This window comes from Ixodes scapularis, unplaced genomic scaffold (genome assembly GCF_016920785.2).
Source record: "Ixodes scapularis isolate PalLabHiFi unplaced genomic scaffold, ASM1692078v2 PGA_scaffold13__105_contigs__length_92229423, whole genome shotgun sequence".
Lineage (NCBI taxonomy): Eukaryota > Metazoa > Arthropoda > Arachnida > Ixodida > Ixodidae > Ixodes > Ixodes scapularis.
The window spans coordinates 30,349,362-30,421,450 of record NW_024609839.1 but is presented as its reverse complement, the minus strand read 5'-3'; the positions used below and the strand labels follow the sequence as shown (position 1 = coordinate 30,421,450).

The 72,089-nt window shown below is 44.3% G+C and overlaps 1 protein-coding gene, 1 non-coding gene and 1 pseudogene across 2 annotated transcripts; all 3 read right to left on the bottom strand.

Annotated features, from left to right (window-relative positions):
• LOC115326874 overlaps nt 1-9,911 on the bottom strand; it is a 17,279-nt pseudogene extending 7,368 nt beyond the window's left edge.
• Nucleotides 9,912-23,290: 13,379 nt separating this feature from the next.
• Nucleotides 23,291-61,352, bottom strand: LOC115326872. Its single transcript, XM_029987801.2, has 6 exons — nt 61,275-61,352; nt 42,337-42,442; nt 40,765-40,850; nt 37,931-38,032; nt 29,871-29,927; nt 23,291-23,476 (listed from the first exon to the last, which is right to left on the bottom strand). Exons 1-6 carry the CDS (start codon nt 61,350-61,352, stop codon nt 23,291-23,293), a joined length of 615 nt encoding a protein of 204 aa, XP_029843661.2.
• Trnak-cuu lies at nt 53,881-53,953 on the bottom strand. Its single transcript has one exon. It is a non-coding gene; the product is annotated as a tRNA-Lys (tRNA).
• Nucleotides 61,353-72,089: the final 10,737 nt, after the last annotated feature.

The following is a 72,089-nucleotide window of genomic DNA, read 5'->3' as shown; positions in this document are numbered from 1 at the left end:
AGAGGCATTATAAGGGTGTCAACAAGATGTCAATTAAACTTAAGCTCTTAGTTTTTACAAGTTTTTTTTTCTGCAATTGTTTTTGTGAGTAATAATCTTTTTTGGCATTTGCACAAACCAAATTGTCGAAATACAAAATTTTTTTACATAAAATGAACTCCAAAAAAACGCCTGCAAATATTTTGTTCATCCTTAAACACCAGGAAATCTGTAGCCTAGTTAAACTAATAGGTTCAGGATGAATACTTGCTTCTTGTGCCCGCGTAAGGGCTGGGTAGCGATCTGTCACAGCAGTCACTGTCAAATTTGCTCCGTTTAACCATGCCCGCCTGGCTTTGTAGGTTCGGTTCATAGCGTCTTGCACTTTCCTTTTGTCCCACACCGTCTTCTTCATCTCTTTCTTCATAAACTCAATCTGCCCGTTGATCGTTTCCTCATCTTCTCCAGGGCCACAGTCTGTAGCCTGAACCATCTGAAATTGTAAAAACAATTTAAAAGCAATGCTTTTCATGTTGTTTTTTTAGATAAAGATTGTATGTTTCATTTTTTGTAACAGTGTTCTTAGGAATAATATAGACCAACTCAACTCACTGATGTCACGCCACTGCGGTGGCGCTCCTGTCAGTACTGCGCATGCGCAAACACATTACGTATTCCTCCCGAATTCAGTTGCTGCACAAGCGCAGTGCCCACACTTGGTGTGGGCAAAGCGGGCTTGTTTGTAAACACTCTGTTGGTCTATAGAGGACCCCCTTCAAGACACCCAACAAACTAACAATTGCCCAACAAGAGATGTGAGGATGACTCACAATGGCAAGCATATGCAAAGCATGCTGTGTTACATCGATTCTGAAACAGTCAGACCATTGCTATGGTATTTTTAAATAATTTCAGGAATACAATGTCTATATATTTATATATTATTGTTTTGTTCAATGAATAAAAAAGACACTCACAATATAAGTGCACTTTACGAGTTCAATGTTCGACAGCATAAACCTTTTATCCTTCAATAAGCTTGTTCGATTTACGTGCACCTCCTGCACGGATGCAGAGAAGTGTAGGTGTAGTGTACTACCGGTATGTGTATTGAAATATGACCGGAAGTACACCGCCCTACACTTTTCTGCACTAATGCAGCAGGTGCAGGTAAATAGAACGAGCCTAATAATGTGACTGCTCTTCCGAGACCTTGGAGCATCTCATTCTTTTTAGAGGACCATTTTCGTGGTAGTAAAAGACAAAAAAATAAACGCCCAGCAGGGGCAAAAGACGGACATAGACGTTTCAAAAGATCTGTATGTGTCAGTCTTCTGTCCCTGGTATGTTTTCATTCTGTAAATTCTTATTACGTTTCTCCCTTGAAGGGGCCGTGCAACAATGATTGGTAGGAGTGTTTCTCACTTCACACAAGCTTCCAGGCACTAGTGGGACCCAAGAATACTCTAACACAACGCCACTTTCCAAGAAGCGTCTTCGTCGCAGTGAACTTAGAAAGATAAAAATGGGCGTTTTCTTCCAGCCCCTTTTTCGCGAAACTTGATGGCGAAGTTGCAAGGACAACGCCAACAATTTGATCTCCAGGATTTTGTCACCAAGCTTCGAGATCTTCGCTGTGATGATATTTAGTACAGCTCATACAGTGGACACAAGCACTGCGTCAGCATTCGATTAGGACTCATGACATTCAATGCATCGAGATGCATTTGGGTAGTGACTCATGTCAAATCACTGTGATGGCGGGAATAGCAGAACTTTTGAACAATGTACGGAACTCAGGCAGCACCCTGTGCTTTTGCAGCCCCAGAGCGTGGCTATGTTAAACACTGGAGGCATTTAATTTGGCTCCAGATCACGTGGCTGCTTTATCTGGTTTTCGTTTTTCTCAAATCTTTTTTTGTGACTGCCATTGTGTGGAGAAAAAAAAAAACAATGCGTGCTTCATACGTTACAAATATCCAGGAATAATTCTAAACTATACTTATCGAAAGTAAAAAAAAAAATTTGCATTGCCCTTTTAACAATTCTTTTCTATCCCTAGTTCCCATTTCCTTTCTTGTTTTTTCTGATGAGTGTTATGACTGACTGATAGAACCTGCTTCCATGATTTCTCTTTCTGAGATTTCACTGGGACATGCACAAGAATTTAACAATTCTATAGTAATTGTCACATGCACCATGAACAAATCAGTTTTGTCACATGCACCATGAACAAATAAAAACATTTTTGTTTCAGCTTCTCTTTGACAAACAAAGTAAAGAATACCCCTTGAAAGAAATGGGCCTTTCCTTTCCTTGGATGTTACAAGCACACCAGGAGTGTGGGAAGTGTTTAAGAGATGGAGGTGAGGAAGGCGGGATTTCTCTTCCCTTCCTCTGATTATTTTACAAGAAATGTCCTAGGGGTCTTCCCCCCGTCCCCCCTTCTCCCCAGTTTCAATGCCACAGAGTACTCACATAGTGGAACAAGCAAGTAAAAAATTAAACCAATTGCCTCAAGGCTGTTCGACCAGCCTTTTCCATGGAAATAGAGTGCATTTTTTACAAGGTACTTTAATGTTTACATAATTTGGCAGCTCAAATGAAATGTTTCTAACCCTCAACTACTCATGAGCTTACGTTTTTGACTGCCTTCTTCGGCACAGAGTGGTGGTCGCCAGGAAGTTCGACCCTTCGGCTTTGTTGTCGAGCCTTGGCTTTTGCCCTTGCAGAATCCACCTCCATGAGTCCAGCTGGCATCCTTTCGCGAACATTTCGGGCTCGGTTCTTGATACCTGCGTGCCAGGAGGCCTAAAATGTGACATCAGAAAATGTCTGATTAATGACTTAATTGACAATAGACCTTTCCCAAAATTGAAATGACCCTGGTGGAGAGGTGCGACACGGTGGATTCTGGGAACAGTAGATTGTGAGCATAGTTTCGTCGTCTCAGTCTCTCATCACAGATCTTTAGCAGTTTTTGTCTTTTTTTGCTCAGCTCTCTTTTAACATTTTAATGTGTATTTGGAGTGCCGATGCATTCATACATTGATCCAAACCAAAAAATATATGGCTTCACCCATAGGCATAGACTACGGGGTGGCATCGGAGCTTGTGCCCCCCCCTGGTGAAATCCAAGCTCCCCCCGGCCCGGGCCATGACCCTTACCGAGACGCTGTTTACGTGCCATGTAACGAGCTTCTAGGAGTGGCATGTAAACAAAATAACGCCTACTTTGCTTTTATTGACAAAATACATGGGAAATTAAGTACCAGCATGCCTTTCGTTAGCTTCAATCTCCAGTTCTGGCAAGCAGTTAAAGCGCACCCCCCCCCCCCCCCCCGGGGAGAACTTCTCAGCCTGCCCCCCCCCCCCCCCCCCAGGAAAATGGAAAGTCTACGCCGCTGGCTTCACCATTCTTCTCAGTGGCCAACTGTCCCTAGTTTGGAGCATGTGCCATGCTACAGGGAGGGATTTATGAAAGTAGACTATTATCTAGCAAGAGTCAATATGTGATGTTTGGGAAAATTGTATCCACTTTGCCTATCTGCTGAATTTACTGATTAATTTGATGATTTTACAAACACTGTACTGCCCAGGGGTGTCGAATGATGGCCTGCAGCCTCATGTCTACACAAATGTAATTGATTTTTTACGAAAATTGTCATAAAACAAATAAGGGACTATACTCTAAGACAACTCTTGGCAATGCTGTCAAAAGTATGGGCATGCATGCCATCTTCCCTTTTGAGCGCTGATTAGAGCTGTGCACGCACTCTCCACGTCTCTTCAGAAATGCTAAGAAAAGTTGTCACCGAGCATAGTGCCTTTGAACATTATCAGCATATGGTTGAGCGTTCCTAAATTTGTTTCCAGCATGCAACCCATGAAATAGGCAATGTACAGTTTTATCCTTGAATATGCTCTACCATTACAGCCGATCAGTGCCACAGCTGTGACAGCGGTACAACAAACTGAAGTATGGGCTCCTTGGTGGTGGAGAATATGCTTATACAGATTGTTCATATCACCTCAATTCTATGTGATTTAATTGCTCAACCATATCTGCAACTTAAATAACACCAATCAAATTAAAATAATTCAAATAAACGTTTGTATTTATACAGCGTAAGGCCAGGCTGCCTTTGATGTATGGCGACACTTCTTCGTACTCTAGATGTGGTATAGCCAGCGCAGTATGACTGCTAGCCGGGGTCTTCAACGTGCATCATGCTGTAGCAATATGCGACCCCACACAGGTACAATGCTCATCCGGATCTGCACAGGCAGGGCAGTCAAAGGCAGGAAAAGGGAGGGGGAGATTATGGAGCCTTCATGACTTGTATATTTGCAAATTCAATCCTAAAGCAAAATGAGTTGGACAGCCTCTAACAGATTGTGAGAAATCTCAGAGTTATCACCTTTGAATACAATGGCAATCAAAGGTGTCACAGTTAGTTGTTACGATCAGGTCATTGATGTATAAATGCATACTCACACAGCGAGTTCGTGATTTATTCATCCGTTGCGGGTACGTCCTGACGAGTTCTTGGGCAGCTGTAAGGTAGTGTTCACCAGGGTACCTAGGAGATATTTCAGGTGAGAAGCATTTGTGCGATTGGTTACTTACAAATGAGACTGACAGTTGGCATCATTTATTTTAGGCAGATCTTAACTGTCATTATGGGCACAGAAATAATTAAGCCATAAATTAATACATTGATTGTACAATTAAAATATTGCATCCTGTCTTCAATTTCTTAACTTAATTTCTTGCAGACATGGGAGACTAACTTGAGAAATGTGAAAACTACACTCAATGTACACAATAAAGTATTAATAGAGGAAAGTGTCAGAATACAAAGATACAAAAAGAGACAGAGATATAGTAGCTGGATTATCTGCTATGGTTTAAAACTTCTTCCTCTTTGTGCACCTTGACTACCGTAATTTCCGGTGTATAAGTTGTGGTTTTTTCCAAACATTTTTCTTGGTGCGTCTCATACAACAATGCAACTTACACGAGTTTTTAGGTTTTTTTTCACGGTCCGACGCCATTTTTTTAATGCGCCGAACGCCATTTTTTGTAGAGCACCGTAACTACGTAGTCATAGGTGGTGTTGCCCCCTCCAGGAGGCACTGCTGTCACCGCAGTCTTCTACACTTTTCATAACTGACTCAGAAAGCGAGAAATTTTAAGGTTTCCCCAGAGCGGCTCAATTTGAATATGCAATGCAGTGAGAATAAAGCTTTTACAGCATGTTATCGATGTTGCCTAATTCAGCCATGGCATTCTTTTGCTTCATTCAGTATTCTTTTGCTTCATTCAGTCCAATAACACTGTAAGGTAAGTGGGCTGGCATACACGCATTACAGACTATTTTCTCATGTCTCTCTTAGTTTCCGTTTGATGACCAGTTTCTTTTTGCCATGCTCCATCCATGTTGCTACATGTAACAGAAAGAATTGTGCCTAGCCGATCTCTTAGAGGTACCGAAAAAAAGTATGTCAAGGTTTCCCTTTCTGCCTGCGCAGAAAGCCTAGGCCGAGTCCCGTCGTCTCCGGGACTTGGCCTAGGCTAGGCTTAGTGCTCCAAAGCTTGGTTCACTAGTGTCTAGCTCGTTAAACTTTTGTTCGCTCGGCACGAGTTACCTCGAATAAAACTGACTACCATCTTTTTTTGAGCATTTTACGTCTTTTTGCTGACAAACACTTGACTGCCCCCGCCAGACAGCTCCGTGCTGTGGGCATTTCTTGCGAGTCAAAAAGTCAATGTTGCACATCAAACGGTACATGCGATCTAGCCCATTGTGCAAAACTCTGATTTTGCGATACCGATGCACGTAAACTAAAGAATTCATCGCTTGAACCGTGCGGAGAGGTGCGACTTATACAAGGGTGCGACTTATAGTCCGGCAAATACGGTATGTGCTTCTTTTTCTTCTTCTACGAGATAAATAGATAGAATTTAGTTTGAAATGGACCCACATTTCAGTGAAACGTAAAACACCGCAAATATATATATATTTTTTTCATGTTTAGCTTGATAAAAGGCACGCTGACATGCATTGCTTTGTTTTCTTCGATGGCCATAGTTCCAAGCCTTTCTCATGTAGTCTAGCTGGTAGTTCAGTTATAACACTATTTTTCTATCGGTAATTTCACATTTTTTTCTCTTATTTGTTTAAGCTGGCCCTATCCTAGTATCATGCACCCACTAGCTCAGCTCATAGCACATTAATCGAAAATTCCCTGAGCAGCAGTGCAACACCTACTAGGACATTTTGGCTCTATTTGTCTTGAAGCAGCCTCATGCTGTATAAACCAGAACATGTAATTTCTTTCTTTTTTTCTTTTGGAGCATTTTAGCATTTTTAAAGAAGAAAGGAAGATTAATATGCTAATGATAGTAAAGGGTGGAGCTTAAATCACAAACGTTTCTCCTCTTCTAATGTTTGAGTTCGCAGTCTTGACTGTGGTGATGCCACACATTCATCAAAGGAAACTCACTAGCAAAAAAATACTGAGCCTTCACCCCAAATTAAAACTGAACTACCAGAATTGATCACGGAGAAATTGTTCACGTCTATCAGGATACAGATCAGATAGAGCAGCATTTATGGGACTCAGGATATGGGTAGTGCATATAAAAGACATATGTTTGGTTACAAATTATGTAAGACCCTGCAAAAAGTGAAGACATGACTGCACATCTGTTGCAAATGCCTTGAACTAATTTTCCACATGAAAACGCCAGATTGCCCAAGGCAATCTGGCGTTTGGAAAGTGTGCCCTCCAAATGCCTCATCATGACTGCTAGCTGAAAAATAATTAAATATTAAACAATGGAGAACTAATGTTAAATACAGTTTGATACTCACATAGTCTCTATACACAAAGATGAGACAATCTGTCTGATGATGTTCCTCCTCAAATCCGGCATCACCTTGCCCACTTCCGTCTTTTCAATTTCCTGAGCAATGTTGATCGGGAAGTCAGGAAACTTGTACCATAGTGGTCCAGGTGCTGATTGTAGGGATACAGGGCTGGGAACAGCAGGACTCTCCGGGCTCAATGCGAAATCAGGATCGCTGCAGTGGAGAAGTATTCTGTCCTTAGTCTTTCCACCATAAGAAAGTTTCTTAAGAATGTACAAAAAGCAGTGTCATCAATTTCTGTCATGACAAAATGAAAGATGCTTGGGCTCTGTCCCGGTTATGAAGCAAATTATACATATGCAGTAATGTCATCGTCATCCTCTTATACGTGCTGAAAGTGAAAGTGTTTACACACTTAACACAACAAGCAAATAGATCAAGTGTGCCATAAATGTACTAACAGCTCCAAGGGTGCACTTCTGGCGAATAGGTCCAGGAATGGGTTTTCGACCAGTCTTATAATGTCACCGTTCGTGACAACAGTTATGTCATCAATATCAAAGAATTCATTGAGTGCTTTGTCCTTCACCTGAAACAAATATTAAATATAAATCAGCTTAGCTGCACGTGAAAAGGTAAGTTAATACCGAGTGTTTCTACAATGACTTAAAAAATCTAAAAAAATACCATAAAATAGCGAGCAAGTGCCAACTCAAACTTTGAAGATAATCAAGAAAAAATAGGGGATGGGCGCATGTGAGGTCATCAATTTTTACATATATATATATATGTACTGTGCACATTTTTTAAGATGTTTAAAGTTTTGAGAGTGGGCGCTTAGTACGAAATGGGCAGATGCATGGTATTCTATATTATGCTGTTTGGGATAAAAAGAAACTCTTTTTGAAAACAAATTGTCAACTAAGCACGGTAGATGCCTGGGATTGCAGAAACATACTAAATATCTACCGAATTAATTTGTAAATTAGTGCAGTTTGGTGGGCAGTATGAATTGCAAGTTTGATGATGCAGACAATGATCCCATATTCATTTCTAAAACGGAAAAATTCCTTCTCACAAGGACTGCAGCGCGACAAAATCTCTAGCTTTTTTTCTGCAGGAAACCGAAACAGTGAATGAGAAGCACAGGGAATTATGTGCAAAGAAAACTTCCGCTGTTGACGAGTTGAAACGTCACCCAATTACGGCACGTGGTTCAAATTTTCTGCATTATTTTTCTCTCCAGCTCGGCATCCGGCGGCCACTTGCATTGGCCGCATCACTCCATGCAAGAGAGATAGACCTGCGCAGATTTTCATTTCAGGTAGCAGTTCCATTTGTTTTTCTTCTTAACACAGAATGTGTTTTATGGGGCATTTCCTAGAAGAAAATTGCATGAACAGGTATCATAATAGCAGTCATAGCGAGCGTCTTGAATACATGATGGAAGCATTAGAGATGTTAAGCTTTCATATAAAGATTGAGCCTCGGCGAGGCTCGAAGCTAGGTCGGTGCGGCGGCCAGTTGGATATCATAGTCACACAGCTGGCCTTGAGGGATTAATAATTTTGATTTAAAAGCAAATGCGCCAGTGAGAGCAGCATGTTTTGGGTAAAAATAATAACTAAAACAAATAAAAATACACAACAACAAATATAAAAAAGATTAAAAAATAATATACAATAAAATTCCGATAACATAAAAATAAAATCACAAAAATAATGTAATGCAATAAAATATATCAAAATAAAAACAAAATAACACTAAAATAAAAAAAATATTTATATTTCAAAACAAATAAATATATATATAAAAAGATTGAAACACATTGCGCGAATGATGCACAGAGTGGTTCGTGCGGGACATTCCGTGCTCCATGGTCTTCAACATTAGCAAACTTTTTATTTTTTTTTTTATGAGTGATGCGGCAAAAAGCGCGTGCTGCGTGCCGAGGTCGACGGTAAAATGACGTAGACGTTTTGAACTGCGCGTCGAAGATTAGGTGACGTCACAACACGTCACAAGCTGAAGGTACCGTTGCACGTGATTTCCTGCGCTTCTCGTGTTGTTTCGGTTTCCTTCGGAAAAAGCTCGCGATTTTCTCACGCTACAGTTTTTGAAAACTTCTGTTTTAAAAACGGATATGGGGTCATTCTGTCTGCGGCATCAAACTCGCAGTGGCTACCAAACTGCGCCGATTAAAAAGAATGTTTTTATTTTTTTAATTGGTTTGTTAATTAGTATATTTTCTCGGAATACGGACGCCCACTGCGGCTGTCAATTTGTTCCCAGAAAGAGGTTCTGTCTATCCCGTACAACATATTTTAGGAACTTTTTTTAAGTCGATCTTTATTGGAACACCCGCGGCATATCACATCTAAAGTAATAAACTTTTTTTTAAAGGTTTGTAGACATGTAGATCAATGGGCTTAGTTAACTAGCTTCAATGAAAAACAATTATTAAAAAAAAGGGGGGCGGGGGGCAGGCCGTAAGCGGCAAGTAATAACCAAACTTATAGTTAAACCACACAAATTTTTAAATAAATGTTGGCCTTATTCGACGCAGCCTAATCAGAGATGTGTAGACTCAACCTGTCATCAAAACAAAACAAAACCTACTCGAAAAAGAAATTCTACACGTGGAGACGTGGCTTTTTTTTTATTGGAAGCACTGGAGAAAGTGCATCGGTGCCCGATCGGCTCGCAATTACTCGCCACCCGCTCCTGCAGCGACCACCGACATCTTTTCAGAGCGGGTGTTTCGCTCCAGAAGGTCACCGATAGCCTAAATTCTTCATGAATGACGCGGAACAGAATTTATTTTATCGAAATCGAAAACCTCTGTGACCTAATCTTGAAAGCCGCTCTCGCGCCTCTGCAAGTACCACACAAAACGTGTGCGCGCATATCACTCACCTGTATCAACATGTTGTCCACGACATCTTTAAAGTGGCTTGTGAGAAGGGCCGTTCTCACATCCGCCGCAGCCTTCTCGCCGCCTACAACCAGCTTTTTGCAGGACTCCTTGTACTTCACTATACAAGTAACGCTCATTTTTTCTCAGCTCTAGAGCAGCGATTTCCTGCTGTGCGTACAGAACAAGAGGTGGAGGCGAAACTAAAACGCTCGCAGGCAAGCCCGGGCGATGGGGAAATCCGGTGCCCCTGCTTGGCTATTGGTCCGGTGGGCACGTAGCTCCCAACGCTGTCTCAGTTGGTTACACTTTCAGGCCTGTACCTTTGGCAAGACTGCGCGCAGCTATACTTTGTTCCTCTACGATGGATCGCAAAGGACGCTACGAACCACTAGAGCCAGTCCATAGCTCGGAGAATGTCACGTGTCCTCTTGGGGGAGGGGGAGTGACGCCAGAACAGAGAAGTCACATGACATGCCACGTGCTATGAATTGGCTCGGGTAGCTCGTAGTGTTCATCGCGCTAAATCCTAGGGTTTACGCGATAGAGAGGGGAGCCCTATAACTAGGTAAACAGCCGACTCGTATACAAAGGATGCCACTTCGGAGATATGCTTCGTACAATAAGAGATGCCGCTTCGGAGATTGTCTTCGGGTTCTATCAGAACCAGCCATCTTCACGTGTGCTTCAACGCGCGTTCAGGGTGGTCGGTTATGGTGCGTCGCGTCAACACCCATTCGCGCACTTTTACCACACGCAGAGTTCACTGCTCTGTTTGCTCTAAAAAGCCGTCTGCTGCTTCCGAAAGAGTAGGACGTTGAATAGGCCAATCAGGGGCCCCGAACTCGCGAGAGATGCTAGCACGAGAGATGCTGGCGTCTTTTTAAAAAGAAAAACACAGAAAAACGTGGAGTTTCCCTTTCTCTTTTGGCGTGATGTGATCGAAGCAAGCAAGCAAAACTTTGTCAGAACACTTAACGCCGGTTGAGAGGCGGTTACAACATGGAGAAAATTCACTTCTTTCAGTGCCCCCGTTGCACATTTTTTGATCAAAAATTGACTGTGATCGTTAGTCATCTCGGGGTCGTGCACAGTGGAGAGCACAACTTCCTTGTCACATGTGCTGTGGACAGTTGTGGAAAGTCATACAGGCACGTCGAGTCGTACATAAAACATCTATACCGGAAGCACAAGGATGCCATTTCGCCACCTGAACCTCCGCAACTAGAAAGCCCCAGGGAGTGTGACAGTGCACAGGGTGACCCAGTTCTCCCAGATGAAAGTGCGCAGGACGACCCAGTTCTCCCAGAAGAAAGTGCGCAGGATGACCCAGTTCTCCAAGGTGGAAGTCGTGACAATCCACCAACCACCAGCACCACCAAGCCTCAGACATTTAAAGAGTTTCTTTCCACCATGACCAAGACTGTCTGCATGTGTTTCTTTAAGTTGACAGAAGAGCACAAGGTGCCTCACAGTGCAGCAGACTTGGTGTTTGCAGACATGCGGTTCATGCTTCAGGTTAGATTAGAACAATTTGCTGGACAGGTTAAACAGGCCTTGCCATTCAGTTACGACGCACTGCCAGAGAACTAGCAACTCTACTTGATTGCACCTTTGTTGAACAGATTTTCAGCTGTGTCAGGTCATAGCATGCACGAGAGCAGTTCGCAAGAAGCATGTTTCCCTTTGTGAGTCCAGATGAAGTGAAAGTCGGAGATGAAGGTGGCACATTTGAATATGTATCGATTGGAAAAGTGCTTACAAATATCCTCCAGTTGAAGGCAGCTCCAGAACTCTTAATTGATGAGCATGTCCCCACTTTGACAGACGATGGGTACAAGACCTATAAAGGCTTCAGGGATGGATCCGTGTATGAGAGGTTACGAGATGTTGTGACAGACGCATCTGTAATGACGCTCTTTGTGCTACTGTACATGGACGAGGTGGAAATTGCCAACCCCCTCGGGGCCAAACGTGGAGTCCACAAGCTGACAACAGTGTATTTCACACTGCTAAACATCCACCCACGGTACAGATCAAGGCTCAGGTCTGTCTACTTAGTCATTCTAGCAAAATTTAAGGATGTCGAAAAACATCGGCTTTGTGCCATCCTGAAACCACTGCTTGATGATTTGGAAGAACTCAGCAGCACTGGCCTCACTGCAGCTATAAATGGTGTTCCACAAAATGTGAAGGTCATTGTGATGGCAGTGTGTGGCGACAATCTCTCCCAACATAAGTTAGGAGGGTTTTCGGCGTGTTTTTCGCAAGGACGTGTATGCCGCTACTGCATGGTGACAAGTCGCGACCTTCGTACCGTGACAAGTGAAGAGCACTGCCAAATAAGGACAAGAGATAACCACAACAGCCACTTAGCTGCAGTTAAGATAAACCCTCAGGTCAATTGCAAGCTGTATGGTGTTCTCGGCCCATCCCCAATATCACAGTTGACCTATTTTGATGTCACGGTGCAAATGGCCCCTGACGTCATGCACGATCTTTTTGAAGGTGCGCTTGCATTCATCATTAAGCATGTCACAAAAGGTCTAATGGACGAAGGCACACTGAGCCTGGAGGATCTGAAGAGAGTGGAGACTTTTCCTTACGGGTTCAATGACAGGAAAAACCGTCCAGAACCACTGACAGCTGCATTTATTCAGGGAGGAGCAAGCCTCAAAGGTACGGCCTCTCAAAAACGGTGCCTGTTCAGACTCTATCCCCTGATATTCGGAACATCCATTCCGGAAGGAAACAGACACTGGAATGTGCTCCTCCAGCTGCATGGCATTGTTGATTTGGTGCTCTCTGAAGAGATTCCCGAGGACTGGCTTGCATACCTCGAAGTTCTAGTGGAAGACTTCATCCAAGCATTCACAGAGATGTACCCTGAGGCAAGGATCCTCCCAAAAATCCACTACATTGTGCACTACGCAAGGATGACAGCTGCCCTTGGACCTTTGCGCCAATACTGGTGCCTTCGCTTTGAAGCAAAGCATCAGTATTTTAAAGCCATGGCTTCAAAGGTAAAAAATTTCAGAAACATCTGCAAGACGCTTGCATCACGGCACCAGTTGCTGCAGAGCTTTGAAATGAATTCCCTTGAAGCAAAATCAAGTCCAAGAATGCTGCGTGCAAGAGAGGTCAACAGAGATAATTTGCCAGCTGCTGCTCAAAGCTTGAAGCACAAAGTGAGCCTCTTGGAAGCGAAAAGTGTTTCTCTAGATGCAGGAGATTACAGAGAAGACGACATTCTCGTGGTAGTGAAAGGAGAGCTCCCCACATTTGCACAGATCCGCAACATTTATGTGTCTCATAATGATGTGTTTTTGTTACTTGAAATGCTTGCAACCGACTGCTTTCAGCAACATGTGCGTGCCTACAAGGTGGCCCAAACAGGACTGCTTCAACTCTCAGAATGTGGTCCCGAACTCGAGGTATCACATCAGCACCTCGACTTTTACAGTGATGGACTTGTATGTTGTCGTCATGACATCTTGCTTTAAACAGCCGAAATCTGTTCAACTTGTGTATATGCTTACATAATTAGTTTGAGTTTCATACTAATAAAAACTGCTTTCTTAATAGTATATCTCGACAATGTCTGCATTAAAACGAGTGCCGCTAAAAAAACACTTGTCTGAACCACGGCTAAGTAAACTGAGGCAGAGCCGTATATGGGGAAAGTTTGGTCAGTCTATGATCTTGCCGCCGTAACGTCCCCCTCCCGAGTGAGCCAATCAGCTCGCGGCGCAGAGCGAGAGGCGTGAGCGCATGCGCGTGGACCCCAGCCGAGAGGGGAGGGCCGCCATTTTCATTCATTCGCCCGGCGGAAGCATGGGATCGACATCTAAATTTTGATTCTTTCCTTTTATTTGGCAGGCTCTGGCAAGAAAATGATGCAGTGTTATTCCTTCGTGGCTTAAAAAGCAAACGAACTAAGCTTCTGCATGTCTGAACGTAAACTTGGATTCAGGCAAAAAAAGAAATAAGCCCGTAGCAGATGACGCGTAGCCTCCACAGTGCTCCGAGCCAATAGCGTTGCGTCAAAATGGTGGTCGTCTCCTCTTTGTTCCCTTCTTTCTCTTTCGCTCCTTTGCGCTCTCCTCCTTTTCCTTCACTTTTCTCCTCTCCAGTGCCTTCGTCGCCACAACCACTGGCCAGACTCTCCCAATATACGGCTCTGAACTGAGGCACGCGGACCGCTTATGACAGCCAAGGGGAAATAGATGCAGCCCACCATGTCTTTAAAACTTTTAGACACCCTCGGTTTGTGATAACAAACCATTTTAACTGCTGTGTCAGTCTTAAAAAGCAAGTTTTCAGCATGAATGGAGAGTTTACAAAAAATTCAACTGCTCTCCTCCCTTCACACAAATGCCTGTTAAAAAAAAAAAAAAGTTGTATGCAGCACATAGACTATGACAGTCTATTACCGCAAAATCCCAAGAAACATACCCCCTGAAATCGAGAAAGAATTGGTTAAAAATGAAGCGTGGGTCAACTTTCAGCATGCAATCAAGAAAGCTTGGAAAAAATAATAAACTATTTTTAGATTATGTTTTTCAGCCAAACTTGTTATCGAAGCAAGGGGCAATGAAGCAAATATGACTATATTTTCCAGTCAGCAATGTTCGCTTATATCTCGCTATAGCTAACAAGATGTAATTACGCCGAGGTCATCATATATCCCACACTACGATTACTTTCGATGTTTAAAAGAATAGCCAATCAAGCGAAAAATAGGGGGGGGGGGGGGGTTACCTTTCGGGGGTTGGGGCATCTCTCGGGATTTTACAGTAGCTCCTGATATGGCATGCAGTAGGAAAGTGAGCTTATTCTACAGAATGGAACAATATTTCAAAAGATTGTAAAAATGTTACCAATATCTTTTAATGTACTTGCAGAAATGAGAATCACAGCAGAAGTGCACAGATAGGAACAGCACCATTCTCAGATGATCATAGCCATGCCTTGGAGCTGCTGACACCACAGAGGCTGCACAATAACAGAAAAGCCCAATATACTTTTATACTCTTTATTCAATCCATATTTGTTCAAAACCGCTTCGATGCACATGACACTTGGGGAATTAGCATCTATTATTACAAATGAATGGTAACAGCCTAATGACTAATACGAAATGCAGAAGGCTGTAGAAAGGCACTCAGTACATGACACAGATACAGATCAAGTTAAGCGGGAAAGCGATGCAATTTAGTTGAAAAGAATGAAAGCACAGCTTGAACATGTCACAGGCATCCAAGTATGGCTCTCCATTATGTTCAATGTATTTTAGCTGCCCTAACTGAAGTACAGTAAGTTTGAATGTTTCATTGATAGCATTGCTGCTGCCACGTTAGGACTGGTAGTGTAATTAACTTTTGGATCAGAAGCACGGGGTGCTGTCTGCTTCTGTTTGCTCTAGTGTGTGTTTCTTTTGTCTATAAACAAAATATTTTCTGTGAGTGTTTCTTCATCCAAATATACTAAAACCATTTTCGACACGAAATGGAATTGTTCCTTCATTTTTAAGGGTTACCGTCTGCTTTCGATTGTTTCCTTGTACGCCACGATAGCATTTACATTCATTTGCCGTTAGCAGATGAATTCTACATTTTTCAGCGCATAGTACCGAAAAGTGTAGCATGGTGCAGAAAAGTGTAGCATGGTGCAGACAAGCCCAGGGCAGCGAACTTCCGGTATATGTTTTAGGACAGGCTGCACTTGACTACAGTGGTGTGCACAGGCACGTAGCCAGGGGGGAGGCCCTGGCTACGTGCCTGTGCACGTAGCCAGGGCCTTTCCCCTGGCTTGTCACGGCTGCCCCTCGTCTTAACTTTGTCCCTGTCTTGTCACGGTTTTAAACCGAAGATGCTTGTCAACAAACTAGCCAAACATACCTTTTAGCAACCCAAAATCAAACTCTCAAGATAACTGTTACCAGTTAGAGCTGTCCATGCGCTTCCTTTTCTAAAAAAAAGAAAAAAAGAAACATTTATTTTAAGCGACAATGAAAACGACCTCGTTCTTTTTGCTGGCGCCTCGCTACGACAGGGCATGCGCCTCAAACTTGTCACAGGCAGTATCGCGCACATGCAGTCTGTGAGTGACGTTTGGGTCGCAGAAAAGCCTTTACCGAGCGCCCTCAATAGTGGAAAACGGTACTCCATTGGTGTGTTGTTGTTGGCGATGTAGGTTGGGAGCTCGCAAGCAAACAGAGGCAATCTTGGGTGTGTCATTCTCTGGGCAAGACAGGATACGTCATGATGATATCGTTCCACGGCATTGTTGCATAACTAGAGCGCTGAGTCGCGCAATACAGAATGAACATCGGCGCATGTGTCCCCCAGATATTCAAGCTTAGATATTGTCTGGTGTACAACCATAACAAATAAAAACCACCTTTCAAATACCGTCGACAAAAAGGAAGGTCCCAGATGAGCTGGTGAAGCTTAAACATACTGAACAAAGCCTCAGACTGAGGAAAGGCAGAACGAGAAACAGTCATATCTACTTCTGCACGTTCCTCCTGTCGGTCCTCAGTCCCCAACACAATCAAATATAACCCTACCTCACAATTAAATACAGTGAAAAGAGTATGCTTACCTCATTTCAGCAAATATTCATGTCAAACCAAGCGCAGCGTCGGTAGCGTCAAGCCACAACTCGCCCCTTTCCGCACGTAGGAATTCAGCGAGACGCTCTCGCAGGCCGCACAGGCCGAGAAGGGAGAAAGCCAACCAGTGTTGCCAGGTTGCTGCCGTGCTTCCGCCAACTTACGCGAATTACGCGACACATAGTGTTGTTAGCGGTTTCAAATTTGTGCAGTGATTACAAAAACTTAAAATAAAATACTTTACAAACTTTTTGAGGTTATTCAAGTCAATGATTTTATTGTACGACTGCCTGGACAATATTATATGATGCTAAAGTGACCACCCCACCCGTTGTCACTGGGAGGGATGTGGTCATTCCTCAGCGGCTTAGGGTCGTCAATTTGCCCAAAGGCTAGTAACAGGGCCTTTGGGGTAGTCAATGGCTCCGAAACGCCATTTTGTCTACCCCGGGTCGTCATTTTTTCTTAGAGTGCGGGACACCTTCGCGCTGCTTGTTCGAGATCGTTATCCGCCCCTGGGTACCGTAACAAAGTTCTCGCAAGGCCTTTCATTCCGGAAGCGCCCCTATGAGCGTCGTGCAGCAATTTCAACATTGACTCCGGTGCGGTCTCCGGAATGACCACCCGCTGCGCCCAAAATACCAATCTGTGGTCCGCTGCCAGCTCGTCCTTCGAGTGTAGTACGGACTTAGCTGCCGGTCGACCTTGTGCTGAAAATTTGGCAAGCCCTTCAAAATCCATCGTTTCACCTGGTGTAGAACGGAGTCTTCCCTCGTCTGGTGCTGGAGTTCTGCGGTAGGAATAAATTCGTCATCCAGCGCCTCCATGACTAGCACATACTCTTGCAAGTCTGCGGACGACACTTCTCCGGATTCCGGTTGCAGAAATCTACTCAGGACATCCGCATTTTGGTTCAATTCTCCTTTCACAAATTTGCAGACATCTATAATAATTCTAAAAAAGTCTGGGATACTGTTAACACCCTTATATAAAAAATAAATAAATAAAAAAAACACTGCGGTATTACTGAGCTTACTGTCGAAGGCATGTCCATCACTGGGGCTATGCTTGCTGGCGAATTTAGCAAACACATTTTGGAGCCTGGTGCGTCGAGTAGGAACGCTTCAAACATTACTCATAACGAACGTTATATCACATCTAACAGAGAAAGTTCGATTTTTATGTTTCCAACTACGGAATTAGAAATAAACAACTTATTACAAAAACTAAAGAATAATAGCGCTTGCGGGGACGATGGCATAAACGCTGGACCTATAAAATCAGTTGCCAACTTGATTAGCCAACCACTATCACATATATGTAATTTGGACTTGGGCACAGGTGTATTTCCAAGTAAATTAAAAATTGCTAGGGCATCAGTAATACATAAAAGAGGAGATAAAAGTGATTTAAACAATTATAGACCAGTTTCTGTTCTTCCAGTTTTTTTTTTTTTCGAAAATTATAGAAGAAGTTTTCAATGAACGATTTTTAAACTACTTTAAAGAGATTAATCTTATATCAGAACAACAGTACGGCTCGCAGAAGCAAACGTCGGTGGAAATGGCAATATATAGCATAAAAGATAAAATAATTGCTACTTTTGAACACCAACTGTATACAGTAGGCGTATTCATTGACTTAAAAATAAAAAAAAAGCGTTCGTAATCGTAATCGTAATCTTTACTGGCTCAGGAGAGCCGTGGCACCGCGGAAAGGCGACAGCCCGTACCATGGAGGCCCGCGGTGCCAGGTCTAGTGATGATGATTATGAGATGATATATATAAGGGGGGACGACGCGGTCTTCTCAACATCGCAAGCACCGTTGCTTGAAGGTTCGGGGTTTGCCAAGACACTTCTGCCAGCTGTAAGATGTGCCTGGGCAAAGGGTGCTGTCCGGAGCCTTCGCCATGCGGCTGGGAAAGCCTTGGCGGTTTGATGGTGTTCAGGACGACGTGCTCTTCTGATCCGCCGCACGAGCCTTGGAGGTTCGGTGTCGGTTCAGGCCACTAGGCAAGCGAGCCCAGGTGACCTTCGGTAGGCTGTTCAATGGACGTTCTGGATGGTAAAGCCCTAGCGGTTGATGGTGCGCTCGCTCGCTTCGTTGAAGGCAGCTGCTCCAGGTGGTGGCCCAGTCAAAGTAGACGGCTGCCACCCCCGATGCATTGACGTCCAGGGCTAGAACGTAGCGCCCCGGTAACCCGGTGTAGCTTCCTGGCATCGCCGTCGTCGTCAACCCTTCAATTCAATTCGTCGATTCAATCAAGCACGACATTCTATTGGGAAGACTTCATAGAGGTGGGATTAAGGGGAATTCGCTTAGCCTAATAAATAGTTACTTATCTAATTGGTTGCAATATACAGACGTTAATAACCCGAAGTCAAATATGGGTAAAATAAAGCACGGTGTCCCGCAGGGCTCTATCCTTCGGCCGCTGTTATTTTTAGTGCATATCAACGACTTAACTAACGTCCCGCTTTTTTGAGATATAATTATTTACGCTGATGACACCAATATATAATTTTTTTTTCTGGGAAAAACCTAAAAGAGATTGAGCACCATACCAATACGTGGCTCGGAAATGTGTCATTATGGCTCATAGCAAATAAGCCAAAATTAAGCACTAGAAAAAATAAGTATATTATTTTTAAAACATGCAACAAATGTGTCCAGCAAGAAATTCTCATACGATATCACGGCGATATTATTGAACGGGTTGTTTTCGCACAAATTCCTTGGCGTTTTTTTTTTTTCACGAAAAAGTAAGCTGGTATTTTCATGTAGACACACTAAGAACCGAGATCTCGCGCTTCATTGGACTTATCTGTAGAGTTAGATGTTTATTGCCACGTCGAATAAAGAAACAGTTATACTACGCATTGGTTCATTCTCGTTTTATCTACTGCCTAGTTGTACGGGGAACAACAGCAAAAACAAATATAGACAGCCTATATACACTGCGAGAGAAAGTCTTACCTTTAATAGCAAATGCGCCGTACAGGAGTCATAGTGCTCCGCTTTTCAGAAAGCACCAGTTATTAACACTGCAAGTAGTTATGAAAAATAAATTATCTTTAATCATCTATAATCAAATAAAGTCCGAGCCAACAGCCTTCTTTCAACGGTACCTTAGGAGAGAACATATTTCCAATCTTACATCTACAAACTACACAAGAGAAAAAGTACGCACAAAGTACGGAAACCAGAAACTATCTAACCCAATACCCATCCTTCTAAATGACCATCCTGATCTTATGGCTATAATCGAAGACAGTGCATCAATCCAGGCTTTAAAAAAAAACATGAATATGTACTTTCTGTCATATCAAGAGTGACTGCGTTCTCTTTTCTTTTTTTTTTTTTCTCTTTGGAGAGCTAAAATATATGCTGTGCCATGTTTTATACTTTTTTTATCATGGCGTGTTATTTGTTGTTTTCTTGACCTTTATGCAGTGTTATCCCGTGTGCATTGCTATGTTTCTGCTTTTCATATTGTTGTTTACGTTTCGCAAGGTTTCCTTTTACCCCTGACAGACGGAAACGTAAATGTCATGTTGATCGAATGTCATTCACAGCTCGGCGAATCAGTGTCGCTCTTGCTTTCGATCGCGCTACTCCGCCGGCCTTCGATTCCTTCGACGCAATCTTTTTGTATTTCCGTTTTCGATACAAGTTCTCCAAATTAAACGCTTAGTTTCTGTTCGTTCGCTGCCTCATCATTTGTCATTCGTTACAATATCCGTCACGTGCCTTTCCGACTTCTGTTTTAGTGGAACGAAAGCGACCTCTGGGACACTCAAAAGAGCGTCTGGGTAAGAGGAAAGTTCATCCTTCCCTTCTCCAATTGCTTAGGTTATGATCTCGCCCCTGCAACTTTGGGGACGGATACCACGTGTTTGGCCACCGTCGCTCAGACAGGCACAAGGGGGCCGTGGCGCTCGCTCCTTTCCAAGCCACATTGAAACGAAGTATATAGCAGCACCTCTTTCATGGGTCTTCCAATTCATCGCCGCTGGATGGAACCAGCCAGCCACACAAACTTCACGTTCCTGCTCTCAGTGCCAAACAAGTAAGCAACAGTGGATTTAGCGGAACAGCTTTATTTAAACGTAGAAATATAAAATGTAGAAAGTGAGAGCCCAATTGGTGTAAATGAGAAGTTATTGCGGTGAACATTGCACAAGGTACTAACAATGTAACTGCAGCGCACGTGGGCGTCGTGAAGAGTAACAAAAAAAAAAACGGAACGGAAACACTTCTTTCATACAAATATTGTGAATGCAAACACCAATGTCCACGCACTGCATAACAAGCACACTTGTGGTAGGAATTTCATTTGGTAGGTACGGAGCAATAGACAGTCGAACAACAGAAAACATGCCGAGTGGAGGAAGGCTTGTTGCCATAGTTCACAAAACTTAGATGTCAAGCTTTCTTTTTTACTTTGGCGGTTACACAACACCTGTAAAGAATCCTTCTGTAAAATGTCTTCTTCAATATGCCATATCATATATGCCCTCACGCTAGGGAACGATAACACGGTATTTGCACATTGTCATTTACTTCCTATAGTAACTGCAGGTGACCACCACTCTTGTATTAATTTTTATGAAGTATGTAATGTATCATGAGCTTTCGCGAAAATGCAAAACGGCATCAAATGGACACAACTAGACGAGTTTGGTTACTAAAAACCAAAGCACGACTATGGAAAATGCAGACAAGTGGCTATCATCGGTTAAGTCATGTGGCTGAGAAGAAATGGCGAATCTATCACCAGGTTTAATTTGACTAGAATGCTTTCAAATGTAGACAATGAATGCAGCATCACTATAAAAATACTCTCGATCCATCTTTGTGTTAGCAAACCTCCACCTGAGAAGCACCTAACAGCAAATGAATCACTTGAACAGGTGGCAACCCTGAAAAAGTGAGTATTTATAACATTGGCTAGCGTAGCTACTAGTCAGGCTAGATCCAGCGCTGCTGAGATCCCCGATACAAAGGGGTTAGCTCCAAATTCAATCCAATCAAATACAGCGACCACAGCCAGAAAGCAGCAAGCAAAACCAATTTTTCCTCAACTTAACAAGAATGTCTCCTATCTCCACCGCTTTTTGCGACTAAAATAATCAGTAGCCTAGAAACAGGACATGACGTAAACGGCATTCCTTGTATACACAGCAGCTTTAAAGGCAACGGTGCTAACATAATAGCTCACCAGAAACCTGGGTATACAAAAGACCTCTGCTCAAACCAAAAAATAACAATAGTGTTATGTATCCCAGGCAAGGACTCAAGCTCGGCGTAGACAAGCGTCCGGACGTTACTTTAATGGCGCCTAGAATGCCCGTCTCGAGGCCCAGAAACCCGTGCACCAGTCCCGTGCTCTTGAAAGCGCGGGAGTCCGCTCACGCCCTGTCCTGGCCACCGGCCGGTACATTACAAATAGTGAACACCAGAGAAGGCTTCGGCATATATCACAGAAGCCTATCTTATTTTGTGTGCACCCACAAAACCTGCTTCTAAAAAGTGCGCATCCTGAACTGTGCTTGGGTGTGCAAGTTTGGCCGTATGTGTCCGGGCCTCTTAGCCTCTTTTACTCTCCTAGTACAGTTCATGTAGCCACTACAAGCACTCTTTTTAAAAGTACAGTAAGCCAGGTTTGCAGGTAAACGGCGAATTTTAGATACAGCTTGCTAGCATCACTTGCACATTCAATCGAAAGCCAATTCTACGAGAATCACTTATAGACGACGAGCGTTGTGTGGACTAGTTTTACAACTCCATTAAGAAAAGTAAAGTTGCGTTCTACATCATATGTATTATTGCCATGATGGTATAATCTAGATGAGTCCCAATTCAGCAAATAATGTTAATCAACATTGTAAAATCCGAGACGTAGGATAAAAGGAGAAGAAAAAGGGTTTCTTCTCCTTTTGTCCCACGTCTCGGGTTTTATAATGTTGAAAGTTCACCAGCTCGCATGCATCTTCTCTGTAATTTCAATGTTAACCAAGTCTGCTCAATCTTGGAGGAGCAGAACAGTTCACCAGGATGGCAACACTTGTACCAAGCTAGGCCCAATTCAACGTCTCACGTACAATAGAGTTTGTTCATTCACCCTGTGCAAAGCCCAACACCCGGCGCCAGGCAAGAGTGCCGACATCACATCTATGGCCAAATGCTGGCCTAATAACACCATGCAGTGAACCTCAAGGCAGCAGAACAACACCAAACCAGCAGAAAAAAACTTTGAGCAACTGCCGATCCTTTACACCCGTGCGAAAAAACCAATTCCAAAAGTCAAGCCAATCTCAGAACAATGTTGTAATGACCAGAACACAAAAATATCCCTCATCCTATAGGAAAAGTGCAAAAATAAGAGTTCCACAAGACTGAATAAGGGGGGGGGGGGGGGGGGGAGAGGAGACAGCTACAATAACTTACCAGTAAAACAAAACAAACAAAAAACGTAAAGACGTTTACAAATCTCTGTAACACGAAATTAGAGCTTTTTGCTTTTTTTCTTTTTGAAGGAGGGGAGGGTATTCCGCTCCTCCTCCTCCCTGCCCTCTCCTCCTTCCCCTCGTTCCTCCTCCTCCTCTCTCCTCCACCTCTTTTCAGCTTCTTCTTCCGAACCTTCCTCCTTCTCCTCCGCACGTGACGTCAATTTTCCCGTTAAATCTAGCGGAGAATCTGAATTTGTTTATAGGGGACGTGACACCAAGTCATGTGACGTCATTTTCTCTGCTAAATTTAGCGGGGCATTGAATTGGTGTCGACGTCACGTGACGTCAAATTTCCCGCTAAATTTAGCACGGTTACGCCAACGATGTGAAACCCGGAAGCGGGCGCCTAAGAGCTGCGCTCTAAAAGTAACCAGTCAGGTTTGTGCGTTTCACACAAGGGTCATCTTGGAGTCCGAGTAGCACCGGGGTGTCGGGGCAGCGGGACTGTAGCTCTGAGGTGGCACATAGATGCTAGGAGGGCCAGACTGAGCCGGAGGCACCATGCCAATGCCCGGGTTGTTTGCAGCATTTTCCAGCTGCTTGTAAAAGGACAGCACCACCACGAAGAAGTAGCACTAAAACGAAAGGAGTTTCTGTTATAAGAATCAGCGGGCCACTCCAAGGAACCCGAAAATATGTTTATGTCGATATGAATACAAGGGGTCCACCATTCTTATGCTTCGAAATATCCAAAACTCTCCCTGGTCATCCCTGGTCAATTCAAAGAGAAAAAAAGAAGGCATCAAACCAGAAATATAATGAATGTAGTATTGCACTGACAGAAAACATGCTTAGGTAGCAGGATGCACTCTACCATTGGGCGCACAAAAAAATTGTTCACGCCGTCATCTTTTACTAAAGAACGAATGTAAAGTTTGGTTGTGCCCTGAATTGGTTTTATGGAGAATTCTGGCATTTTTATATCCCCTACTGAAAAAAAAAAACCATTTGGCGCCTATATGAAAATAAACGGGTCCATACCGGTAACATTTTAACCATACCGGTCACCAGTTTGTCAAAGGGGTCGCCCGTATGGCTCAAAGGGGTCCCCCGTATGAGCCATAACGGTCACCTATTTGGACAAACAGGTCACTCCTTTGTCAAACGGGTCGCTCGTCTGGGCAAATGGGTCGCTCGTCTGGGCAAATGGGCGACTCGTTTGGGCAAAGTTGTCGCACGTTCACTCAAACCGGTGACCATGTTGCAAACTGTACCGGTTTAATCAAACGGCTCTCCGGAGCCCGTTTAGTACTGAACGTACAGATCGGCGGCGTGGGCGTGAGCGCCGGTTCATCGATTTCAGATCGTCCGCGTAATGCAGGTAATTATATTTATATTTCAATTGCCCTGATGTTCGCTTATACTGCAACTAAAACTAACACTTTTTTTTACGAGAAAAGAGTCAAAGTACAGGCTAGCTGGTGGAATTCAACCATTTCGTCGTTTACCCTGAGACTGGGTTTTTTTTTTTTGAAGAGCAGAAGTAACAGAAAAAACAGACAGGTAGCTGAGTTTGAGACCTGTCTGTTTTTTCTGTTACTTCTGCTCTTCAAAAAAAAACCCAGCCTCAGGGTAAACGAGGAAATGGCCTTTTTTTGTTGTTGTTTTACGTAAACGCGCGACGTTGGTGAGCCGATATTTTTGACAGAACTTCAAAACTTCGTCCATCTTTGTTGCATCAATTTACTTTTTCAGCTCGAATCTCTCTCGCAGAAGACGCGACCGCGTGAAAGAATGTACGTCTAGACTTTGTTTCACTTCACTTCAAGACGCAGCGAAGGTAGCACGCGTACACGCGGCTGCAAGAACATCGAGCATTGCGAGAGCACGCCCGCCGTTGCAGCAGTCAAACTACGAGCTCGCGCTGGGCACTTTCTTCGCTCGGGCGCAAGCCGAGCTCCTGGCCGCCCCGCCGCCATTTCCAAGGTTCGAGCGTGCTAAAATGCGCGCGCGCGTGTTTTTTTTTTTTTTTTTCCGAGGTTACAACAACACATTTCACTGGAATTTCCATCGTAAACCGGAGACACCAGCTCGCCTGTGCTTTTACCTTTCTTCGTTGATTCTCACTGGAATGCCTGGGGAGGGGCAGTGGGACTGTCCCTGTGGTCCTCGCCCCCTCCCTCCTCTCTTGTCACCCGTCACGTGACTCGCAGCCGCGCGCGAGCTACACGCTGATAAGCATCGAGATCCGGAAGGGTGCGCCTAGCAGCCGCTTTTTTCTGTGTCTGCTTGTTGTCAGTTCCAGCTCGAACTTCGCGCGTCCACCTGCTTCGATCTGTCGCCTAACTCTGCGGTCTTATTAGGATGTCTCTCGACAACGTATTGGATGTGCATCAAGGCTATCAGTATTTGAAAAGTCCTACGTCTATATCGGCAACAAGCGATTCTTCAAAGAAGTCAGGAATTTTCGCGGTTTGGTTGGGTTCGGTAACTGACAGCTTGTGCGCCACATCGTGTTGAAACTTCCAAGAAGTCGTACCCTCTCATTTGTGTTTGTGTGGTTGTCCTGCTTTAACCGTGTCGACAAATATCACGGATTACATCTTTCAAGTCCGCTATTTTTATGGTAAGTGCACTGCCCTACTGAAAAAAACCATTTGGCGCCTATATGAAAACAAACGGGTCCATACCGGTAACAGTTTAACCATACCGGTCACCAGTTTGTCAAAAAGGTCGCCCGTATGGCTCAAAGGGGTCCCCCCTATGAGCCATAACGGTCACCTATTTGGACGAACAGGTCACTCCTTTGGCAAACGGGTCGCTCGTCTGGGCAAATGGGTCGCTCGTCTGGGCAAATGGGCGACTCGTTTGGGCAAAGTTGTCGCACGTTTGCACAAACCGGTGACCATGTAGCAAACTGCACCGGTTTAATCAAACGGCTCTCCGGAGCCCGTTTGATACTGAACGTACAGATCGGCGGCGTAGGCGCGCCTAGCGTTTCAGCCGTGGCAGCCAATGTTTCCGGAAGGCTGGTAGCGCCGGCTCATCGATTTCAGATCGTCCGCGTAATGCAAGTAATTATATTTATATTTCAATTGCGCTGATGTCCGCTTATACTGCAACTAAAACTAACACTTTTTTTTCTTTTTTTTACGTGAACGCGCGACGTTGGTGAGCCAATATTTTTGACAGAACTTTAAAGCTTTGTCCATCTTTCTTGCCTCAATTTACTTATGCAGCTCGAATCTCTCTCGCAGAAGACGCAACCGCGTGAAAGAATGTACGTCTAGGCTCCGTTTCACTTAAATTCAAGACGCAACGAAGGTAGCACGCGTACACGCGGCTGCATGAACATCGAGCATTGCGAGAGCACGCCCGCCGTTGCAGCAGTAAAACTACGAGCTCGCGCTGAGTACTTTCTTCGCTCGGGCGCAAGCCGAGCTTCTGGCCGCCCCGCCGCCATTTCCAAAATACAAACGCGCTAAAATACGCGCGCGCGCGCGCGTGTTTTTTTTTTTTTTTTTTTCGAGGCTACAAAAACACATCTCTCTGGAATGCCTGGGGAGAGGGGAAGGGGCTGTCCCTGTGGTGCTCGCCCCCTCCCTCCTCTCTTGTCACCCGAAAAGCCGCGCGCGAGCTACACGCTGATAAGCATCGAGATCCGGAAGGGTGCGCCTAGCAGCCGCTTTTTTCTTTTTCTGCTTGTTGTCAGTTCCAGCTCGAACTTCGCGCGTCCACCTGCTTCGATCTGTCGCCTAACCCTGCGGTCTTATTAGGATGTCTCTCGACAACGTATTGGATGTGCACCAAAACTATCAGTGTTCAAAAAGTCCTACGTCTATATCGGCAACAAGCAATTCTTCAAAGAAGTCAGGAATTCTTGCGGTTTGGTTGGGTTCGGCAACTGACAGCTTGTGTGCCACATCGTGTTGAAACTTCCAAGAAGCCGTTCCCTCTCATTTGTGTTTGTGTGGTTGTCTTGCTTTGACCGTGTCGACAAACATCACGGATTACATCTTTCAAGTCCGCTATTTTTAAGGTAAGTGCACTGCCACCTACTTCTTGGCAACGATTGACCGTTCTCCTACTCGTACTCTTCCAGATTATCTATAATTTTGCAGCCACTATTCTCGCGGCAGCCGGGCGTATAATTTCCCGAAAGTCTACCTTCATAGTCTAGAATTACCTCGGTTCTTGTTTGGTTTGCTATCTTCTCAGTTGTATAAAAGCTTAGAGTGCCTCTCACATTCCACAGATCGCTCGCACGTTTGTACTTGTCTATAGAAGACGTAATAAACTTTGAGGAGAATTGAAAACAATCTTTTGTGTCTGTTTTCCTGTCCATTTGCAAGCACCTACGTGAGTACATTTGTTCTACGTGTTTCCTCCATGTTATAAATAGTTTTATGAGTTTCGGAACGTCTTAAATAAGTTTAAGATAACCAACCTACCAGACGATCCCCGTTTAGGGCTAGCGCATAATTTCCCGATTCGAATGGCACGTTCAAACGTGTGGTCACGTGCAAGGTCGAACGGGCACCTGTATCAAACGGGCACCCGTATCAAACGGGCACCTGTATCAAATGGGTACCGTTTCGAGCGGGTACCGTTTCAAACGGCTACCCGTATCCCATAATCACGTTTGATCCAAACGGGTCGACAAGTTTGCACCCGTTTGATTTACCAGTTTGCCACCCGTTTGAATTTCAAATGGTTTTTTTCAGTAGGGTGCAACCTACTTCTTGGCAACGATTGACCGTTCTTCTACTCGTACTCTTCCAGATTATCTATATAATTATGCAGCCACTATTCTCGCGGCAGCCGGGCGAGTAATTTCCCGAAAGTCTACCTTCATAGTCTAGAATTATCTCGGTTCTTGTTTGGTTTGCTATTTTCTCAGTTGTATAAAAGCTTAGAGTGCCTCTCACATTTCACAGATCGCTTGCACGTTTGTACTTGTCTACAGAAGACGTAATAAACTTTGAGGAGAATTGAAAACAATCGTTTGTGTCTGTTTTCCTGTCCATTTGCAAGCACCTACATGAGCACATTTGTTCTACGTGTTTCCTCCATGTTATAAATAGGTTTATCATTTTCGAAACGTCTTAAATAAGTTTAAGATAACCAACCTACCAGACGATCCCCGTTTAGGGCTAGCGCATAATTTCCCGATTCGAATGGCACGTTCAAACGTGTGGTCACGTGCAAGGTCGAACGGGCACCTGTATCAGACGGGCACCTGTATCAAATGGGTACCGTTTCGAGCGGGTACCGTTTCAAACGGCTACCCGTATCCCATAATCACGTTTGATCCAAACGGGTCGACAAGTTTGCACCCGTTAGATTTACCAGTTTGCCACCCTTTTGAATTTCAAATGGTTTTTTTCAGTAGGGTCAGCTGAACAGATGTGGGTGCGTCGTATATCTCCCACTATTTTAATTCCTTAGAAAACCTCCCATGGTTCCTCGTTTTTCCCGACACTATGAAAATTCCCTAACCCTTATGCCCTCAAGAAAATATTAGAAATTATCTATAAATTTTGAGAGGATGTCAGCATTTTAGGGTAAGTAGAGTTCCGGGTTATTCAAATTGATTTTAGCGAAATGCGGAGGCTATCTTTTCAGGTTTGGCTTCTGAAAATTTGGTATTTATCGGAGTTACGCTCTGTAGTATCCACAATTCAAGCAGCATGCTAATTAAGAAAAAAATACCCACATTCAAATACACCGAAAGATTCAAAAAGTCATGTCTATTGAGAGCAATATTTACATAAAATGTGCTAACAAAAATCAACTGAGTGCACAGGCGAACTGGTGCGTTTTGATGATGTTTAAATTCGTCCGAGAAAACACAATAGCCGAGTACGAGAATTTCCTTCTCCAGTGCCCTTTTTCTTCTATAAAGTTTCCGCCCTTTTACCACAGTCTCAGTTAATTTGCAACATGATAAAAAATGTGGTATCTGGACTCCACCGTTATCAAGATGTCATAGCCCCATTTCCACAAGAGACCGAAATGCTACAAAGGTCGAAACTCGAAACCAGAACAGTTGCTAGGAGAATTCCACATACTTCAACTGCCCTCTATCGTTTTGAACTTATGCTGAATTCTCCCTTTGTTAAGGGCACATTCCATACATTCCTAATATGAACGGCTGAGTAACGCCACCGAGACTGCGCAACAGCGTCAGTGCCTGGCTCATTTTGCCCTTTTCCCTTACAGCTATGGCGCATGAAACAAGTGCTCGACTGGTGTGTTTGCTCCTCCCAAAAAATGCTCCCTCGATTTCCACCCGATGACATCATACAAGTGTCATATTGTCGCCAGCCACGATCCTGGCGGCGTCACTGTGGCGGTGGTGCATGTGGCAGACGCCTGTTCTGCTGCAGGTCACCCTCCTGCTGCTAGAAGAGTCACGGGAGGTTTGTCAGCCGGGAGGTGGGACGTCACGATGACAGCGACACATGCGCTCAGTCTTGCTTTTCATGCTATAGCATTCTTTAGCGACCCCCCCCCCCCCCCCCCCCCCCCCCGCCGATTTTTTTGGACTTCCTGGCCGTCTAATGCCAAGTGGATATGTGGCTCTTGATGTCGTCCTAGATGTCGTCCTAGATGTCGTTCTTGATGTCGCTCTTGATGTTGTTCTTGAAGTCGTTCTTGATGCTGTCCTCTATTTCGTCCTCGATGTCGTGCTTGATGTCCTCCTTGATGTCGTTCTTGATGTCGCTGTAGATGTAGTCCTTGATGTCGTCCTAGACAAATGATATTCAATTCATAGACAAACAAAAATAGTGGTTTCTGCAGCAATATTTTGTTCTAGAACATCTACGACCAGGCGCCAGGATCGCAACATCGGACATCATAACACTCCGGCTCTTCCGATGCCGTATGTTGCCATATAGGACAACTTTTGAAGCTTGAACAAAATGGCGGTATAGGATTCTAAATTACCAGTCGGAGACGTATTCCGGGCACTGTACTACAGCTTTCCGATACAGATGTCGCAGCCAGTCACGGAGAAACACTCACCCAAATGCATAACCAGAGCACAAGAAAGCACACGAGCCAAAGGATCTGGGTGGCACGCTGCAATCCAAACAGAAACGTTGCAGATCAATTCAGAGCAACAGGGTAGGCAGAAACTTCAATGAACATGATGGAATAAATATTTAAGAAGTGAAAGTGGGGAACACAAAGGAATGAAGACCTGCACATGTCAGCCTTCTTCCCCGTGTTTTCCGCACTTTCATTTCATGGAATTCATGATACAATAATAGAATCCTTGAAAGGGAGCTCAGATGTTGTTCTTTATTTTTTTTAGCTGTTTTAAACTACACACATTTTCGGAATATCCAGGCTTTACTGTTCCGGGCATGCTGTTTATTATCTAAAAATTGAAAGACATTTACAATCCCCTGTAACGCCGAATTAGAGCGCAGCTCTTGAGGAGGAGGAGGGTAGGGTACTGACTGGAGAAGATGGAAAGTCCCCTACTACTAAGATGGGTGTGAATCAACGTGTGCTTAACGCAAGTCGCAGAAAATGCACATCTTTAGGGAGAGCATCGCGTGTAAATTTGGCGGGAATTTAGCGGTTCAATTTTTTCCCCTAACTTTAGCGGGGAATATTTAAAAGCAGCTCTTAGGCGCCCGTTTCCGGCTTGAGCGGTGTCGCCGTAACCGCGTGGTGCATTATAGGTAAATTTCCCCGCTAAATCTATCAGAAAAATTTCCCTGCTTAATCTAGCGGAAAAATTTCCCGCTAAATCTAGCGAAAAAATATCCCGCTAAATCTAGCGGAAAAATTTCTCTGGGGGGCCACGTGACCTGGGGGTCATGTGACCCCCGCCGAGGTCACGTGACCACACCCCAGGCCACGTGACCCCCCGCCCCCCGAGGTCACGTGACCCCCCCTAGAACACGTGAGCCTCAATACCCTTCCCTCCTCCTCCTCAAGAGCAGCTCTTTTAGAGCGCAGCTCTTAGGGGCCCGTTTCCGGCTTGAGCGGCGTCGCCGTCGGCGTCGCCATCGCCGTCGGCGTCGGCGTTGGCGTCGGCGTTGGCGTCGGCGTCGGCGTCGGCGTCGGCGTAACCGCGCGGTGCATCATGGGAAATGTCCCATAATGCACCGCGCGAGCCCCTCACCGGGGTCACGTGACCTCGTGGGGGGCACGTGACCCCGGTGCATCATGGGAAATGTCCCATAATGCACCGCGCGAGCCCCCCACCGGGGTCACGTGACCTCGTGGGGGGCACGTGACCCCCCCGAGGTCACGTGACACCCCAAAGTCACGTGACTCACTGAGGTCACGTGACCCCCAATGACGTCATCGTCACTGATGACGTCACCGGCATCCACATCGTCATCGTCATCATCACTGATGACGTCACCGGAATCCACATCGTCATCGTCATCATCACTGATGACGTCACCGGCATCCACATCGTCATCGTCATCATCACTGATGACGTCACCGGCATCCGCATCGTCATCATCACTGATGACGTTACCGACATCCGCATCATCATCGTCATCATCACTGATGACGTCATCAGTGACGTCACTGATGTCGTCACCGGCATCCACATCGTCATCGTCATCGTCACTGATGACGTCACCGGCATCCGCATCGTCATCGTTATCATCACTGATGACGTCACCGGCATCCGCATCGTCATCGTCATCATCACTGATGACGTTACCGACATCCACATCATCATCGTCATCATCACTGATGACGTCATCAGCGACGTCACTGATGACGTCACCGACATTCGCATCGTCATCGTCATCATCACTGGTGAAGTCATCAGTGACGTCACTAATGACGTCATCGGTACCCGCATCGTCATCGTCAATGATGACGTCATCAGTGACCTCAGTGATTACATCATCGGCATCGGGGGTCACGTGACCCCCCCCTGGTTAGTTTAACCCCCCCCCCCCCCCCAGTGCTTTTCCCTCCTCCTCCTCAAGAGCTGCGCTCCAATTCGGCGTTACAGGGAGTTGTAAGCAGCTTTCACTTTTTTTACACTAGATTTAGCGGAAAAAGTTTTTCCGCTAAATTTGGCGGAGAAACTTTTTTCGCTAGATGTAGCGGGGGAATTGTTTCCGCTAAACTTAGCGGGGAAATTTTTTCCGCTAGATTTTGTGGGGAAATTTTTTGCGCTAAATTTAGCGGGGAATTTAGCGTCATCCTCATCGTCATCGTCACTGATGACGTCATCAGTGACGTTACCAGTGACGTCACGTGTGACGTCATCGGTGACGATGAGGATGACGTCATCCTCACCGTAATCGTCATCGCAATGACGTGAGGATGATGATTATGGCTGGTGTGACTGAGCCGAAGGATTTCTCGCGTCAGCTGTGCCATCGACGATGATTTCCGGTCAGTGATCAGGACCTCAGAGGAACCGTGCCGAAGGATTTCTTGCGTCAGCTCTGCCATTGACGATGATTTCCGGTCAGTGATCAGGACCTCAGAGGAACCGTGCCGAAGGACGATGCACTCGACAAGGAACTTGGCGAGTTCCACGGCAGTTCCTGCCGGAAGCGCATTCGTCTCGTCGTATCCTGTAATGTAATCGGTTGCCACGATTATACACCAGTTGCCTTGCATCGACAGGGGGAATAGTCCAAGCAAATCCCTTCCGATCTGCAGGAACGGCGTGGTGGGAGGCGCAATTGGCTGCACGAGTCCCGCCTGCTTGATGGGCGGTTTCTTGCGCCGTTGACACTCATAACATGATCGGATGTAGCAATGAACAGCCTTAGGGGGCTTTGGCCAGTAGTACTCCTCGCGAATCCTGGCGAGTTTCCTACTATATCCAAGGTGTCCAGTTTTAGGATCGTCATGGTAGGCTAGGTAAATTTCTTCGCGAAGGTCACCGGGAATCACCAATAGCTGCGCTGACTTGCTGGTGCCGAAGAGCACTTTGTAGATAAAGCTTGTACCAGCACAAAGGTTGGCAGGATTCTAAGATACTGGGGACTGCGCCTCCTCGGCCCTCCAAGTGCTCAATCAGCCCCTGGAATCGAGGGTCACACTGCTGGAGTGCTGCCATGTCACTCATTTTGATGGCACCGATAAAAACCTCCCCGTCGTCGTCGGCAATACTAGCAGGAGTTGACTCGACGGGGGCTCTCGAGAGACAGTCGGCGTCACTGTGCTTGCAGCCAGACTTATATACGGCAGTCATGTCGAATTCTTGCAATTGGAGACTCCAACGAACGAGGTTTCTGACGGGTTTTTAATGCTGGCGAGCCAACAGAGCAAATGGTGTTTTGTGACCACTCGGAACGGGCTCCCGTACAGGTATGGGCGGAACTTGGTTATCACTTGGAAAACGGCAAGGCGTTCCTTCTCGGTCGTCGATTAATTGCTCTCGGCCTTTGAAAGCGTCCGACCAGCACGGGCGATTACTCGATCTCTGCCCTCCTGCAGTTAGACCAGCCATGTTCCGAGCCCCGTATGTCTTGCGTCTGCGTGAGTTCCGGTCTCCGCAAATAGGTCGAAATGTCTGAGGATAGGAGGCGCCCGCAGTCTTCGCTTCGGCTTGTCGAAGGACCGTTGCTCCTCTTTTGTCTACTCGAACTTTACGGCACCTTTCGCGAGAAGTGTCAGCGGCACGGACAGGTTTGCTAAATCTCGAACAAACCGCCAATAGTATGCACGAAGTCCGAGAATGTTGGCAGGGCCTTCGCGAAAATTCTACCACGACACGCGCCTTCTTGGGGTCAGTGCGAACAGCGTTGTTGCTCACATCGTGACCCAGGAACTTAAGTTCGCTGCAGGCGAAACTATACTTTGACGGCTTGAGCGGCAGTCCAGCGGTTTTGATGGCGTGAAACACGGCCTGAAGGCGTTTCAGGTGTTCGTCGAAATACCGTGGAATAATGGCGACGTCATCGAGGTAGACGAGGCAACTCTGGCATTTCAGATCTGCTAGCATGGTGTCCATGACACGATAGAAGGTGGCTAGTGCTGTACAAAGTCTGAAAGGCGTAACTTTGAACTTGTGCAATCTGTCGGGCGTGACAAAGCAGTTTTCTCTCGGTCGCAGTCGTCGACCTTACTATGCCAATAGCCAATCTATAAGTCCATCGACGAAAATTATAGGAAGTGGCGCAGCCGGTCCAATGTATCGTCGTTGCGGGGAAACGGGTACACGGCTTTCTTGGTCATTGCGTTCCGTTGACGATAATTCGCTAAGAACCTTAGAGTTCAGTCCTTTACGAGTGAAACTGGAGAGGCCAAGGACTGCTTGAGGGTTGAACGATGTCTTCCACAAGCATTTCCTGAACTTGCTGTTGAATAGCCTGTCTCTTTTTCAAAGAAACTCGAATCAGCGACTGTTGAACAGGGAGTATGTCGTTCGTGATAATGCGGTGCTTCGCTAGCGTCGTTTGTGGGAGCCCTGAGGACGTGGCGAAAAACTCACTGAATCCTCCGAGAAGTTCATTCTGTAGCAAAAAAACTTTGGGTCGATGTCAAGTTTTGAGGGCGGCGTTCTCTGATGCTGAGATGAAGAAGGATCTCCCGAGAGTGCAGTTATCGCTGCTGCGTCCCGGAGTTCTTCGATTTGGTCCACGGCGGTACCTCTCGTAAGATGTTGCGGCTCTTGTCGAAAGTTTGTAACGAAGACCATGGCACGCCCATCGTGAATCTTCGTTACACCTCTTGTGTCGACTATTCCTTTTCCTAGAACCATTTGGATGCTGCCCTCAAGGAGAACTTCGAAGCAGGAACCTTCATTGATCCGAACGGGTACAAAAACAGGAGATCGTGGCGGCAGGTTTACGTGGTCGGCGAGGACTCTGACTGCAAGTGACTTCGCTCTGGGTACCTCCGGCGGTAGGGCATGATTTTGTAGCGTCAACCTCTTCGCTTCTAGGTCGATGAAGGCGCCGTATTCCCACAAGAAATATATAACGAGAGTAACGTCCCTCGCACAGCCCTGATGAATGACCAACTTCGCCGTGGATTTGAACTCGAGCAGTGCGCCTCCGAACAGGCGTCATGAGGTTAACTCCGGCTGTAATAATTTGTGGCTCATCTCACGAAGTCGTTGCTTGGGAATACCGGAGCGGAATAGTACACTCCGTTATTCCCAAATGCCGACACGTCAAGACCGTCAATGGCTCCGCTCAGGTTGTTGGGTACTGTTCCGAGAGCATCGTTCCGAGGCATTTCGTCGCTAGAAGGGGAGCGGTTCGGCCTTCTTGGAGGTTCTTGTCTGCATCGGCGAATGTCAACCCCCCTTCCCAAAGTTGTCGCGCTTAGTTTTTCCGGCTAGGCATGGGGGGACAATCTCTGTCGGCGGGACTGATGGAGACTTCACCCCGGATGCCGTGATGACAGGGAACGGAATCCTTGTGGTCCAGCCAGCAGCGGAGACGGAGATCGATGCAAGTATTCCTCGACGTCACTTGGCCGCTCTGCAAGCCGTGGTCGAGGGTCATTAGGTGCGAACACCTGCAAAGCTATCTCGCGGTAGGGGCACACCATTGATAAGTGTGGTCGGCTTCACAAGAGAGGTAGCAAACAGGGCGTCCGTCAGCTGTGCACCATACATCGGTCTTCCTCGGCCAGGGTTGCTGCGGGCGGATGTACTGGGCCCGTGCTCCATTGCGTCGGCAGTGCTGGTGTGCTGGAATTTCACGTTGAGGTGGCGGCCGGCAACGGTAGGCAGCTGGCGGGTGTCATCGGGCTATGGCGGCGTAGCTGAGAGTGGGCTCTTCCGGTGCTGCCACGGTGACGGGAGCTTCTGACTCAAAATCTCGCTGAACCTCTTCTAGGACGACGTCGGGGATGGAAATCGAGGCGGGGCGATCAGCAGTGGGTATAATTTTCCGGAGCTCTTCCCTGACGACGTCGCGGACAATTGCTCGAAGGTTGCCAGTGTCAATGCCACGTTGGTCGAATCGGGAAGATGCCAGAGTTGCAGCAACATGCGTGCTGGTGAGTCGGTTGTAGTGGCTGGCTCAAACCGACAGTGTACGCTCGATCTGTTTCTTCGGCAACGAATTCGTCGACAATAATTGGTGGGTTGCGAAGAAGGCCGCCGAAGATGTCGCTCTTCACGCCTCATCAGGACACGTAGGTCCTCCTCGGTGGCCTGAGGGTCGGCACGGCTGCTCAGGCGCAGAACGTCATCAACAAAGCTGGTGACAGTTTCTGGAGCCTGGAGTCCTTATTTACAGGAGGACTTCCGCTCGCTATCGTCGTTGCTGGTTCGTGAAAGTCCTCTTAAAAAAGGTCTTGCAGGTATCTCACGTCGGAAGGGAAGCCTCATGGTTCTCAAAAGAGTACCTCGTAGTTCCCTCTAAAGAAAGGTAGAGGTTTTGCAGACACTGTTCAGTTGTCCATCCGTTGTGGCGTGCCATACCTACGTAATGCTGAAGCCAATCTTCCACGTCTTCATGGACGTCGCCGTTTAAGGGTGTCAGCGTAAGTGGAGCGAAAGGCAGGAAAACGACAAAAGGGGTCACCGGTGCTAGCAAGGACTGGCTGTTCATGGTCGACTGGGCTTTCTTCCATGTCTCTGGCCGTGCACCCAATTGGGGGGGGGGGGGGGGGGGGGACGGTCCCTAGATGCGACAGCTTCCTGGATTCTCTGATTCTTCGAAAATAGGTCTTCTCGTCGAGCTTGGGATAGGACTTGGCTTTCGAGTTCTCAGATTGGTGTTGAACATTGGTAATCCTTATCCCGCACCTCCACCAAAATGTCACGAATGACAGCTGATGAGACGACGAATGAACAGAAACTAAACATTACATTTGACGAACTGGTGCCGAAAAAAAAGAGACGTTTACAAATCTCTGTAGCGCGAAATGAGAGCGCAGCACTTGAGGAAGAAGAGGAGAGGGTACGGATTGGAGGGTATGGCCGTCCGCATCCTCCGTACCCACTCCTCCTCTCGTCCTCGTCCCCTCCTCCTCTGATCCTCGTCCACCCCTTCTTTCCTCCTCCTCCTCTCATCTCCTCCCCTACTCCTTCTCCATTCCCCTCCCCCTCCTTCCAACCTCCTCCTCTCCCCTCCTCTTTCTCCTCCTTTCTTCTTCCACTTCCCATCCTCCTCCCCTCCCCCCTTCCTCCATAACCTCCTCCTTTTCCTCCTCCATACCTCCCCTCCTCCCAGAGTTTCCCCACTAAATTTAGCTGAAAAATTGACGCCACGTGACCACAACAGCAATTCAATTCGACGCTAAATTTAGCGGTGAATCGGATATCTGTCGAGGTCACGTGACGTCAATTTTTCCGCTAAATCTAGCGGAGAAACTGCATTTGTTCATAGGTGATGTGACACCAAATCTTGTGACGTCATTTTTCCTGCTAAATCTAGCGCGGTTGCGCCGACGCTAATGGCGACACCGCGAAACCGAGAAACGGGCGTCCTGAGAGCTCCGCTCTCCAATACGAAGAGGTATAGCGTCGCCGGCGCCGAAGGTCGGCGAGTGCACGATCGAGCGCAAGAGCGAGACTGACTTGTACGGTGCGGCGCAGCTTTTCTTAAGCCTTCCCTGAGACCTGGAATATTCTGCCTCGATCCTTCTCGAAGTATACATTCTGAACATAAATAGGCTGGAATCTTCTCCAATGTTTTCGCATCTTCTACTTTTAGAAAGGAAGAAGACGAAACGTGGTGCCGGGAATCGAACCGGAGCCACCTGCGTGTGAGCCACACTGCCGACTCCGCTACGTAAGCGCGCAGCAATATTAAATAGTACTTATCTAAAAAATAGATTCTATTTATGCTTTTTCTTATAGTTTCTACTAGGTTTTCTCTTTACTCCTGAAACACTGGTATGGACGCTACACACGCGGTCTCTTGGATCGAGTGTAGAGAGTTCGGTGATCGACATTAAAAGTTACCGCGCGCAGCTCATGAGTGACACTAGAAGCGAAGTGTACTCTCTTCAAGTGACATTAAATTATGGGGATGGCAGCTTGGGTGAGTTGGATACTAAATTATCCAGTTCGACAGAGGCATAACTTTCAAGTCAAGAAGCCAGTCTCAAAAGCGCAGCATTTCTCGCAAGGGCAACTCCAACAATGGCACACTCCTGGGCTACAGGCAACTCACGTTTACGATGACGACGATGATCAACAAGATGGCAAGGATTACCTGGACCACGAGGACCATGATTCCAAACACTAAGTAAGGCACGATGTAGTGTCGCTGATCCTACAAAGATAAAAATCGGCTAAAACAATGCGCTTTGAAGCTTTTTTCATTCATATAACTATCAGAATCAGAATCTATTTATTTTGTCACAGCGTTTTTACACACATGTGACAAGGGAGGCCAGGAAAAAAACTTCACGTTTGCAGCTTGATGGGTCCCTGCCCCCTAATACACAAGGCAGAGCGGCACTGACATAAAAAACACGGAAGAAAAACGCAATGAAGATAACTTATATAAGATGCCATATAAAATGAGTTCCATTGAAAGTAGGTTGCATTTCAATAACACACTGGAGTCGATAGATATAACAAACATGAGGCAAAGGATTTCACTCAATATAGGAAAGTCTGGATTGTATGAGGATTTCATGAAGGTGAATCAAAATCTTGAGAAAATATGTTGTTTAAGAGTGACGGTAACCTGTAACTCAACCTCTGTAAGCCAAAATTAGTTCTAGATGATGGGATGCGCCATGGATGCCCATGACGTGAGGGATATAATGATACATTATTTTCAAGCTTGGCGAGGTCTAAAATAATTTATTTATTTACTTATTATTAGTGTAATATGCTCGTTAAGGAAAAATGATACGTGACAGTTAATCTATTAAAGTGCATGTTAGATGCGTTAAGTATGTTGTGCTTTATAAATAAGGAAAGAGAAGTAGAGAACTATGATCGCGTGGGACATTTTTATTATCCTTATTTCTTTTTTTTTTCCTGAACCTCAATCTGTGAAAGTTACTTTTTGTTCTTGTCCCCAAAACAGATGACAATAACAAGGAATTGAATGAAAAAGATAATTATGCATTGAGTTATTTTATAGTTACAGAAAATGCTATGGTAACGATACCCAATAACATTATTAGGGAGTATCAGTAGATAATTATTTTAGTAACCTCCTCTCTCATGTAGGAACCACAAGGGTCGGCAACCGCTTCATATAGACCGAAAAGAGTCTACAGACACGGAGTGAAAGTAGATTTGCAGCGGTGTTTGAGATGCTGTTGCCCCGTCTCCCATTTTTCCCTTGTTTCGATTACTTAGGGTTTTGCAGTAATTAAGATCGAAGTAGTTGTCCCAGGATTGTTTTGTTGTGGTCGTTTCGTGTTTGTAATACTTAGTACTACATAACTTTTCTTGAAGAGGGGAGGAGGGGGGTGCTTTGTAGTTGGTGGTTTTTACTTTGCGGATCCGTGTAAAAGGCGACTGAGTAAATTCCCTAACTGAAGCGAGAACGGCAGGGTGTCTTTTGAATGCCTGCCTCGACTCCAATACGCACTCCATGTCGTCGCTGTGCTTTGGGTGTGCAAACACGCTCGAGGTTCATAAAATTCAGGAGCACAGTCAAAGGTAGGAAGCTCGCACTGGAGGCGGGACAACTGAAGATCCCTCCTACCTGCCGTTCTCACCGCGACTGTAGAAGAGTTTGATACGTTTGCCCCTCATTTTTCTTTCTCTGCCCATTTAGGTTACCTTGATCACAGCCCAATCTCTGTTAGATGTCATCATCGTTTCAAAACACGTTTGTATCGGAAGATGCGATTACAAAATTCGAAAGCTTGACTACCTTCGTTTCACCTCATGTCCAGACGCAGCTGACGCTACCAGCTGATGGGGCCAATCAGACATAAAAGGCGCACCATCACTGTGCTCATCATATGTCTGTCCGCGTTCTATCATCGCTCAACCAATCGTAAACAGAAAAGTACCAGTGACGCGCGTTTTAACGCTAATTAATTCGCTCTACTGGCTCGTAGGGTCTGTTGCGTCTGAACGTAAGCTGAAACGAAGTACACCAAACTTTTCCAGAATTCTTAGTTTTCAATGTACAGTCATGTCTCGTTGATATGGAACTCGTTAATATGGATACCTCGCTATATGGGCACCATTCTAAGGGGCGAAATGGGAAAACGCGTGCATTTCTGTCTGTTCATTATGGTCAACTCACATTCTGGACTATTTTTTGGGGATCGAAGGTGTTTATATTAATAAAACATCACCATATGCCAAGTGGAGAAAGAAACACTTGTTCCTATTAACTATACGAGGGAAGAGCAGTCGCAACGGGCACAGAACTGTGACTTAACAATCATTTTTTCCACTTTTTTCTTTGTCACATATTGCAGATGCTTGACAAAGTGGGATCAAGACTGGCAGACAACGTGGCGAAACGTGGAGTTCAAACACCTCATACGAATCATGGCCTCAAATCACTAAAATACGTTATTGAACTAGATGCCGATAATGTGAGCATCCCTGAGTAAACAAATCTAGTGTTAACTCTCAGTCTTACAGATAACCTAATTTTCAACCTGTCACCTCAGATTGGTGTGCAGAGTAACGTATAAGCTGTGAAATATTTTTCTTCATTGAAAGAGTCTGTTTATGTGTAAATGAGCAATCCTTTATCGGTACTCTCATTTCTCAAAGAAAAGAAAAAAAAAATCACTAAAACGTTTTAGGTTCGGAGTATTCTTCTACCGCTATCAACTCTAAGCCTCGTAAAAAAAAAAAAAAAAACTGCTACAAACGTGTTTTTTTTTTTTTCACAATGTTGTTTTTTGTTAAAGTGTGTTGGGCACCAGTACCCGTCTTTTACTCAAAACCTTCTACCCTTTTGTAAAAAAAGAAAAAAGAAATGTAAAGGGTCTTATTATAATTCTTACTATTATTATGAAATCTGGCTTTCCTGAAGCTCGAACAACAAAAAGCAGGAAAGTGGAGCCTTACCATGTAAGCGCCCCTGACACAGAGGCTGGACACGATGAGCCCGATGACGCAGATGACGGTGTAAGCGACGTATACGCCAAAAACAGCTGCAGAGAATGCAACAAACATGTCAGCACAACCTAAAGAGTAATTTTGACGCGTGTTTGTTTAGAAAACAGGAGTTAGTCGCCCCCAGTGGGTGCGTGGTGTCTTTCCTGTAGATGATAAATTTAGACAGTGCAGCACCACCCCTAGCTAGGGGTCTTTAATGTGCATCCCGCAGTAGTGATACGTGACGACACGCTGGAACGGTGCTCGTTCATATCAAAACGCGTAGGAATGGAGATTGAACACAGGATCTCTGGGTTGTGCTGTACAATCTTTGACGCCACATGCCCCGAGTTGCGGTTGTTTAACGCGCTCGGCCACCGGTGCCCCGGTACAACCAGCTTTGACGGGCTTCTGTCGAAGCATTTACGCGTGCCTAGATTTCTCTGGAAGCGCGACTCACAAGGACCCAACAATTTAGAAAAGACATCTGCGACGTAAAATCTAGCATTTTTCTTTCGCACGAAAATCGCTGGCTTAGAGTGGGCTGCGGGGGGCTCTGCTCGCTATTTTTCTTAGTCAGGTGCGAAGACTACAAATCGAAATATTTTCAATCAAATATATTATTTGTGGCATATCTTCATTTATTATTAGAATAATAATAATAATAATATTAATAATAATAATAATCACACATATTATATAACTCATAACCACTGAGACACTAGAAAGGCAATACAATCCAAGTTATCTGGGACCTTCGACTCGCGAAGTTTTTCTCAGCAATCCACCCATTTTGAAGTCATGGTTCTAGAGGTTGTGGTATGAAAGTACATGTTTGCGTTCCATGGTTGGCTTGTGCCAGCGCTCGTGGTGTGCATGGACGTGCGTTTTCTGCTTCAACACCTCGAAGTGGTAATGTTAAAAAAAAGAAAAAAGAGGATTACGCGACTCTGCTGCAGGAAGCTTCTTTGGGTAATGTTTTGAGAACACACTGTGTTTTGGCTGTCCCCCATTGGTAAGGAGCTTTCACAAAGCTTTGCCTGTGTCGGGCCGATTGGCTCGAGGTGGCGGCAGAGTTTTCTGTTTGCCAAGCTGCGGCAAAATAAGGTATAGGCCATTTTACTGTTTACAAACGCAAGCCGTCTCTTCCGCCCCAAGAGACTTCCAGTAGCGTGGTTTTGGCAGGCTTTCCGAGCCTGTCAATATTTCTGAGATGATAAAATCCTCAAGTTCTGTGGAGCTTGGGGATTTATGTTCTTCTATTAAACAGATAAGAGGAGATTCGTCATCTCACAGGAGTTTTCAAACCTACAAATATCTCGCTAATTAATCATTTAGCTGATCATCTGGTGAACTAGTCATGAAATATTTCATGAACGTTGCAATAAGCAGTGGTATAGTGCCGGTTGTTTGTCCTCATTTGATCGGAAGTTCACGGGGATGTAAGTTGCCCCATGGCTAAAAGCGCCCCCTTCTGGCGCATTTAATAAAAGGGTCTAAAGAGCAATCTCGCCGCGCAAGTGAAAACAGTGGCGTGCTTACCTTCCGCCAAGCTCTTCGTGTCGGGTAAATCGTCAAAGGCCTCTGCGACCTCCTTCTGGTAAACCGCGAACGTGGCATAGATGATGATGCCAATCAGGGAGTCGATCTGGAACGAAAGGGGAAAGGTGAATAATAGAGATCCCGGAAATCCCCAAAGCCAGCAGACCTCCTCCGTACTTCCCTTCAACGACTCATCACAGACCCCAACCGTATTTCATCGAACAAGAAAAAACACAGCAACACACACCCCGCTTGCATTCCATACGTGCCTAATACGTCTCACCGCCTGAAGAGTCTCGCTGCCCGGTTCGACACGAAGGTGGTATTCGCATGTAGGCTGAAGCTAAAACAAATATGCCAAAGGGTGAACAATGAAAGTCGTCAACCAGAATGCACGATCAGGCACTCCAACAAATACGTTAAATGCCAAGAAAAGCCAATTTATTATATTCCGCTAAGTTGTGGCAGCCAATACATCGGCCAGACGGGACGATGCCTGAACGTTCACCTCAGGGAACACTTACTAGGTGTTACCAAAGCGTCATCCGACTCTTACCACCCAATTGTTGTGCACGCCCGCACCTGCCAAGATTGCAGCCCTAGCTATGAAAACACTACCGTGCTCGGCTCACGCAAGGACAACTATGGGCGAGAAATAATTGAAGCATTTAAGACCAAGACTGCCGCAGACAATGTTTCCAAGCCCTCGTTGTCGTTATCAACACCACAGCTGGAATTCCTAGCGCCAGAGTTGTCATAAAAAGAGCATCCTCCCCCCAAAATTCATCTTCTTCTTCCCTTTCAGGAAGTTGATTTCAGCTATTTCAATTTATAGCTTTTTCGAGTATCTTTTTCTAGTATTTTCGTCTTCCCTTAATTTTCTGTGACCAAGTGTGATGGGCATCATTTAAATGTCGCTGCTCGTTGAAAAAACTGTGTGTGTCTGTCCCTCGTATATTTTGAATGTTTTTAACTGTAGTCTATCCAACACGTTCTGCTACGAGTACGTACACGTAGCGGTTTCCCCATGCAGTTTGAGTCCGTCGCAATTTTAAAATCTCATATTCATAACCATAAAGCTTTGTTCCAACATGCTAAGGTACATCATATATCATCGGCCAGGGCAGACTCATAGCTACATTTGGCTGCATACCAAAGAATATTTAAAAATAAAGAAATGCAAATTGTATATGGGCACTCTGAGACCTCACACCCCAAGGTAATTTGGTTGTATACAGTTTATTTTTTTCTTTCAAGTTTTACAGATTTGTTTAAAAAGATCCGTGAAAGCTAAATTTATGCGGTTTGTACAGGTGAGTTATAGGGCCAGGGGACATAATACAGGGACTAATCGTAACCATCAGTCGGCTAATTAAGCATAATTTGTTCATTATATTTTTAATTAGTTAAAATATACTAGATTCTAACTCCAAACTTGCCTTAGCGTCCATCAAAAACCACCCAATCAACTCTTTTTGGAAAGATACAAGGCAGGGGCAGCATTTTACGGCGTTCTGAAAGAACGCTCAGATTGGAGGCATTTCTATAGGTTTCGCTTTCTCTGCGCCCGCGGTCCTGCTGCCCGGTGGTTGCGGCACGAAGCCACCGCCTCGCCCTCCTCATATGATGGACAGAAGTATGTCGCACGTGTGTTGCGCGTCTTGGCCACTGAGGAGCAGAACAGCAGGCGCAGAGATGCGCTCCGAAAAGAAACCAAAACCTACAAACGCGTCCAAACTAAGCGTTCTTTCAGAACGCCGTAAAATGCTGCCCCCGCCTTATCTTTCTAAACGGAGTTGATCTAGTGATGACGCTCAACAAGTTTCTAATTGGAACCATATGCCCATTTTCACTAAATAAAAAGGTAATTAACAAATTTTACTTAATCGGTCGACTGATCGTTACGGGTAGCCCCATGTCCCTCTGACTATATAACTCACCTGCACAAACCACGCAAGTGTAGCTTTTATGGCTTTTTTTAAACAGATCTGAAAAGCTTAAAAAAAAACTGTATATGTTTATACAGCTTTCTCAGAAACACTCGACCCCAGGGGCAACAAACCGTTGTCGAGTGCAGTCACTGGGTTTGAGATTAGACTCTCACAGGCGTCCCTGCTAACCCTAACCGACTGGACTGTGATTTCGATAGGCGCAGCCAGCGTAGGCGCAGTTTTAAACACTGCTGGCGGCTAAATTCTCGTCTTTTCCCGCTGTATTTTCTGCTTCATGGTGTACGTATTTTCCCGATGATATTGAAAAAGCACTATACCACATTTAAGATATATATATATATATATTCAAAGAAATATTTGCCCTTAAAGGAGTTGGCCGAGGAGGTTGCCAAAAAAGGGAGCTTGAAACGATTCAGGCCTGGTAGGCTCTTCGTCAGTCAAAGTAAGAACACTTCGTTCTCCTTTTCTTTCAGTCAGAGAAAAAACGGCCGGAAAAAAGAAGAAGTTAATTCGAAAAATGCTTACCGTTTAGCGGGTATCTACTCGACTAAATTCTCGCTAAAAAGTATAATATATCCCGATACCAAATTGCAGCAAATACTATGGAAATAATTAAATATAATATTATTACTGCCATTATTATCATAAAACCAGTTTTTGGGACATGTGGTTGGACATAAGCCAACTATACCTAGTGTCATGTGAAGCCAATGAGAGGCCCAATGTTAAGCGTTTGCTCGTGTCGCATTAAACGATGAAGCGAGAAAAAAACAAAAAACAAAAAAAAACAAACAAACAGTGCGGCACCGATTAGAAGATCTCAATTAAAAGTCCATAAAAAAAGACGGCAATGATCATTTCGAACTGTTAAGGCCCTTCGGTTCTAAAGTATTAAATATATAAATAAATTCAGATTCTTTATTTTTTCGATCTCTGGTGGTCCGAAAGCCCCCCTGGAGTATAATAAAATTAAAATCAGAAAGTCCGTTATGTCCTGCGGAATTTAAGTGACGAAAAACTGGTCCGGCAACGTGTTTACGTATATGATTTTTATGTAGATTCATGCGTTTTCTTATGCTTGTTTTAGTTTCTCCTATGTATTGAATTTGGCGTTTTTTACATTGAATCAAATAAATGACATTTTCCGAATTACAGTCAAAGGTACCATTTATTTTCCAGTTAAAGTTATTTGCTGTGCTACGAATAGAGTTAGCTATAATTATGTCCCCACATAAACTGCACTGGTTATGATTGCACTTGATGCAACCAATAGGGACCAGGCTACGTCCGATGGAGTTTCGGGACTGTTTCAAGAAATCTAATAAATTATGTGGTCTCTTAAACGCTATACCAGGGGGTCGAGGGATAACTGCCTTTAAAGCTGTGTCCATGTGTAAAATATTCATGTGTCGTCTAAGAATATTGTTTATGTTTGGAAGTTTTGACTGGTAGGGTAAGATTAGTCGTAATTCATGGTTATTTCTTTTGGCCGCTCTACTAAACACGCGTTCCGAGAGATCGCTCGACTTTTTGATATGGAATTTTTTATTAGCGGTAAGGGTATCCACGGTTATTGAAGTCCACTCCTAGTGTTCTAGCTTTTATATCAAAATCCTTATTTTCTGAACATAAGCGTCTTAAGCGTAGCATTTGACTGTATGGTATACCTTTTTTGTTTTGTATTGGATGACAGCTTTTATAATGTAGAAATTGACGTCTATCTGTAGGTTTTCGATATAACCTTATATCGAAAACCTTATATTAAGCTGTCATCCAATACAAAACAAAAAAGGTATACCATACAGTCAAATGCTACGCTTAAGACGCTTATGTTCAGAAAATAAGGATTTTGATATAAAAGCTAGAGCACTAGGAGAGGATTTCGTTAACCGTGGATACCCCTTACCGCTAATATATAATTCCATATCAAAAAGTTGAGCGATCTCTCGGAACGCGTGTTTAGTAGAGCGGCCGAAAAGAAATAACCATGAATTACGACTAATCTTACCCTACCAGTCAAAACTTCCAATCATAAACAATATCCTTAGACGGCACATGAATATTTTACACATGGACAGAGCTTCAAAGGCAGTTATCCCTCGACCCCCTGGTATAGCGTTTAAGAGACCACGTAATTTATTAGATTTCTTTAAACAGTCCCGAAACTCCATCGGACGTAGCCTGGTCCCTATTGGTTGCATCAAGTGCAATCATAACCAGTGCAGTTTATGTGGGGACATAATTATAGCTAACTCTATTCGTAGCACAGCAAATAACTTTAACTGGAAAATAAATGGTACCTTTGACTGTAATTCGGAAAATGTTATTTATTTGATTCAATGTAAAAAATGCCAAATTCAATACATAGGAGAAACTAAAACAAGCATAAGAAAACGCATGAATCTACATAAAATTCATATACGTAAACACGTTGCCGGACCAGTTTCTCGTCACTTAAACTCCGCAGGACATAACTGACTTTCTGATTTTAATTTTATTATACTCCAGGGGGGCTTTCGGACCACCAGAGATCGAAAAAATAAAGAATCTGAATTTATTTATAAATTTAATACTTTAGAGCCGAAGGGCCTTAACAGTTCGAAAGGATCATTGCCGTCTTTTTTTATGGACTTTTAGTTGAGATCTTCTAATCGGTGCCGCACTGTTTGTATTTTTTTTGTTTTTTTTTCTCGCTTCATCGTTTAATGCGATACGAGCAAACGCTTAACATTAGGCCTCTCATTGGCTTCACATGACACTAGGTATAGTTGGCTTATGTCCAACCACATGTCCCAAAAACTGGTTTTATGATAATAATGGCAGTGATAATATTATATTTAATTATTTCCATAGTATTTGCTGCTTTGGTATCGGGATATATTAAACTTTTAAGCGAGAATTTAGTCGAGTAGATACCCGCTAAACGGTAAGCATTTTTCGAATTACCTTCTTTTTTCCAGCCGTTTTTTCTCTGATTGAAAGAAAAGGAGAACGAAGTGTTCTTACTTTGACTGACGAAGAGCCTACCAGGCCCGAAACGTTTCAAGCTCACTTTTTTGGCAACCTCCTCGACCAACTCCTTTAAGGGCAAATATTTCTTTGAACATATTTCTCTGGAGTGCCGTCTTTTGTTCTCAGGTGCTGTTCCGTTGATCATGGCCTCGGGACGTGCCCCTGCCCTCCTAGGCCTGGAGACCGTTGCCATCGTGGGAACCTCCATTATTAACTATTTGCACACTCTTGTTATTTTTAACGGTAGTGGCCCGACGGTTGTTTCGAAGTCTGGTAGTGTAATCTCAGATTTTTTTTCTTTCGTAGACCGTCTCCCCCGTCACGCCAATTCCATTTTTTTACAAATCGGGTCAAATGATATTTGCCGTTTACCGCCTTTTCGGTGCGCCATTTTATTTAATAATCTTATTTTACACATTCGGCAAAATCGACCGGGCGTGAATATAATTATCTCTAGCGTTCCTCCCCGGTTGGAGGATAATTTTAGGCCCCGTGGACCAAGCTACATAGGATGGATTAACGAAACAATCTTTGAATTAAACTTTTTTTCTGAGGGAGTTCTCTTTTATTTACGAAAATGTAGTATTCTTAGATCCCCGTTCTTTTTTTAAAACCCCTCATCGTTTTTTGTCTTTCGATGGGTTACACCTAAGTAGGGAGGGTATAGCTGAATTGGCCAACCATTTCAAAGATTTTTTAGTTACCCACTTGCTGTGCAAGTGTCCCTTTACACCTAGGTCCCCTGAATTTGAAGATGTTGCCCGAGGGAGGAGGGTACATCGTGGGCAAGTTTCAGGGGTTGTTCCTCGTTCTTTGGGCACGCCTTCAGATTCTGTTCTATTATCGTTGCCGGAGTCATTCCCGCAGCTTTCACTGCAAGGTGTGAGGGATGGCTCCGCACGTAATAGAAATCCCTTAGCGGGTCGTTTTCGACGCGCTCCACAAAGTAAACGCCGACGTTCGTCGGATTCAAATTGACTCCCGCAGGCTTTTCTCCAACCCTTTTTTAATCTTCGCGTTGGTTTCGATAAATTAATTCGATCTGAATCCCATAAACTTTTTTTGCAAAACTGCCGCACACAAAAAATATTCCGTTAGGTTTTTATAACACATATACAGCTCCAACCATACAGTTATGCCGTGTAAATGTACAAACATGGGATTGCGCTATTTTTAATTTTAGAATGTCTTTACTGGACATTACCATACAGCAGTCAATGGAAAATATTCGTGCTTTAGAGTCTCAGATCGATATTAATTTAAAAACTTCCCCTGGTTTACCTTTAATAATATTAAAAGAATTGCAGCATTACATTCATAAAAGGAGCGAGAAGTAATAATAATAATAATAATAAATCTTTATTTTACGTGCCCACAAACAACTTTACAGTCTATGATGTGGTGCACACAAAGAAAATGAAAACACAGCACTATATCAAACATTAAAATACTTGTTACAATGAAAATATAGACAGATAACAGAAACTGAAAGAATACACAGAACCCGCCTTACAATAGGTAATTCAAGGACATCCACTTTTGCACATAGAACATAAACTGGTTTGAACAAAGAAATATGTCAAGATGGGTCTTATTAAATGCTAATTGGATTCTCGATAAAGGAGACACAGATGACATACAAGATGGGTAAAAGGTTAGCACATTCCTACTGACCCTTGACGGAACATGAAAGTCTATGAAACGCAACAGATCAATTGAATTCACTTCTCCGTGTACAACTTTGTGAAGAAATATAAAATCTCTGTATTGCCTCCGCACAGCAAGCTTGTGCAACGCAAATCGAACAAGTAACGTTTCATAATGGTAAAAATATTTCCTTCCAATATAACGGTCATGCACAATTCTAATCATTCGTTTTTGTATATTTTCTATTGAAAGAGCCTGAGATAACGTTAATGAATTCCAAATGATTGAGCCAAATTCTAATCTTGACCTCACTAATGTCTTAAACAAGTGCAGTAAACAACGTGGCGTAGAAAACTGGCGACACAACCGTGAAATCATTCCCAACACTCTCAGTGCTGCATTAACGGTTATAGACACGTGATTATTAAAGGAGAGTGAACTATCGATGAATACACCAAGATCCTTGATAAAAGGAACCCGAGGAATAGGGGCCCCTCCCAAATTATGTAAAAAATAAAGTATGTCCCGCTTTCTGGATACCACAATTGATTTAGTTTTCTTGGGGTTAAGTGACAAGCGGTTTTTGTTACACCGTTCAGAAACACGTTCTATGTCAGCCTGGAGACGGGAGCAATCAGATAGTGACCTCACACTTATAAAAAGCTAAACATCATCGGCAAACAAAAGAATTCTTGCATCTGTAATACGGGAAGCAAGATCATTTATGAACAAAAGGAATAAAAGTAGCCCCAGGATGGATCCCTGGGGTACACCAGAACTTGAAATAAACTCGTCAGAGTAGCTATCAGAAATGCGAACAGAGTTTCGAAGACCAATGAGATACGTGGAAAAAGTAATTAATACTAAACGACGTAAGGCACTTAGAGATAATGTACTCTTGGATTTTTCTCGCCCCTAATAGAAAAATGGAAAAACTTCTTTAAACGCCTAATTAATAGAACAGAGCATACAAATACATGTAACTCAGAACATTCTACAGATTTGGGTGGAGAAAAGTCCGAAATATTAAATTATTCTTCCCATGTAATTTCTAAACACGAAGAGATAGTTCTCAAGAAGGGATTAAAGTTTTGCCCCACTCCTCGCAACAATAGTAATGATTTGGACTTGCACAAAGGTTTAAATGAATTTGCACGGCAATTGCACTGTAAAGTTTTTTTTCAAGGGAGCTCCTTATCAAGAGCCTTTATATAAACGCAAATCCTATTGGATTCCGCCGTTGAATAAACAAAATGTTAATGTCATAAAATACATAGAGGCGGTCCAGAAAGATGTTTTATCAGCGTATAAAAAAGACAGACCACTTAATAATAATTTAACTTATAAGGATAGACAATGCTTAAAAAACCTCACGGATAACAGAGATATCATAATAGCCCCGGCTGACAAAGGGGGAGGTATATGCATAGTTAACACAGCCGACTATGTATCGGAAGCAATTAAACAACTGAACGACACTAAGTTCTATAAAAAAACTAGATTATGATCCAACACTTAAGTTTCGAGAGACAATAAAAAACCAATTAAAATGCCTAGTAGATAATAAGAAAATAGAGAAAAACATTTCTACGTATCTCATTCAGGAAACTCCGAGACCAGGACAGTTCTATATGCTAATGAAACTACATAAGCAAAATCACCCAGGTAGACCAATTATTTCGGGAATAGGTACTAATACAGAGAATGTTTCCGCCTTTATTGACGAACAAATTAAAAGTACTGCAGCCGGTGCCCCGTCCTACGTAAAAGACTCCTCTTATTTTCTCAATTTGATTAATGATATCCAAATAGATTTTAGGACTAATAGTACGTTGCTTGTCACAATGGACGTAGTGTCTCTTTACACTAATATACCGCATGATGAAGGTCTTCAAGCAGTTATTAATATTGTTAATGAGAACGACCTCACTGTTAGTAAAAGCGTCTTAAATATTCTTATGCAATTAGCTTTAGAGCTTAATAACTTTACATTTATGAATGAGCACCATCTACAAATACATGGCGCAGCAATGGGATCTCGCTTCTCTCCCTCCTATGCAAATATATATATGATGTCTTTAGAAGAGCGGCTACTTAACTCCTTCCCGCATAAACCCTTTTTTATAAACGTTTCCTAGACGACATATTTATAATTTGGAATAATGGGGAAGATAAGCTCTTTGAATTTATTAATTTTGCAAACAATTTTAATCCACATATTAAATTTACGTATAAATACTCTGATACAGAAATAGAGTTTATAGATATTAAGGTAAGACTTACTGAAAATGGTTTGAAAACAACCTTATATCGAAAACCTAGAGATAGACGTCAATTTCTACATTATAAATGCTGTCATCCAATACAAAACAAAAAAGGTATACCATACAGTCAAATGCTACGCTTAAGACGCTTATGTTCAGAAAATAAGGATTTTGTTATAAAAGCTAGAGCACTAGAAGAGGATTTCATTAACCGTGGATACCCCTTACCGATAATAAATAATTCCATATCAAAAAGTCGAGCGATCTCTCGGAACGCGTGTTTAGTAGAACGGCCGAAAAGAAATAACCATGAATTACGACTAATATTACCCTACCAGTCAAAACTTCCAGACATAAACAATATTCTTAGACGGCACATGAATATTTTACACATGGACAGAGCTTCAAAGGCAGTTATCCCTCGACCGCCTGGTATAGCGTTTAAGAGACCACGTAATTTATTAGATTTCTTTAAACAGTCCCGAAACTCCATCGGACGTAGCCTGGTCCCTATTGGTTGCATCAAGTGCAATCATAACCAATGCAGTTTATGTGGGGACATAATTATAGCTAACTCTATTCGTAGCACAGCAAATAACTTTAACTGGAAAATAAATGGTACCTTTGACTGTAATTCGGAAAATGTTATTTATTTGATTCAATGTAAAAAATGCCAAATTCAATACATAGGAGAAACTAAAACAAGCATAAGAAAACGCATGAATCTACATAAAAGTCATGTACGTAAACACGTTGCCGGACCAGTTTCTCGTCACTTAAACTCCGCAGGACATAACGGACTTTCTGATTTTAATTTTATTATACTCCAGGGGGGCTTTCGGACCACCAGAGATAAAAAAATAAAGAATCTGAATTTATTTATAAATTTAATACTTTAGAACCGAAGGGCCTTAACAGTTCGAAAGGATCATTGCCGTCGTTTTTTATGGACTTTTAATTGAGATCTTCTATTCGGTGCCGCACTGTTTGTTTGTTTTTTTTGTTTTTTTTCTCGCTTCATCGTTTAATGCGACACGAGCAAACGCTTAACATTGGGTCTCTCATTGGCTTCACATGACACAAGGTATAGTTGGCTTATGTCCAACCACATGTCCCAAAAACTGGTTTTATGATAATAATGGCAGTAATAATATTATATTTAATTATTTCCATAGTATTTGCTGCTTTGGTATCGGGATATATTATACTTTTAAGCGAGAATTTAGTTGAGTGGATACCCGCTAAACGGTAAGCATTTTTCGAATTAACTTCTTTTTTCCGGCCGTTTTTTCTCTGAATATGGGTTCGGTTACGGTTCAGGTTCAGGTAAATTTATTTTGTTCCGGTTCAGTTCCGGTTAGATTAATTTAATCCGCGAACCGGTTCGCGAACTGGTTCGGGGCGCTGAACCGGTTCGCGAACCGGTTCGGAAATTATAAATGACAAATTGCAACATCAAAATAAATTACAAATAAAACATCTGAAATCAGCACATCCGAAACGGGATACATCGTAGTGTAAGGCTCAGGGATTTCTACCAGGAATGGTTTCTTTATGTGCACTCAAAGGTTACCTCACCGACGTTTACGCATTCCGACTTCATCTAATTGGGTCCGACGCAGTAGCAGTAAAATCCGCGACCTCCTTACAAACCCACTTACAAGTAGAACTCGCTAACTATCCCGCCACCTCGGCGTGTAAGGAATTGAAGAAACGGTGGGGAGAAAATACATTTTCTTTATTTGAACTCGCCTTCGGTAACTCAAATTAGACCCTTAAAGAAGTTTTCATTAAACAAGATACGGAATATGAAAAACACTTCACCGAACACAACACCAGAAGGACGTAATAGGATAAATATTAAAATAGAAGAGTTCGCTGTTTCACAAATATGTTAGCTTCTAAGTGCCTATATCAAACCGGATGCATTATTATCAAACTCCACAGCCTTTTCTTTTCTCATTCCGATGGAAGCAAGCTTCAAGAACTCGCGCGTTCTAGAAACGTGTTATGAAATGAGCACACAGCAGCATTTAGGATTTACGAGATTGTAGGAAAATGAAATCCCGTGACGCGATTTTTTTTTTTCACAGCCTTCCAATTCTCTTTCTTCCGTGCAAGCCGCGACCAGCGCAATACTGGTTCCTAGGTCAAGATTGATGGATGCAGCGTTTGTCAAGATTCATGGATGCAGCGTTTATATTCCTAAGACTGAGAGGAGAAGAAAAATATGTTAGCGAGGTGTGTGTCAGTTGACGGCACTTAAAAAAACAAGTGGCATTGATAGCACATTCATTGTCAACAGCGCGTGGCCGAACCGTTTTGAAATGAGCCGGTAACCGTTCTTTTTTTCCGGTTCAGTTCCGGTTCGGGTTCATCGCGATAACAATATAACGGTTCGAGTTCGGGTTCAGTTCCGGAAAAAATACCGGTTCGGTTCCGGTTCGACACCCTGATATATATATATATATTGTGGGCTTTGCGGCCCATCATCGGGCGAAAGAGCTCGCGCTCCGCTCCCGGCGCGCAACGTGCGCGCGAGCCACTGTTGAGGCTCGGGGCTGGGCAGTCAGTTCGCTGCCACGAACAAGTAAAGGTGTGTGTTCTGAGATCTGCCTTTTTGGTCCTTCTTGCGGGTAAGCAGTAGCACCGAACCCAACATTATTTGGCGCCCAACGTGGGGCCCGAACCCACGACCCTGAGATTAAGAGTCTCATGCTCTACCGACTGAGCTAGCCGGTCGGTAGACTAGCAAGTTAGCAGAAAGCTAACCTGCGCGAGACTAACGTGCGCTTACAGCTAGCGTCAGGACCAGAAATGCTCGCGAGTCAAGCCGTGAGGTTACAGAACGGGTTCAACGAGAAAAAACGCCGTCAGCGCTTCGTTTGCTTACCTGGTCTCACGGTACCGATTATTTTGGGGCGAGATTTCATTTTCGGGGAGAACCTGGTTCTGGACTTTCCGAACAAAGGCTACCGGTTAGGTAGTGACTCGAAACTGATCCCATTTACCAGACGAGAGTATTGTATCGTCAGTGTCGATAACGTTGGCGTCAGAACGCCTGCTTTGCGACTCCCATGTGCGGTAAGCGATTCTTTGCAGAAGTGTCCTGCTACGGACCAGCAAAAGCGGCGTCTCCAAAGACTCCTTGAGGAGTTTTCGCCGATGCTCACGGAGAACCCCGGCAGAACCGGTGTCCTAAAGCACTCAATTGACACCGGGAATACACGGCCTCTACGCGGCAACCCTCGACCAATCAGCGTACACAAGCGAGCCCTGCTGGACAAGGCGCTCCAAGAGATGATCGACACGGGTGCAGTACGTGAGTCACAGAGCCCTTGGGCCTTCCCAATCGTCCTTGCCCCCAAGAAGGATGGAACGGCTCGGCTTTGCGTTGACTACCGGCGCCTGAATGCGGTAACCGTTCGCGACGCCTACCCGTAACCCTCGATTGAGTCGATCATGTACAACTTGGGAAACGCGAGTTTTTTCACGACTCTTGACTGCAGTCGCGGTTTCCTCCAGATAGAGGTCGAGCCCGCTGACATTGAGAAAACAGCATTCACATGCTACAGAGGGTTGTACGAGTTTGTGCGCATGCCTTTTGGTTTAAGCAACTCTCCTGCCACATTCCAGCGTCTTATGGACATCGTGCTCGGAGTAGCTGTGGTAGCGCTGATTGATACCGGTGCGAGTCTGTCGCTTATTCGGGACTTCATTGGCAACTGCAACAACCGCATCACCAATCCGGAGGCGGCCTCTACGAACCGCATCCGGCCGCCTGCATCGTCACAACCCCCTCCTCTTCTACCACCAACAACCAGAGAGGACAGCCACGGAGCCAGAGGACAGAGAAGGGGGGAGGGGAGGGGGGAAAGTTTGTGGGCTTTGCGGCCCATCATCGGGCGAAAGAGCTCGCGCTCCGTACCCGGCGCGCAACGTGCGCGCGAGCCACGGTTGAGGCTCGGGGCTGGGCAGTCAGTTCGCTGCCACGAACAAGTAAAGGTGTGTGTTCTGAGATCTGCCTTGTTGGTCCTTCTTGCGGGTGAGCAGTAGCACCGAACCCTACAGGACATAGTTATTGGCTACGGGAGGTTAATAATGTTTGTGAGGTGTTCTGTCCCGCGAAGTAGGGTTGGTGCAAACATCTGGTGTAATGAACTGCCTGCTGCTTTTGTGTAACATGAGCAATACAAAAGGGGGAGAGATGTGGGGATTTTGGACATTGAGAACTTCGGTTACGATGCGGACGGCGCGCGAGAAACAAGCGCGGGGCAAAAGCACGGCGCGCGAGGCGCGTGAGGGACAGGACTGGTCAGCCATGGCGGTGCAAGCCAACGAACACCGGGCTCGAAGAATAAAGATGTCTCCATCATGACTTGGACCCTTTCTCCAGACAGGCGGTGAGCGAGAATACCACAGTCGTCATCTTAAAATTAAGAAAAAGAGAGAATCACAAGGTATTTGTCTGCTTTCCCACCGGTCTCTCCCCTCAACCGAGCATCGTCAATAGCGCCGCTTAACTTTAAAAAGTTTTCCAGCTTGCACCACGACTAGTTCGGGTGAAAAGGGAGAACAAACAGAAACGCCGGCATTGTCACTTTAAGATAAATTAAACTTCAGTGATAAGGTTTGCACTCCATAGTCTTTCCACCCTCGTGAACTGATGCGTCGCAAGTGTGACTGGATGAGCAAGGCGGGAGAACTGGACAGCTGAATCACAAAGCGGACAGTCGACGCCTCACGGGATGCTCTCAATGTTTTCCTCCTGAATCTTGGCACTCTCTAAGACTCTCCTTGGCGTCTCTGATCTTCTCAGCGTTTCTCTTAAGAGTGCTCCGCCTAGATGGCGTAGCACAGCAGAGAGTCGACGCCCACCGGGGCCATCACTTTGCAGGGCGACTCGCAGTCAGGGGTACCTCGCGTAGCCTCCCGCGGACAGCTCGAAGAGTCAGGTCTGGCAGGGCGTTCGACGGGCTGCACAACTGCTGCTGCTCCTAGCAGCCCAGGTACCTGGAGTGGGCTTTTCCAGCAGGTCCCCTAGAACTTGCCCTTGGCCTGGAAGCGGCATCCGAGCAGGCGTCCGTCGCGGATGATGTTCTTCTCGCCTATCGTGACTCTGTTCTGCCCGGCCCCAGACAAGCGGCGAGCCCCACGTTGGTGCAGCATTTGTGGTATTCTCGCTCACCGCCTGTCTGGAGAAAGGGTCCAAGTCATGATGGAGACATCTTTATTCTTCGAGCCCGGTGTTCGTTGGCTTGCACCGCCATGGCTGACCTGTCCTGTCCCTCACGCGCCTCGCGCCCCGTGCTTTTGCCCCGCGCTCGTTTCTCGCGCGCCGCCCGCATCGTAACCGAAGTTCTCAATGTCCAAAATCCCCACAATATATATATATATATATATATATATATATATATATATATATATATATATATATATATATATATATATATATATATATATATATATATATATATATTTGCAAACTATTTTTGTTGGGTACGCGCGCGACAGAACAAATATGACTGGAATGTTAATTGTCGTTTTTTTAACGATAAGTTTTGATGGCACCGCCCGATTAGCCGAGTGTCAAACGACAAATCGCTTAGCTGTAGAACATAATTTACAACAGAAGACAGCCGAAAGGCATGCATTTTTCACGCTCACAAATGACGTGTTTACTGATGGACAAGACTACGGACATACCATTAACAAGTGTTAACATTCGAACAACATATTGTTCGTACCACACGATGCAGCGTTATTTGAAAAGAATTCATTCGAGAAAGATTTCAAATAACACAGTCACAGTCGACGACAGTCACATCTTGACGATCGGACGGAATCCAAGATGACTTCGTTTTGGGGAAAGCTTCTTTTTTCCACACCAGCACAGAGGCAAAGGAGCTGGCGCGACTGACTCCAACCCGAACAACTATTTTTGGCTATGATTGGGAAGGACTCTACGCGGATTAGCTCTGGGAGGGGGGAGAACAGTTGTCATTCCTCGCAAAATCGCGTCGAAGGCCGTTTGACGTCCTTCCCATCCTTCGTTTCCCGTGAATGTCGAGCAACAACACTGGAATGGCAGGCACTTACCAACTATATTTGATATTTCTCACAGAGGAAGATAGCACAGAAGGGGTACGCAGCAGGCATCAGAAAAATTAAGTGGGAACTTTCAAGAGGTGCCAGAAAACATGGAATGCAAGACAGAAAAACATAGGTAGAGAGCTGCGCTGAGCCATAGCCTCCTCTATACTGAAAAAGCCTGGCAGATCGTCACGTAACGCGGCCACCGAACGTGAAAAGCTAGAGGGGCAGACAAGAGTCATGTAACGGGCGCCCCGCTGCGGCGAGCCACCGAAACACACTTGTCCCGAGCAGTGTAATGTCCGCTCGTGCTTCTCGCGTTCCTCGGGCTACCGCTTCTTTTCTCGTCGGTTTTGAAAACCATGTTTCGGGTCCTCGCGTCTGCAAAAGCTGTGCGCTGATTACCAGACTCCCCGAGAAATGCTCTGTGCCAGCTACCAGATCCTCGCGCTCCAATTCTGCGACCGGGCACTCTATAGGCAACCTGCAATGCTGTTTGGTTTGGCGCCATCTAGTGACAGAAACAAGAAATATTGAGTACCGTAGGAGTGGCGGCTGCATTGTTCAAACGTGAGCTTTTACTCTGGTGGCGCCGCTTAGCCTAGTGTCTGAAGCAAGAAATACTGGGTATCCCAGGAAGCCGTGATCGCGTAACGTGCCAGTAGAGCGGAAGCTACGACCCTGGCAGGCCAATCGGAACGTGACTGCTCATCACTGGAGCGCGCCTCAACTCCGGAAAAGTATCAGGCTTTTCGCTGCGTCATGCTCTAATATGTGTGCGTTGCGCTCGTATACGTCGCGCATTTCGAAGCCACCGGCACGCAATGTGGGGCTTATCATTTACCCTTTGCCAAGTTACAACGAGACAGGGTATAACCGTGCGCTCTAACCCTGCTGGCGCCGCCTGGCCGTTGCCGGTTGGCTATGGCTCCGTCATCGAACTGCAAGGCTTTGTGAGTATAGAGGAAACTATGGCTGAGCGGGTTTGCACAGTCCAAGAGAGTGGCAGAAAATTTCTAGCTTATAAGGGGCGCGAGAGCTGCACCAGCCGTATCAGCATCAGCAACATGGCGGCGGCCCCACTCTTGCTACATATATTTAACTTAGCATTTTCTAGTGGCCAATTTCCGAATAACAAGAAACTTACAAAAGTTTCAGTTTTGCATAAAGTGGAGACAAAAATTTAGTTACAAATTACAGACCCATCTCGGTTCTTCGAATATTTTCCAAAAGGCTGGAAAAAATTATATTGTTTACACGAATTTTCTACCCAGAAATCAGTGCTAACTGACTCACGAAAAGGCAAACAGCGCACAGTGAACGGGGACTACAGGAAGTGGAAACAGGACAAGCGCTGACTCTCATCTGAAACCGTTTACTGTGCGCTGTTTGCCTTCTCGTCAGTACGAACCAACTAACCCACATCGCCACCCTTATTCTAACTGACTCCCAGTTTGGATTTCGCAAGAAAAAATCCACAGAAAAAGGTTTGATATCCCAGAAGGAAATAATATTACATACTATAGAATGCAAACGGCTGACACTGGGAATATTTATAGGCCTTAGTAAAGCGTTTGATTCTCTTAACCATTCAACGCTCCTTGATGAACTTTCGTGTTATGGCAAACTAGGCACGCCTTTGATACTTATTCATTTATATTTAGAACATCGCAAGCAATGCGTCTCAGTGAATGATCAGGTTTCCTCTTTGCAAATCTTGAAGTTTGGTGTGCCCCAAGGCAGCATACTCGGACCTTTGCTGTTCGATGCGTATATAAGCGATCTAGTCAATATCTGCAACCAAGCACGTTTCTTAATGTATGCAGATGACACGAGTATATTTCTATCTGCAGCGAATATGGACGAACTTATACCCATGGGAAACTTAGTTCTGGAAAAGTTTATTTCGTAGTCAACAATAAATAGTCTTAAAATAAACACTGTAAAGTCTTAAGCAATTTGGTTGAGACCTGTAAATAAGCACGTTATTAGTAATTATGCTCTAGAGATTGACACCGACTAGGTTGAAATAGTTAAACAGCACAAAACGCTAGGTGTCATTTTTTTTCAGAAAATATGCAATGGGATAATCACATCGAATTCTTAGTTAAGAAACCGCCAAAAGGTTGTTGGAATCGTATGTCACTGTCGTTCGTTGTTGCCTGTAAATATTGAAATGCAAATTTATCATGCTCGGCTTAGCTCACAAATTAGCTATTGTCATTTGGTTTGGGGCACAACAATAAATCTAATATTAACAAACTTACGATCCAATAAACGAAAATGCCGCGTTCTATTGCAAACGCGCCTCATACGGAACCTCATACGGAACCATTATTTCTTAAATTTAATGTTATGAGGATTGCCAGTGTGTACGAATACCGTTTGTTATGTTCTTATTTATTTTCGACCGATGAGTTTATTTCGTTTTTGTCTAATGTATCCCACCTGAGAAAACGTGAATCTTCTATCCTTTTCAGACGCAGAAAGCTCTGGAATGTGCCTCATTTTCGTACAAATTATGCACTGCTATCTATTGCGCATAACCTGCTTACATTACTTAACAAGTTCATAATAGACCACAATAATATTCATTGTTTAAAAAAATTATGTACACGTTTGTTTTGTTTAGACAAAGCGTAGTGTATAGTAGCTGTTCTTTTTACCATGCCCTGTAAGTGCAGGGGCACGAGACCCGGACAAGCTACCTCATGGAAGCTTTTTGTCTAGTGCCCTCAGCACAATATTTCTGGAAATAAGCATTACTTACTTAAATACTTGCTATAAGTTGCTCGGTTGATAAGACTTGGTGAATTTCATGTCGTGAGCGAGGAATACCCATGCAGTTCGGCTATCTTGTGGTGTGTTCAAAAATTTTTGGCAGTTATTAAGACCTTTGTTGATTGACACGGCTTAAAATATGGTACCGTAAAAAAATCAGCATAAAATGAAACAAACATTCCAGTTGCATTTGTTCCTTCTCGCACGGACTCACCCAAATTAATTGTAATTTCTTTGTGTTTGTTCCCAAAAACACTGCAATGCTTTCTTAAAAACATCGAGACATTCTCTTCGCCATAGAACACAAAATAAAAAATAAAACGAGGAACTATAGCCGGCAGCAGCGTCCGGAATTCGCGCCTACGCACGCTACCACAGCCCACTGACGAGAAAACCCACGGCCCAGCGCAGTCAGGCAACACTGACGTACACTCTCAAAGCCAGAGTCGCGCGCTGTGAATCGCTTCGTTCGAGACTCCCTCTGGAGAGGTATACAAGCCGGCGACGCAACGTTGTTCCGTTCGGGTTCCGCAATATCTAGCAAGATCAGCATACCCACCTGTAACTCTAGCCAACAATAAAGGTTTTCCAATCCAATAGGGGCACCCGAACGTTGGGACCCCTATTTTAAAAGCCTCCTAAAATAGCTCGTTAGCATTTTCAATTGCGGCCGCTGCCTACAACGGAGTGGCGCCTGCACTGCGTCGGGACTCATTTCCAAGTTTCAATCACGTAACTTTAAAGCCGCGAACACACTGAGTGAAGTTGCATCCCGTAAGCACAACCGCTCCGCCCTTCCAAACAAGAAAAAAATAGACGTTAAAGCGAGGAGAGGGTGATGGCCGGAAGGAGCAACTTGAGGAAAACATTGCGCAATTCTACCACACGCTTTCGCGTCGCCCCTCAAGGCCGCCGCGGACGCTTGCACCGAACTAAAATCCACCCGCGACCGCTGTCACCGTTACAACCGGCTCGTTTCCCGTGGCATTTCTCACTGGCACCGGAATAATAAGAGTTCTCCAAGGTCAAACGCACCCTCCCACGAAAACAACAAAAACAGCGCCCCCCCCCCTCACACACACACACACACATATAGTCTTGGTAGAATTCCAAGGTCAAACGCATCCTGCCACGTAAACAACAAAAACCAGCCCCCAATAATAATGGCACACAGGACGCGGGTACTCACAACACTGAGGATGGCCAACACTTTGGTGCCTGTTCGGACCGTCATGCACCCGCAGCAGCAATGCGTGAAGTACGTCATGATTCTTTCCTAATCCAAGCTCGTTGTCGTACCCGAACAAAACAAGATCATTTTGAACGATCGCTGCTTCAACGGCGGAAAACACACGGGCAACCACCTCCAGTGACAAATCGACAAATCGACGTGCGACAAATCGACAAATGCGTTCAGAAATGCGAAGACTCTACAGTGGCGCCAGTTGCGTCTGCGGTGGACGGCACACCCTTTCCCTTCCTTTCCCCCGCCGACAGCACCACGCCCCGCCATCCGCGGTGCTGGCCACCATGACGTCATCGTACGTCACCGTAATTTCTTTCGCTTTTTTAAAGACGTCACGGATCAGCACCACAGTAAAATCCTATCCAGTGGTCCCACTCAAGGCCACTTCCGGTAATCGCGCGTAGACTGCGCTCCTCAAACCGGATGGCGACAACAACTGGACGTTTAAAACCAAGAAAATAAAATAAAAACGAGGTAGAAAGAATTGTAATAAAATTATTTGAGCACTCTGTGTTTATTAATTTTAGAAAACATAATTATAAAGGGCCGAAATACGAACAGGATTAAATGGCGTTTTCCCTTTTAGCTTCCTCTTTCATTGTTTTCCTTTCTAGCTTCCTCCTTGTTGTCCTCTTGGCCTTGGAACATTACACACGCCGGGCCTTTTGTCCTCAGTCCTCCTGGGGTGATATGGAACCACGTTCCTAAAGATTTCGGTGATGTCATTCGGTCCCAAGTAGGGCAAAGTCTTGAGAATTCCTTTTTGCCTGCATGTTTAGGTGACCATGTAAGGCCCAGAAAATGTGACCTTGGACCCTTGTAATCCTTTTCGGACTAAAATCACGTCGCCTGGTTGGATCTCTGGCACTGTACTTTGGTGTCGCTTGTCGTAACTATTTTTCATTGCTGACCGATATTTTTCTTGTTCCCGTGAGAGTTGTTTCTGTTCCTGCAATTTGATTTTGTTGGTTAAGCCCAGAAGGTGATCTGCAGGTAGCCACGGGCTCTCTCCGCACGCGGCGAAGTGTGGGCTACATCCCAGTCCAACCGTAAAGAAATTGTTGTGGTGCGCAACGGCTGCTTCAAGCGCGCACTTCCATCCACCCGTGAAGTTAGGATACATTGCCCTGAATTATTAGGTGTCTCGTATCACCCGTTCAGCTATCGAATTTGCTTCTAAGTGATATGGAGCAGTAAAGAGGAATTCAATTCCCCTTTCTTGCGCACATCTCTGCAGCTTTTTGCTGCTAAAGGCCGGACCTATGTCTGAGACAGTTACCTTCGTATTCCGAAATGCGTATCGTTTCATGAGCGAAATGACAGAGTTGGCGTCTTTTTTGCCGGCCTTGGCAGCCACTACTCGCGCGCATTCATCAATGGCGATGAGGAACGCTTGCGTTTTCTTGACACCCTCTCCCTTCTTTTTGATTTCTCCAAAATCAACATGAATGATCTTAAAGGGGACGTTGCGTATTCGGGCGTGACCATTTCATCTCCCCGAGGTCGGTATTTAACCTTATTCGCTTGGCACATGTGGCAAGTACCCGCATATTTCGTGACTTTGAGCTTCGTGTTCTGCCACGTGAACTTTCGCTTCAGTTTCCGATAGGTTCTCCTAAATCCAACATGTCCTCCTGATCTCGTACTGTCATAGTAAAGCTATAGGATTATAAGAGCACCGAACTCTGGCACATGGACCTTTCCATCTCGCACTTCCATGTCTTGGGGGCCTTCCCAAATTCGGGTATGGTGAATGCTCTCGGTGAAGGTATCTAGGAATGTGTCACCTGGAGAGGGCATCAGTATCAGGAAGCTTTCCTCCGGGTCGGTGGGTTACGTGTTGTATCTCGCTGGTCCACCTGGAAAGTCGTCCCTTCGGATGAGCTAAGCTTAAGAAATAAGTGAGAGCTTGGTTGTCACTGAAAAGTTTAAAAGGACGACCTTCAAGGTAGCTTCGGAAATATCTCAACGCCATGACCACCGCTGTGGTGACATAGTTTTCGTGGCTCTTGGAAAACCTGTATGAGTAGTACCAACTACTTTTAACTGCGGTTGGGAGGTTCTGTCAAGTGTCTCTGGTAGAAGACGGCTCCTGTACCATAGTGTGAAGCGTCCGTACAAAGTTCGAAAGGCAGTTCAAAGTCGGGTGGCACAATGGTTGGGTCAGAAGAAATTACCTTGACCAGGTGGTCGTACGCCCTTTCGCACTCATCAGACCAGATAAATAGAGTATCCTTGTTAGTCAAACTGCTTAGGCACTTTGTCTTCGTGGCATAATCTTTTATGGATGCTCAAAAATGTACAGCGGGCCCGAGAAAAGCGCTGAGTGAGTGCAAGTCATAAGGTTTTGTCAGCCGGGAGATTCTGTGCAGTGATTCCTCCTTTGTACTTTTCGTTTGACCGTCACAAACTCTTCCGAATAACTCTGATCTCTTTTGGAGAAATTCGCTCTTCTTTATGTTGATCTTCAACTTGGATATGCTCAGTGCTTCGAGAACCCGCGACAGATGATCGACATGCTCTTCCCTTGTCCGGGAATAAATGATAATGTCATCGACATAGGCGTTACAGAAATTTCCCAAGAAGTTCTTGAGCACTTCATTCATCATCCTAACAGGCTTAGGCAAACAGTTGCTCGGGGCAGCCACCGCACGAAAGGGAGCAGTGCGGTGGAAGTTCGTGTGGACTAGGGGCGGGAAAATGTTTGCACACAAGGACGAAACTTCGCAGGTAATACAAATCAACAGTCAAAGTGATGTCGACGAAATAGCCAATTACACTTCCCATGAGGTTCTCGCTCTGGCAAGGTTTTTATAGTGGAACACCAGCAGGAGTGCGATTATAATAATTTTTCATCTTTCAATGAAATGTACAAAAATTACCGGACTCACTTTTCTGTCATGCATATAAACACACACAAAGTATTAGAAATAAACAGGACAAGCTTGACCTTTCCTTTCAAGCACTATCAGTTAATTGCGACGTAATGTTATTTACAGAGACGTGGCTCACTGCGAACGAGGCTCCGCCATATTTTGAAAGATACAAATTTGAAAGTTTATCCAGAACTACAAAGAGGGGGGTGGACTAGCCATGTATTTTAAAGAAAACTTAAACTACGAAGTACTAGGGGATGTTGAATTAATGAATGACATTATTGAGTGCCTGCTTTCCAAAGTAAAGTCTGTGCATATTGCAACTGTGTATAGGCCATCTTATGGCAATGTTACTGACTTCTTAGAAATTGTTGATAACTTGCTACAATGTTTGGGTGACTTTTCTGTACCATTTCGGATACTTAAAGATATCCATCCTAATACAATTGCTAATGATGGACACGCCAGAGAGTTTCGGGATATTTTAAATCAATATCCCTGTAACAACGAAATAACGCTGCCTACAAGGGTGAGTCAAAAGAGTGCAACTTCAATCGACATCTGTGTTACAAATTTGCTTTCAAATAAGCTTATATCTGGCGCGTTCACAGAGGACATCAGTGACCATCTTCCTATTTTCAGCCTGTGCCCTTTCATGCACAAAAACACGAAGCAAAGTGAAACCCTTTTTTTGTAGAAATATAAACGCTGAAACGCTAAATACTTTTACTTGCCTTTTAGAAGAAACAGATTGGGGAGAAGTGTTCACGGAGGAAAATTCCTGCTTAGCATTTATTATCTTTCATCGAAAGTATAAAGCTGCTTATGACGCGTCCTTTCCTTTAAAACAATCAAAACAGAAAATTTATAACATTAGAAATCAAGTAAACTTGGATTTGAAGGCGGCCAAACGCAAATAGCACAAAAAAAAAATAGTCTGTTCACAATAACCAAAGAAAGGTATGGGAAGTTTTTAATAGTATAGCCAACCTGAAAGAACAAAAAATCGCAGTGAAATAAATCCTAATCAATGGGAACGAGGTGACGGGCGTTGAAATGGTAATCGAAATCAACAAGCATTTTATAAATATCGGTGGAAGTATGGTATCAGAAGGCAATACAAACACCGACGTTGACGTGATGACAACGACGGAGATAACAAATTCAATAATGTTCTTCCCGACAACAATGTATGAAATAGAAACACTCATTGATAAAATAAAGAAAGACGTAGCAGCGGGTGACGACGAGCTGAAGGCTCAACCACTCAGGCATGTAGCTAGAATTATTAGCCCCATGCTATCACACCTCGCGAATAGCATGTTAGAGAGCGGTATTTTCCCGAAAGATTTGAAGGTGGCAAAATTGCTCCTATTTACAAGGGTGGTAGTAAAAAAAGTATCGAAAATTATAGGCCCATTTTTGTATTTACAGTATTTGCTAAAATATTTGAAAGCGTAATAAACAACCGCATAGAAAGATTTTTTCACAAAGCATAGTGTAATACCCACCGCCCAATACGGGTTCCAAAAGGAAAAATCTACAGAGCAAGCTCTTCTGGACATGCAAGCGAAATCGGTTGCAAATATTGAAGACAAGTTAATTACACTCGGACTGTTTCTAGATTTGAGGAGTGCATTCGACATCGTTCAGCATAGTATTTTACTCAGAAAACTACAATACTACGGCATCCGCGGGGTCGCGCTCGCATACTAAAAAGTTATTTAACGAATCGGCAGCAATATGTAAAACATTTCAGTCTCGAATCGAATAAAGAAATAACGCGTCATGGTGTGCCGCAGGGTTCCATATTAGGCCCTTTACTTTTCCTATAGTCTATATAAATGATATCGTAGGCATTTCTGGTTCTCCGGAGTTAATAATGTACGAAGATGACTAATAATGTTAATAATGTACGCAGTGAGGCAACTCCAGAATGCCTGGAGGAAAGGGCAAACACCTATCTTGTAAATCTTTCAAAATGGCTGAGTTCAAATGGGTTACAATTACATATAAGCAAAACACAATGCGTTATTGTTAAACCAGAAACAAAGCGTCTTACGAACTCCCTTAAGATTACATTTGAAGGTGATTTAAACGATCAAGTAACCGAGCAAAAATTTCTGGGTGTGTGATTTAACCAAGAGCTTAAATGGATACACACGTAAGTAAAACTAAACTCAGAATTACTACGAGTTTTTGGCTGTATTTATAGAGTGGCAAGCCTTGGTGCCGAGGTGGTTAGTTGAAACATTGTATTATTCCTTATTTTATCCACAATGTGTTATGAAATTCTTATATGAGGCACAACTACAGTATCCGTTACTATAAATTACTAATCCTACAACAAAAAAAAAAGGTTCTACGTATATTCGAAGACTATGGGGGAGAATAAGAGAACTGCGGACGGAACCACTTTTTATTAAATACGAGTTCCTAAAGGCAAATCAAGTATATTACTTCAAATTATTTCAATTAATTTATGAAAAACGGTTATACGCCACCCCACTCGCAACAGAAGAATTGTACCCGTTCTGTCATGTCAAAAGAAGGGAACCCAATACAAGAACAAATTACGGAAGGCAAAGTAGACACTATAAAACAATTAGTCTATTAAATAACATGCCCTCTATGAACTATGCAAAATCGTTCCCTTTATTTAAAAAAAGAATGTAGAGCAATGCTGGTAGGCACTGATATAAAATTTGTCTAAGCTTCCAAATCACAACAAAGCGTTGTATTATACTTTATACCTTCAAAGTTCATCTTTGTATTATTTTATGAGCACGACTCGCCTCCTTATATTTTGTAGGTGATATACACTTCAGTTCCTGCAAAGTGAGTGATAATGATACTTGTTATTTGTGTGTTCCTTATATGATTTGTTTTTTCTTTGTATGTTGATTATAATGTGTAATCTCGTTTTTTGCATTCAGTAAGCATTTTTTATCTTTATATACATGGTCATACTGTTGCATATGTGTTAAGTACGCGTGTCTCAGTTCTGTAAAAGCTTTTTTTATCATGCTGTATTATTTTGTGAGATCGAATGTATTTTCATGTTATTTTTTATGCTTACCGACTGTAAGGGACCGGTGCCACGTCAGGCTTTTTTAGCCTTATACACCGGCCCTTCTTTCGGGCTCTGCCCGAGAGAAAACAAATAAACAAATAAATAAAGGAAGAAGGAAAGAAAGAAAGAAAGAAAGAAAGGAAGAATTTTATCGACGGCGACGGGTAGCAGTACCTATGCCGTGAAGTGTAATCTCGTTGCAGATGAAAGCTACTATCACACTGCTCGCACGTCTTACAGAGGGCGCTGTGCTCGCTGCAAACACGATGAAAGACTTATCGGCGGGCACGGCTTAAGAATACTGGAAGAATGTCAGCTTCGTACATATGCGAACATGTCTGCAGCCAGTCTGGGTAGGGCCCATGTGGCAGTACCGCCCTTACAAAAAAAGAGGATTTAGACAGTGACTGCAGGCGGTCTTTTGTACGGGGTGTGAGCGCAGCTTAACGTTACAGTTTTTCGATGCAGGTACCCACCAGTCAAGTTCGAAGTCGGCCTGGCTGTCTACCACGCCGCCAAAGTAAAGTCTCTAAAGCTGTCTGCTGTATACATGCAGAGTTTTCACAGCAACCAGTCTGGTGAGGAGGGTAAGGCGTACATATCAGAGCAAGTAGAACACGAAGACGAGTACATGTGTTTCGTCACCAGGGGAGCAGATTTCACCGCTAAAGCCAAGTTCAGTATAAACGTGCCACTAATTTATGAGTTCTCTACTGAAGTTTCGACAGCAGTGAAGACAAGCTCTGGATCCACCAAGGTCGAAACACGCACTACGCAACAACTAATTAAACAAAATATAAAAATACCCCCTGTAGCCACTATCGAAGCCAAGTGGCATTTCAACGAAGCACAAGTGGTGCGTACCAGTCGGTATTTTTTCTTGCATCGATGTTTCGTCTAAAAGTTACTCAAATATCTCACACCAATTTTTTGAGCCACTTTTCTGTGGAATGGTATATAATATCGCAATAAAAATATTATTATAATGACTTGCACGTGAGATGTCACATTAAAGCCACATTCCGCAAATATTCTCGCATTTTATGTTTTAGCCGTTCAACCGGGTTCATTCACGAAATTATGAAAACCAACGACTTATTCTGGTAGTACCGTTAAGTGTCTTAATATACTGAGATGAAGAAGTTTTTTTTTGGCATAAAAAGAAATATTCAACGTTTTTAGTGAAATTTGTCGCACTTTTAGCAATTTTGAGGGATGAACCCGCGAAAGCTTTATTAAAAACTGCGGAATTCGATCTACGTCAGCTAGATCCGGAGGGTTCGAACTTAAAGGGACCATGAAATGACCTTTCTACTTTTGCCAAAAAATCTTTTCCATTAAATCGTCAATGTTCACTGAACGCCGAACATGAATCGGTTTTCGTTTCGGCTTATTAACTTCTACACAAAAAATTAATAAAATATCGACTTTTTCTTTCTCTCCAACTCACCGCAAAACAAACTGCGGCATAATTGTGACAGTCGTGACGTCCGCCGGCGTCGCAACCGGAAGTTCTCTCGGCAGTAGGAGAATGGGAGCGTTAGCGGCGGCGAGTTGGTGGTGTGCCGGTAGGTTTTACTGCGTTGATGGCGCTGATGCCTCCGACGTATTTTCTGAATCGGCGCTTCTCATCGCCGTGATAGCCATTGACATATCGCAGCTGAGCGAAATTCAATTAGATATCTTGGGCTACAGCGACAGCATGGGACTAGTCATATACGCCGCTATGCCTGTTGGGAAGTGCGGCGAGTCTTCCGACGAAGACTCCAGTTCTTCATCGGAATCGGCGGAGGGCTTTTGGAACCTGCCCGCATTCACGGAGAACACTGTGAATGTGGCCGCAATTACATCCGGTGTCAATAGAGAGTTTGAATACAGGGTGTCACAAAAAAAAAATTTACAGGCTTTCTTTTTTTTTTTTTTACCGCAAAAATAAACTAGGCTTACTGAACGCTCATTCTCCGCCCAAAGGTAGCGCTAGAGCTCACGACCAGATGCCAAAGTTTCAGCCCGATCCGATACCTTATTCAAACGTTATAAGTCATTTTCTGAAAAGTTCAATGGGAAATTGAACCCATTTTCCCGTTTTCGGTTTCTGGTGCTGAAGAGCCCCATGTATTTGAAAACTCTGGCGACCGCCATTTTTTTATTGAAATTTCCAGAAAATCACTTATAACTTTTGAATAAGGAATCGGATCGGGCTGAAACTTTGGCATCTGGTTGTGAGCTCTAGCGCTACATTTGGGCGGAGAATGAGCGTTCAGTGAGCCTAGTTTATTTTTGCGGTAAAAAAAAAAAAGCCTGTAAATTTTTTTTTGTGACACCCTGTAGACCGTGTTTCCCCTTCCGCTTTGGCTTCTGAAAATCACAGATATAGAAAGCTTGTATGTCAAATATGTTTCGACAGAAGTGTGCCGGTAATCGCTTGTTTCTGAAATATTTACGACTGCAACTTCCGGCCCTCAAGACGCCTGCAGCAGACGACGAATGCAAGAAGTGTGCCGTCTGCCACACGCCGGCCGGCCAAGCTAGCGCCGTTGTTCCAATCATGTAAATAAAGACGATATTCGGTTCCTAACGAGCGTGTTGGTAAGATGTATTAGATAACATAAAGTATAAAACAGAGAGAGGACGAAACACAGACGAGTACATTCTCAGAATGTACTCGTCTGTGTTTCGTCCTCTCTCTGTTTTATACCTTCTGTTATCTAGTACGATATTCTGATATTGCATTTGTTTGAAATATAATGAGTTTCAGGCACTTATAAGAATTCAAAGTGGGGTGCGATGCAAAATATGCTTATTGGAAGTCCGGGTGTCGATCAAGATGATCGTCTGGTAAAAGATCGTATTGCACCCGTGAAAAAAGCACTTCAGGCGATCGGTCGAGATCCCAAATTTTGTTTGCGGACTCGCGCTTTGGGAGGGTGCTTCGTACTTGGTTTTAACCATCGCGTGGAAAAAGATTCTTTTAGTTTCTTCAGATTTCAGAAAGACCCCAAAGCGTGAAAGAACTGGATAAAAAACATAAGGTGAGCTTATTACAGATTGTAGTCGCAGCACGGGTTTCATGGAGGCCTTCACCAAAAGAGCACATCCACGAAATTTGATATATACCAAGGGGAAAAAAAGCGAAATACTGCGAAATCGCGATAGATATGCAATTCTTTAATAACCTCACAACCTTAATAATAATAATAATAAGCGACTACGAAGGCAATGCACTTCAGGTCGTCGTCGTAACTGATCTGCATGACGTGGTTTGCTTTACGGCATTTTCACCCATCTGAAGTAAGCTAAGCTCTTCACGGAAAAAAAAAAACTCACATTACGGAGGCCTCTACGGCCATGGCAATGCATTTGTTTTTGTTGCTCGTTTACCCACGCAATTCAATGAAGACGCCCGCTGCAACAGAGGCAGGCAAATCTATCGTGTCGTCTGCTATCAAAGCAAAGCGGTGTGTAATACTTCAGAAATGGCTTTCATCATTGCAATACGACACTGAGACGACACGAACATCTTCATAATTAGATATCAAGAAGTTAGGTTGCTTACAAAAAAATTATTTATTTACTTGAAAGCAAACATCTGGCCCCACGTGGAGTCTCCATGCGTTAGTCCATAGCAACGTCCCTAGCAACGGTTTGCTTGGACCCTGACGCCATGTTGTGACGTAGTCACTTACGGGGTCAATAGGCAACGTGAATTTGGCCGACGTGCTGCGATTCTGCGGATGCATCGCAGTGAAAAGGCATATAGATTTCGAAGGAAAGAAGGTGTAAAAGAGTCAGGTTTTCTTTTAAAAGTTCAATACCCCTATTGAAGAAGGCCAATATAAACTCGACTTATTGGAAATATTGTATTCCAATGAAGTTGATGGAAACCAATAAAAACTTATTGTTATCCGATTAACCCAATACGCACGATGGGAATTCCTATCGGAGCACAATATCCCGATATTGTATGCGGTTATTGGTATACAACAGGATATTGGAGCACAATATCCCGATATAACTTGCGGTTATTGGTATACAACACGATATCGAAGCACAATATCCCGACAGAACTTACGGTTATTGGAATAGAATACGACACCGCGTGCATATTGGTGACCGGCATGGACATACTGTGCGGCCACACGATATATAAATATCGGTCGTCGATCACGGGCCCAAAGGAGAATACAATATCGCGTGGATAAATCTCAGAACGAATTCCAAGTTACCAACATGAATTACGTCGGCATATACAGCGGACTAAGAGGATACGTAACACAGTATTGATCGCCCGTGAAGCAACATGTGGATATCGGTACGCCCACAATACGACATCGCGTGAATGATATTGTAGAACAGCAGGAGTTACCATGCGGCAATACGAGAGAGAACGATATTGGAGGTGGATACACACAGAACACAAACGTTCCGCGTTGCAAACACATTCACATTGATCGAAAGCGCAAGTGTACGTACGGCACACAGTACACACAGCCTCGAGCGCTTGAAATGCTAGACAACCACCAAACCATTCAGAATAACTAGCTGGGACACCCGCGACCTACCTTTCAATGAGAAAGCCCAATAACGACGTGCTCATTGGAGTGATCGTTTTCAAACAAATGTTTATTGCAGTTTTAATGCAACAAAAGTTAGGTTACCGATGTTGGAACCCAAATCGAACGCGATACGTGACAATGTCAGTTCGCACGATAAAATAATGAGGATTAATGGGCTTGACAGGTCACGTGCTTCTTACCCGCACATTTATCGATATTGACCCACCTTTCTGGGTAATCCTACGTTGTACAC

What these genes read in the sequence shown, in the direction of transcription:
- LOC115326872 (XM_029987801.2), bottom strand. Translation starts at nt 61,352, where the DNA reads ATGACGTACTTCACGCATTGCTGCTGCGGGTGCATGACGGTCCGAACA. An exon ending in GTGTCAGGGGCGCTTACATG is followed by an intron (nt 38,033 to 40,764) that starts GTAAGGCTCCAC and finishes TTATCTTTGTAG; the next exon opens with GATCAGCGACACTACATCGT. An exon ending in TCATCGTCGTCATCGTAAAC is followed by an intron (nt 29,928 to 37,930) that starts GTGAGTTGCCTG and finishes TTTGGATTGCAG; the next exon opens with CGTGCCACCCAGATCCTTTG.